Source organism: Salminus brasiliensis, chromosome 20, assembly GCF_030463535.1.
Source record: "Salminus brasiliensis chromosome 20, fSalBra1.hap2, whole genome shotgun sequence".
Classification (NCBI taxonomy): Eukaryota; Metazoa; Chordata; class Actinopteri; order Characiformes; family Bryconidae; genus Salminus; species Salminus brasiliensis.
Genome location: NC_132897.1, coordinates 29,031,334 through 29,092,281, shown reverse-complemented (window position 1 = coordinate 29,092,281; position 60,948 = coordinate 29,031,334). Strand labels below are relative to the sequence as shown.

Genomic DNA, 60,948 nt, shown 5'->3' with positions numbered 1-60,948 from the left:
ATAGTGGATGGTATAGTGAAGGAGGACTGCTAAAGTGGTTCCCACTGGTTGGTATGATATCCCAGGTGGTTGCTTTGGTGTTGCTAGGTGGTTGCTATGCTGTTGCTACGGTTGTTGGGGTATTGCTAATTGGATGCTAGATGAGTTCTATAGTGTTGAAAGGTGATTGATAAAGCATTTCAGGTAGTTGCTATAATCGTGGTAGGTGGTTGCTAGGCAGTTGTTATGGTGTCTTGTGGTTTGCTGGTGTGTTGCCAAGTTGCCACTGTAGTACCTAGTGTGTATAACTAGCGCATTTGTATGATCGTGATACATTTAAATGTAAAGGGCCACAACGTTTGCACCGTGATTATATAGATTATATCTCGAAAATAAGAATAAAACAAAAAAAAAAAAAATAAGAGCCCATAGTAATTCATAGAAAGTGCTCTCATAAAAGGTTGTCGAAAGCTAAACCTCCAACATACCGAACAGGGAGCAGACTTCTGAGGCGCAGTCAGATTGAGCTGATCTCAGTTCAGCCCCATTTACAGCAACCAGATGGGAAAGGACCTCACTGCGTCATAAGCAAACCCAAATACTAGTAGTTATCCTAGGTTTCGCCTGATCCTACACACATCCCAAGCGTTTACCACATCACCGTATCCGCCCATATGGGTTCCTCGCTGGCTATACCTACTAAAGTGGGATATAAAGCTATGTATTTAACACTAAAGCTGGATGGGAGGCAGAAGCAGTGTGTGTGTGTTGACTGCAGGCCTAAACATAGACACCCGGTCCGCCGGGAAGCTCGCTCTGTTTGTATGATAATCGCAAACAGCGGAGCAACAGCGGCACACAATCGGTCTCTGACACCGCTCTGAGGAGATAAATAAACAGTACTGTATCAGCTGTTCGTCTAGAGGCTGGGGTTAAAACATGTCGATGATATGTTTCGACGCTTGCGGTTTTGTGTTTACAGTGACGGCCGTCTTCTTTCTGACTTTATAGCGCGTTAGCTAGCTGTATAGCCAGGTACCTGGCCGGCTAGCTAACCTGCTCCTGCTAAACACCGGTTTTCTCGCTAACCGATCGTGCTTCGCCTATTTTCTCTGTCCAGTCAGGCTTGCCGGCGATTTGGAACAAAAACATTAGCTAGCTACTTTTTTAACGGATATATGGACAGTCTCATCGTTGGTTCAATTAAACTAGCTATCTGTTCGCTCGCTCGCTCAAGTTAGCAGACTAGTCCGGCTTAGCTAGCCGTCCACCTTGCTCTACAGTTCGCGCACACATTTGACGCCGGCTATAAATATACATCTTTGTTTCCTCTCGTCCAAAAGTGGCGAGCTCATCTGGCGAGAGCCTGCCTTCATCCAGTCTTGGCAATAATCCGCGAACCTCGATTTGCAGGGCCGTCAAAGTAAAAGCCGGGACATATTCAACTCTGACGCGACAGCGTCAAAACTTTGAGCCACACTTGGGGGCTCTCCTGTTCATATAGCCTTAACCATATATTAACTTGATCGAGGTAACGATACAGATAGCTAGGTTATCATGAGCGACCCTAACGGTTGGTAGCCCCAACTTTCATGGAAATCACCGGTTCGCTTCGGAGAAAAGATACAAACTCAATCCGCCGAGGTCGGAGCCGGAGTCAAGCTAGCTAGCTAGCCAACTAACTGGCGTTGCTAAAATAAACTGGCAGCCAAATCTGAAGACAGCAACGCTTGGGCACCATGTCCGAAGACAACAATGGAGACAAGTTCATCAAGGTAAGGGAAGGGGTCCTTTATCAATTATCCTGGTACGTGCAGTGTCCTCCAGCAGCTTGGTGCGATAGTGGACTTGTGCAACACTTGTTTCGCTTAATGTGTAATGGGCTTTTCTAGCGTTTTTAGGCAGCTTATTTGCTCAATCAGTTCAGTTCTGAAGCATTTATGTTTTTCTGTGTTTTTCACTCGTAGTCGCAGATATTATTACCTCCTTCACCTTTTAGTGTTTTTAATGTATATTTACTGTTACAAATTCAGCTTCCGTTCTGTTCGTGACCGCTCATACCGCTAGCAGACACTTTGGAGTTTGAGTATTTAAGCTTTAAGCGTTTATACGCAACAGATGATCAGGGCCTAAAACACATTAAGACAATTAACTTTTATTATTTTTATTTACTTTTATATAATTAACAATTAAGTTTTGCTGATGGACGTGAAGCAAAGGAAACGCAGTACTTACTTATTTTCCTACTTGAGTTGGTCGTTTACTTCATTTTTTTTGTAATAACTACGTTCACTTAAATGTGAGTTAAGGTGTCCCTTTCTTTTGTATCTCCTAGCGATCATTTCATAGGGGGAGGGGGGGGGGCTTCGTTACATTTAGTTAAATGTTTAATCGATCACTGAGTCCTGTTTTACTGTGATCAAAATATTTGTGCTCATTCTTTAAGGGCCAAATATACATTTTCGATACTTTGTTTTAAGGCAGATAATATGTAAATAACCTAATTTCTGGTTGAACTGAGCTTCATTCAAAAAGCAACCCAGTCTCGAAACACACCTTATAACTTCAGTGTGAGTGACTTTTTTTTTTTTGTTTTTTCGTTAACTTAGAATAGCCACTTTTTGAAAATGGGTTTATCAAAATCCAAGCAGACACCATTTATTGCCTACTGATTCACTGTAGGCACGTCTGACTCGTTTACATTAAATCTCCTGGCTGGGTGCCAACCAGTCATAAATGGAATAAATAATGTGAATCATTCACAGACTACATTAAAAATGATCATCTCTGGCAGTTCTTAAACGTGTATGAAATGTTTGGCCTAAATTTAGAGTTTGGTATTGAGGCAGCAAAGAGACTGCAGCACAGGCCATTGTGCATTTCTCTCCAAGTTTTAGATCATAAATCATAAATGGGTAAACCATGCAGCATATTAAACACTCCCTTTGGTCATTAAGTTTATCTTAACTGTGGTGTGCATAAAAGAAACTAGGGCAAGTTCTGTAGTCGCCAGGCCAAGACTACAATGCAAGTTTGTTTGTTTTCATAAAGACATTAACTCACTGAAAAGTACTATCTTCAGTAACCTCAACTGATAAACAACAAATGTTGACCAAGATAATTTAATATACTCTAGTCTAATAACAACAATAAGCTACAGTAGCTTGAAGGCTAAGTTGACACCGCAAACTTTAGCCAAGTGTTTTATACGTGGTGAAATTGTCTTAGTAAGCTTAGTAAACTCAAGATTGTTTCCGGAAACGCAAGACTTTTTGTGTTATCACGTTACCTGTGTTGCAAAGTATTTTTGGAAAAAAATGTGCCTATTTTAAGACCGAATCCAGATGAAAAGATATACACGCCTATGAGCCAGAACTTTAAAGCCACCTCTCCAATGTGCCTGACACCAAAACCGCTCTCTCTACAAAGGCCTCTGAAGGTGCTCTGTGGTACGTGACATCAAAACATTATCATTAGATCCTTGTAGTCCAGTCAGTGGTAAAGGTGAATCCTAACACATCACACAGGTAAATGGTGCACACATACCCAGCCATTCATGTGATGTAAAAGAAAATTGGAGCCATCAGACCAGGCGACCTTCTTCAATAGCATGAGTGCTATTGAGCACTTTGAGCCACAGTGTTACTTTTGTCAGTTCCACCCAGAAGTGATGGCCTTTGTGGAGCACACTAATGAGCATTGGGTGTTTTTTTATTTATTTATTTATTTATTTGAGCGCCTCCTCTCCTGGTAGTTACCCACTACAGCAGACCAGGAACACCCTGTGAGCCTTGCCAATTTGGAGATCCATAACAATGTCACCCAAAGCTGCTCAGGTCTCCATGTCTGACCATTTCTCCTGCTCCTTTCTTCAACTACGAGAAACAACTGTTCCATTACAGTGTAACACTTGTTCCAAACATGTACTGTTATGGGTTATTATAATAAATATTTTCGTCATCTGTGAGTGTCTTAATGTTTTGGCTCAAAACGGGGGTTAATAAGGGAGCTGGAAACGCCATTGTTTAGTAAGCAGTGTGTGAGCTATCTATCAGATAACTTGGCACATAACTCGTATAGCTTTGAGACGGAGTGTCTGTGGTTAGAGCTTGTTTACGCTACAAGTTAAAGCGGATTATTTTCATGTATTGACTGCTGTCTTGCACAAAAAATTAATGTTCTCACGCTGGATACAGTTTTTGCTAAGGAGCTTTAAAAATGCACAGTCTGACATTTCTGTGTTAAGCTCACGTTTCTGTCAGGTGGCTTTAGTTTTAATAGGGGAAAACTGGTTCTGGTGCTTTTTGTTGCAGCACAAAACACATTGTAAATGACACTCACAGCATGGCATTTTAGTGTGCACTTTAACCCCTTGCACTAAAGACCAACACGTGGCTAGACTGCCATTCCTTGCTCTTCCATAGAAGTTTTTGAGTAATTGATAGTTCACTTATGCAAAGCTTTAGGTTTAATAAATGAATGATGTTTGTCTATTTATTTATTTGATTGTTTTTGTTAACTAGCTGCACCTCTGTGGTGTACAAATGTCACCTTTATACCCACAGGAGAGTTCCATCTTGGAAGAGTACAATATCAATTGGACACAGAAGCTGGGTGCTGGAATCAGTGGGCCTGTAAGGTACAGGTTTTAGCATGCACTTTATTCATCTTTCCACAAGCATGTGCAAGTTTAGTGCCCTTTGCCCCCTCGGTCAGTGGTCTGATTTTTTGCCTGCCAACAAATCATGGTTCTTTCCTCTGTTAAGTTGTAGTCTACATTCACCAACCACCACCAAGCGACTAATTTATGGAGTGTCATACCAATGGTCAACACTCATGGGACTATTCGTTCTTAAAGAGGCATTTACATATAAGGTTAATCTACTGGCGCAGAGCTGGATCACTCTCTCACTTCTTCATTTACACATATGCTCTTTTGAGGTTGTGTGTTTTTTATGACTTATTTCACGGCCCAGATCTTTAGTTACATAAGACTTCTTGCCACTCTACAGGGCTCTTAGAGGCATGTTCTTGGTACGCTGTATGCTGTTTGAGGCCAGGGGGAAAGAGGCCAGGAGAGGTTGGGTTCACACTAATTCACTGACCTTTCTCAGGGTGTCTTCCTCATCTGTGTCTTACGTTATGACTTGGGGCTTTAATAATTTTCTAAATGTGGCTTCGATTCAATCCTGTCTTGGTTTGAATAGTTCTTAAAGATAAGAACGCCTAAGAACCCAAACATAACAGTAAAAGCGATGTACCCAAGATTGGTGTATGCAATTAAACCACATTTAAAACAATTTTCCTGTTCTTGAAATGGTTTACAGATTTTATCAGCCAAATAGGTTGTCTAGGATTGGATTGACCTACATCCTAGCGGTCTTTGCTTATACAGGAAAACAAATGACTTTGTGTGGGTCTCTAGGCCCCTGTTCACCCCTGCATACTTCTGTGACCAATTCTGTGAACCTTGCTTGAACAAGAACGTTCTCGAAAGGAGCTTATGTCATCTGAGCTTCGGATCAGTCATTTTGTTTTGGGTTTAGGGGGTTTGTGTTAGTTCTGATAAAATGTTAGAGAAGCAGGGTTTAGAAGGTTAACATTTTCCCGTGTGGTAAATGAAGAAATAGCTTATTTATGTACAGTGGGGCCAAAAGGTATTTTGTCAGCCACTGATTGTGCAAGTTCACCTACTTAGAAAGATGAGAGAGGACTATAACTTTCATCATAGGTACACTTCAACTATGAGAGACAAAATAAAAAAAAAAACAATCCAGGAAATCACGTTGTAGGATTTTTTAAAATAAGTATTTGGTCACCCACTAACAAGCAAGATTTCTGTCTCTGACAGACCTGTAACTTCTACTTTAAGAAGCTCTTCTGTCCTTCACTTGTTACCTGTTACTGTGGCACCTGTTTGACCTTGACACCTGTCCACAGCCTCAAACCGTCAGACTCCAAACTTAACCATGGCCAAGACCAAAGAGCTGTCGAAGGACACCAGGAAGAAAATTGTAGACCTGAACTTTTGTTATTGACCAAATACTTATTTTCCACTACAATTTACAAATAAATTCTTTAAAAAATCCTACAATGTGATTATTATTTTTTTTCCCTCATTTAGTCTCTCGTTGCTGAAGTGTACCTATGATGAAAATTACAGACCTGTCATCTTTCTAAGTAGAAGAACTTGCGCAGTTAGTGGCTGACTAAATACTTTTTGGCCCCACTGTACTAGTTAAAGGTTCTCTTCATCTTATTAGTGTTCTGGGTTTTTATTCTCTCATTCATATAATAATGGTCAAGTAGCATTCTGCCTGTTTGTAGGCTACCCCTAACTGATCAGCATTGGAAGCCAGTCTTACTGGGGGAAGCCTTGTAATGTCTGAGCTTGTAAAGCTTTATTAATAGATGGAGGATGAAGACAGTAATATTGAAAGCCTAATATCTGTGGTGCTCCCTGTGGTGCTCCCTGTGGTGAGGTCTTTGCTAAAGCAGCTGGATATCTACATTTCAGCATGAGTTTAATAAGGATGCATAATGATTACAGACTAGCATCTGTATTAGTAGACAGTTGCTTAAAAAAGGGTTTGCAGATGTTTTGAGTGACATTTCAGAACAATATTTGGTGACAATTTATATAACTACTATGACTTTAGCATCATCAGGTATATGCACAATGTATATACCCGATGACTGACTGTTTTTAGTTGTGAACTGATTATTGATCTGTTGTAATCAATGTTTGATATACAGTAAATTTAGCAATAGCACAGTAATTAGTAGGTGGTGCTGCAGTCTGTGATAATTGTGATTACATTTCATTCAAAGGTAAGACATACACCAAAGTAGCATAACTGAATGTCTAAAGTAATAATAAGTTTATAATAATTGTATTTCTCCAGGGTATGTGTAAAAAAGTCAACACAAGAGCGCTTAGCCTTGAAGATCCTGATTGACAGACCTAAAGCACGCAACGAGGTATTGAACAATTCATGAACTTGTAATAAGGGAGCCATCTATATTGTTCAGTTCACTTTGTCAAAATCCCATCCCTTTCCATTTTCCCTCTCTTTGTTTAGATAGTTATGTGATGCTTGTGTACTGTTATGTGAGGCTTCTCTTAGAATAGGAAATGTTGTGTCTCGTAACTTTTATAGGGGTGCGTTATAAGAATTAGCCATGATTAAAATCAACTACTGTTCACTCCTAGCTCGCTCCTAATCAGACAATTTGTTTGTTTTTACAATTTTATTTTGTAACTGTTGTCACCCATCCAAGTTAAATGTGATTATTATAGTGTGTGTGCATGTCCAAGGAAAATCATGTAATTAGACCAGGTTTCTTAAACTATAAAAAAAGAAGGGTTCATTCTAAGCCTTTGAGGTATATAAACCTAGTTCAGTTGCAAGTTACCACGTGAAATGCAATTTGTTTCATTATTTTTTTATTTTATTTTAGGTGAGACTTCATATGATGTGTACATCTCACCCCAACATTGTCCAGATTTTGGAGGTTTACGCCAACAGTGTGCAGTTTCCCCATGAATCCAGTCCAAGGTAGGATGCATGCCACGCTGCTTATATTCGTTCTGTTCTTTTCTTTTGTGTTCTCTTTTTTTTTTATTGTTTGTCCTCTCTCTCTTACTCTTACTGTTAACCACTTCTTACAGAGCAAGGTTATTAATTGTTATGGAGATGATGGAAGGAGGGGAGCTGTTTCATAGAATCAGTCAGCACAGACACTTTACAGAGAAGATGGCCAGCCAAGTCACTAAACAGGTACTCGCTTTGCCACTTTGCCCCACTTAACCATATCCCAAATCAAAATGGCCACTACAGTAACTGCTGGCAGTTGTATTGAGGGTCACTCCATATGGTTATCGGTTTTCCTAAAAACAAATTACTGCAAGGCCTAATATAAGTCACTGTCACTATGACCAGAGGATCACTGGTTTGAATACCAGTCGTTCTGCTAAGCGTCATCAACCGGGGCTCCGAGAGCACACAATTGGCCTTGTTCATCAGGGTGGGCACTTCTCTCCAAATCACACCAGTGCAGTGCTGACCGGCACTGGCAAATACTGGCTGATGCGTCAGAGCTGGGTACATGGCTCTTTCCTCCAAGTGCCCGATGATGCTGTGCTGGCAGCAGTTCGGAAAATGAGGCGATGACTGGCTGCGCATGTGTCTGAGGAGGTGTGTTGGTCTTCAGTCTCCCAGTGTCAGGAGAGAATGTGTGTGGGTTGGGTAATTGGTGAAAGTGGGACGAAATCAGTGTGTACAAACCCATACTGGTTAAACCATGTAGGCATTTCAGGTCTTTTATGCATGTCTGTATAGCATTTTAAATGACCAGTTGGGCAGTTGGCTGCTGAGACGTTTCTGTTTCAGGTTGTGATGTTTCATCATTAGTTCTTTGTAGAAGGTGGATGACTGCTGTAATTGTGCAATCAGAAAATGCAATGAACTCAATACTGACAGCTATGTGTGCACCATCTATTGTTCCACTGCGTTGTGGAGCCACCACTCTTAAACAATCACCCAGAGCCATAACACCTTTGTTTTGACTGTAGTGTAATAACATGTCTTTACTAGGGATGCATCGATATAGGAATGGACTGATGTCCTTTTTCATGTACATATCTGATGGTGCTGTTAAATACACATTTATAAAATGTAAACATTACATTATGGCATTACAGAAAAATGTGATGTTTATTTGTGTCGGCTAAGTAAAATGAATTGGAAAGGATTTCCACAAATATTTAGATATATAATATATGTATATTAGCCCTTTGATTGTATAGTGGAGTGCTTTATCAGATAATGAATTGTTTGCATTAGCTAACGTCAGAAGTCTTTTTCAGGTTTTGAATGATGTGTTTTGCCTATGTTATGTCCATAGATTGCCCAAGCTTTGGAACATTGTCACTCGCTGAATATTGCACACCGAGACTTGAAGCCAGAGAACCTGCTGTTCAAGGACAATTCACTGGTAATTCTACTTTTTTCCCCTACTGTAAAACTTTTTCCTTTACAACTTTTCCAACCTGAAAGGAAGCACCTCTTATTCTTATTTAGTTGTTTTATTTTATTATTGAGCTGGTCTATTGACTGACCACCATCACAGATTTTGAAAAGTATGTTTTATGTAACCTTATTAACTACACTTAACAGGATGCTCCTGTAAAATTGTGTGATTTTGGTTTTGCCAAAATCGACCAAGGTGATCTGATGACCCCGCAATTCACACCTTACTATGTAGCACCTCAGGTAACACCTTCTCAAAATATATTAAAAATGTCTTGCGTTATTTGTTCATTATTGGATATAGTGAGTTTCACCATTTTTTTTGTGTAATTGTCTTTGTTTATTTTTCCATTTGTCAGGTATTGGAGGCACAACGACGCCACCAGAAAGAAAAGTCTGGAATTATACCTACCTCACCCACTCCTTATACATACAACAAGGTATGAGTCTTATTGCTTGTTTGAATAGTTAGACTATCTTTGTGTTGTGGTATGTCTTTTTTGAAAATTGGGATTTGGTTTTGTTTAAGATCAAAAGTATTACATTGCTGTATAATGCTTTTCTGGTTTTTGAGGGTGTTGGTGATGTCACTGACTAAAGCTTTTTGGGTTTTGATTGGACAATGCTCACACTTAAAAACGAAGGAATTCGGCTTTGTCATTTCAGGACTTTCAGAGGACACTGTATGACACAGGGAAATATCACTTTTTGACATTTGGAAAAAATGTGTGTCTTTTGTAGAGCTGTGATTTGTGGTCCTTGGGTGTGATAATCTACGTGATGCTGTGCGGCTATCCGCCCTTTTATTCCAAGCATCATAGCCGCACTATCCCTAAAGACATGCGCAAGAAAATCATGACCGGCAGTTTTGACTTCCCTGAAGACGAGTGGAGCCAGATATCCGAGATGGCAAAGGACATTGTCCGGAAGTGAGTGTACTCTTTAAGATGATCTCATGTGGGCCTAAAATAAGTGATTCTATGAAACTGCTACAAATGATGAACCAACATTTAAACAAAACTAAATGTTTCGGTTTTGCTCTTGAATTATAAACTGTCATGATTTATACAAGGAACCAGATGTATGACTACAGTTTCCAAGACTTAGTAATAAACTTTAAAGCAACACTTTATCGATACACCTGTATCGTTTTGCCTTAAAATAACAAACATCAGTAGGTTCAAAATCATTGTGATTCTTCACTGACCTGTATTATGGAGAATAGAGTCTGTTGTTGCTACTCTGGGCTTGGCACGCTTTATGTAACTTGAATGTGAAGTGAGCAGGATAAGGCTTGAGAGAACAGTGTAACCAGAGTTATATTTGTGTAAAATCCTGTAAAATTACTTTACCATGTTAGTCCACATGCTTTTCACTTTCAGTGATGGTTCTTTATCTCTCAGCTCCTCCAAAAAAACATTTAGTGGTGGCTCAGGGCTCAAATTAAACTGCCCGTCTGTAGGAGAGGCCCAGGAGCAAAGAATGCCAACAATAATACTGTGAGCCATGCTAATATTTAGAGGTCACTAGGCCCAAGTGCTACAACTGTGGCAGACTGTCTGTAAAATGATGAATATGCAGGAAAAAGCTTGAGTAAGTTTTGGAATGAAGGCAGTTACAAATGCAGTTGCATTTACAATGCAAATGGTAATACTCTGCTATAAACTCATTATGTTTCTGTTCTTTCAGGCTGCTGAAAGTGAAGCCTGAAGAAAGACTGACCATCGAGGGTGTCCTGGCCCACCCCTGGCTTAACTGCACTGAGGCCTTGGACAATGTGCTTCCCTCTGCTCAGATGATGATGGATAAGGTGAGCTCTATGACATAAATGTGGAGATGTTTATGTTGAGCAGAAAGAGGATGGGGGTGTGACCCTATTTGTAGACAAGTATGTATCATTGCAGTAATACTGAAAATTTTTACTTTATTCAAAAGTCTTCACTGCTCTTTCCTTTTTTATAAACTTTTGCTAATGTTTTGTAGAAATAAGAATGATTGTGTGTGTGTGTGTGTGTGTGTGTGTGTGTGCGCGCACAAACAGGCTGTTGTAGCTGGGATCCAGCAGGCCCATGCAGAACAGCTGGCAAACATGAGAATACAGGACCTTAATGTCAGTCTCAAGCCACTCAGCTCTGTTAACAATCCTATTCTGAGGAAAAGGAAGCTGGGGTTGCTGGGGTGGGTATTTCTCTTGCTACGTTTACCAAGAACTACTTGAAAAATGACACCTAATGTTGTCACACCTGATGGTTTTAAAGTCAGGTTAAGCCCAAGTATGTTTATACATACAATGACAATGTATATTACATTTCTACACCTACATTTCTACTAAATTTATTTGCCTAATATTAATATACTAAGACAACTGCACTCAACAAATTAAACTGCACTGATTTTGATCACACAAATTTTAATGTTCTGTGAATGATGACTTATTTTATACTGTAAACTGTGTATAAAACTACAAACTGTGTTTTCTTGGTCCATATAGTACAAAGCCTAATGATAACTTCTTCATCAACGATCCTGAAAATGGAGCGGAGGACTCCAATGTTGCTCTGGAAAAACTTAGGGATGTCATTGCACAGTGCATCCTGCCACAGGCCGGTAAGTAAGTGAGGTAGCTAAGCACACGCGTGTCGTGTCATTCCATGCATGTGCCTCTCCTCATTTTGGCTGTGATCTTCACAGGGGAAAACGAGGATGAGAAGCTGAATGAAGTGATGTATGAAGCATGGCGTTTCAACAGGGACTGTAAGCTGCTTCGTGATGGATTGCAAGGGCTGAGCTGGGATGGTAAGTACAAATGACTGCTTTGGCTAATAACTTTACGTTTCCCTGTACTGAAAAGAACTAACAAACTCTTGACCTGGAACTATTGGGCAGTAACTGAATTTTATAAATGAAGGTCTAAAATATGAACCAAGCATGAATATGTGAAAACTTTATCCACCAATACATTATTATTACTACATTTACCACACTTGTCCATTTTTTTAGGGAATTGATTATGCAGATGTAGAGATTAACAAATACTTAACAATACATGATTGTTGACTGAAGCAACTGACCAAAGACTACAACAATCAGCCAAAACATTAACATCTTCATCTACAGTGGCATCTGTTAAGGAGTGAGATATGTTAGGCAACATGTGAACAATCAGTTCTTGACGTTGATGTGTTGAAAGCAGTAAAAATGGTCAAGTGTGAAGATTAAGCAACTTTGACAAGGGCCAAATTGTGATGGCAAGACAAGGGTCAGAGCATCTCCAAAATGCCAGTTTTTGTGGGTTTTTTTGGGTATGCAGTGGACAATACATACCAAAAGTAGTTCAAGAAGGAAACCGCCTGTGAAATGGCAACAGGGTCATAGGCACCTAAGGCTAATTGATGTGACCCATGGATGCCTTGGTGCCAGATACCACAGAACATCTTCAGAAGTTTTTAGAGCCCATGCCTCGAATGGTCAGATCTGTTGTGGCAGCACAAGAGGGACCTTCTCAATATCATCAGGTTAGCCTGTTATGGCTGACTGTTGTAGTCTAAGTGAGATTTAAGCCTCTGGGGTTTCTTCTCAGAATTGCATCAAGTTTGGCTGTAGTAATTAACTGTTTGCTACAGTTTAAGGTAAGGTCAGGGTCAGTGTAACAGCTGGCAGTTTATCTCTTGCTAAGTTACAGTATGCATAATTAAAGTCTCTCAAACAACCAGCTTCACTTGCTGTTGCTCGCATTTTCCTTTTATTATAAGGGCATATGAATATTTACTTTTTGTTTTCTCTTTCTTCAGGTAGGGCTTTCTCTGATAAAGTGGATCGCTTGAAATTGGCAGAAATTGTGAAACAGGCCATCGAAGAAAAAACAAACTTGGAAGACTCCCAATAGCAAGTGCTGCATTTCTATTTCCTTTTGTACTGTTTATTATAATTGTTCTTAAGCAAATAACTGTAAAGAGTAATTTTTATGTAAATTGAAACGCATGTTTTTTTTTGGGGGGGGGGGTCTGTTTTTGTTTTTGTTTTTTCCCCTCCATGGACACACTTGCAAGTCTGTTGTACAGCTGTAGATATGACCAAGAAGTTGTTAGTACAATTACATTTTTTTCTACAGATGATGAAAAAAACAAAACAAAAAATCTTAAAAAAAGAAGCATATTTTTGTTTTGCAAGAAAAAAAGCAAAATGGAGTGGAATTCAGTTTCAGCACTAGCTGAGAAGGAAGGGAGGCCTTTTATTCATGTAGGTGATACAATATTTTATCATTTGTTTTACTAATTTTTTTCTTTTAACAATAACTGCAAGTCTATTTATTAAAGAAATGTTTAAAACAAATAAATAATGCAGTCTCACCACAAAATGTCTAGAAAAAGAATTTAATGTGGTGGAAAGAAAAGGATGTAGGTTAAAGATTATCTTTAAGGCTTGATTTTTGTGTAGATTTACATGTAGTATTGAAAACTAATAGTGATTTTTTTATTTATTTTTTTTTATTACCCCAACAATTTGATAAAGAATTAGATTGGAGTTGAAATTTTAAAGAATTGCAAACAAATGCATATTATTTTATATTATTACCTAGTAGACTGTGAAATATAGCATAAATAAATAACGTTTTCTAATTTGTTGCCCTGGCTTATATTGCTAGTGAGCTAAGGGAATGACCATTATAAACCAATATTGGGTTATTTTTAATTGGGGTTCTTGTTTAACACATACAGTGACATGCCAATGTTCGGTACCCCTGGTCAAATATTTCTGTTACTGTGAAGCAAGTAAAAGGTTTGACCTGATTTCCAAATTACATGAGGATGATGTCCTTCTCTTATATTTTAAGCAAGGTTACTTTCTTTATTACCAATTTTTTACCATTTTAAAACAAGAAGGAGCTCTGCGTTTAGACATGGTCAGTCCTTTGGCAAGTGTCATATCTTGTAATTGCTTTTTGTAAGTAAGTTATATTTCCTCTGCTGTTTTGAGGTTGTGTTTTATGTTTAGGTCATAAACCATGGCAAAATGTTCATTTGTGCCTCATGAAGTAGCCCATTTTGCCATACTTGATTTTTATTTATTTATTTTTTTGTTTTTTGTTTTTTTCCCCTCCCCCAGACAGTGTGATGATGCTTTCAGAATTAGTGAAATTAAGAGAGCTCAAGTCTCTGGGGGTGTCCAAACTTTTGAATGATACCCCTATTTCAGTCTGAAACAAACAATACAGTAATCTTTCTTTAAATGTTAGTTATCTTTACGTTTATGCCTTTTGGTGATCCGCTCATCTTCTACTTACTTAACTATTCATCATAAAAGAATTTTGACTGGGGTACCCAACTTTTTGCATGCCACTGTATATATTCATAAATTGTATACCTATAACTGAAACCAGCTATGCCAGCATTGTTTTTGCTTTCTTGAATCAAATTGAGTTTACGCTTTATTCCAATAGCTGATAACACTCTATTCTTAGCTGATTGTAGACAACAATTATGACTCTACATGACTCAACAGCCTTCCTTTTGCTTGTCTATGTGTTTAGGTGAGAAGAAATATGCAAGTATGCTGCTTCCCATTTTATCGTATTTAAAGGAAGTTGTTCTTGCTGACATTGCTTGGGCAGTAATCAGCCAGGGCTAGGGTTTCCAATAGCACCAGGTTTAATTTTTAAATACACGGTATTCATACAGATGACTGTGAAAATGATTTTCAAAATGATATGGCACCATCTACCCAAATGCGGATACTGTGAAAGTCATTTGTTTCTAATAAAATGACTGTATTTGAGCAAGACTAATACCTTGTACAACATGGTACAAAAATGGGCTTGATATCTCATAGAGGACATCTAGGCCATTGAGTAGTGTGTACTTGTCTTAGTTAAATGTATAAAGGCAGAATGTTTGTGGGGGAGGAGCTGTCCATGAAGTTGGGATTGATTCTTCTGTAATGACTTGAGGGATGTTTGAACACACTGTACAATACATAGTGCATAGTTCAAATAATATTCTGTATAGTAGTGGTTGTCAAAGTACTCCTGAGTACCCCTGCTAGGCGCATTTCAGTGTTTGCCTTGCACCCCACACCCCTAAGCTAATCAGCAAGCCCTTTCTGACTTCAACTGGTTGTGTTGGAGAAGGGGAAATGCTGAACTAAGCAGAGCAGTGGTACTTTAGCATCAAGATTGAGGACCACTGCTGTGCAGTGTTTATGGTGATCGCTGCGCTATAATGCTTTGGGAATCTGGCCAAGAGGCATCATTTCTTCAGTGCTGATTAGCACCAGGGTGTTATGTCCTAAATGGATTGATTGGCTCAGGGCTGCCTTAGCGACAAGTCATCCAGTTTTAGTGATGTTAAGAATCCGGACTACCCCTGTTTTTTTGGGAAAATTTCTACAGATTGTTATCTACTAGAGCTTTCTATCACAAGCCACGGACTATATTATGTCATTGCTTCATGACTTCAAATGCCTTTACTCCAGGTGTGGACCTACAGAGATTCTAATGGACAAACAATCATATGCCTAAAATTTACTTTAACCGTCAATAAAGAATTTCACAAAACTAAAACCTGGAATAGAATCACTTGGAGGTTCAGCTTAGTCTATGTATTTACAAGTTTACTTTTAGCAAGACTGAATTACTGACTTTTCAAATGTAGCAATGCATCTGGGACCACTATCTTTTTTATATATATATATATATATATATATATATATATATATATATATATATATATATATATATATATATATGAGATAAGTGGTTCACTGCATGTTGGATATAACCGCTGAGCCAGCATCAGGTTGCCTTATGCCCAGCCCTTCTCGAATCCATAACTAATCACAAAGGTTTTTTTTTTTTTTTTTTTTTTTGTTATTTTTTCTAGCAGCTGTTGTCGTAGCATGGCAATATTTTGTTCTCTCTTTGTGAAAATGGTCAGAAAAAAGGGCTTGTGGCTCTACCTAGACCAACTTTTGCCTTGCTACTTATGAGACTCCTTTGTTACCAGCGCTTCCACTTTTGTTGTTTTCATTGTATTTTAATTTATTTAATTAATTTTCTATTTTACCCTTTTCTGATGTGGCACATAAGCACTTATCATTATCATTTCATGATGGAAGACCTGTACCTCAAACAGTATTTCTATTTTCCTTTTCCTTTTGAAATGTCCTGACCATGTTGAAATATTTGTATTAAAGGAATTCCTTGCTACACCACTGCGAATGTCTGCTATTTTATGTTATGGTATTTATGGTAGTATACTTATACACAATGTATGTAGTACACTTTATGAATATAACTGTTATTACTTAGATTGCTGATCATCTTGAGTAAGCAATGAAAATCATAAAAAAAAATCAAATTCTGACCCTTAACGCATGCAGCTGATTCCATTTGTATAGACTGCAAGGTAGATGCCTTAGTGCTCAGATCTTCCAGGTCCAGGTGCAATGGTAATGAATTGTGAGCTCATTTTCGTGTACTTAACAAATTATTTTAGATTATAAGATTAAGGATTTAAACTGTGGATTTACAATCAAGGTAACATAGACATTTTAGCACTGGGTTCGGGTAGTAAATAATTGTCTTTCTTGAATACCCTTAATTACTTCATTTAATGGGGCAATAAAATTCAAGGGGAACACTAATTTTTTGTACATTTATGCATGAATTGATCTGGTAGAACAGTGGTGGTTTTAGGAACTATGTGAAAGGAGTTTAATGTCTCAAAAAGCTATTAAATAATGCAGATCGTTCGTCTGTATGATACTTTTGCAACATCTCGATGTCTTAGTATATCACTATAATACCAGTGTCTCAAAATAATGACCTAATATCTAAACAATGAGAAAGCATTTCAAAAATAATGACAGTTCTCAAAACAAATAATTAGATACTAGAATTGTGTTTTTTAGGTTTAAATGGGCTTCCATAGATTTTAGTGTGACAAATGATCATGTCACAGTGTTATATTGAGTCACAGGCCTGATGTTTCTGGCAGTCTTAGGGAATCCGTGTTCACTACACAGTGTGTCTCTCAGAAGCCGGCTGAGCTCACGTGGCTGCCTCAGCACTACTGCTCCGCTCCCAATGTGATCTGTCAACTTCCTGTAAATAGTGCGTTCCGCCCCACATATCGCGCAACTCAAATAGACAACAAAATTTCGCAAAGCTGTCTATGACAGGCGACTTAGGCGAGAGAATCGCGTTTATATTTCATTAGTTTTGCCAGTATCGAGACAAACGTGAAAGAAAACTTTAAAAACAGAGAAACGCACGCCTGTCTTGTGTGTGTGTGTATATCCTTCCGCTACTTTTTGTGTCTTTTCAGGCTGTTTAGGTCTTTCACAGCAGCGGAGATCCTGTGTGAACTAATATTATACAGTAAAACGAAAAAGGACTGTGACGATTTTATATTGTTACCTGTAGAAAAGAACCTGTAGAATATATGAACAGCCTACGTATTGTCCTTCAACCGGTATTTTTGTTTTAGGAAGGAAAAGACAAGCTAGCTAGCTGGTTTGCCAAGTAGCAGCAGTTGTAAAGGCTCAGTGCGCTAGTCGGCTAACGTTAGCTGTCATTCGTTAGCTTCTCTGTCACACCGGGTTTGAACGCGTGTCGTCCTCTGTTGTTGGTGGTGTGTAGGACACATTTTCCAAACACATAGAAACCCCTTCTCAAATTTGTCGTTTATGGGATAACCATGTCAATGAAGCAGGCCGGTGGTAATCGCAAACCCGGCGGAATCAACAGCGGGGCTGCTGCGGCCTCTGGCGCCGGAGGCTGCGGAGGAACTGCCGGACGACAGAGTTTGGGCAGGTGGGTTCGCGGCAAAGCTGCTCGTACATGCTGATTTTCTTTCTGACAGTTGAAAATAAGTGTACAAGGTGACTTTTCCAAAGGTGTAACAATACTATGGGGTTAAAAGGATGAAAGGATAGATTGCTGTTTGGTGTCGGGGGGAGTGCTGTTAGCTCGCCCCGTTAGGCCGAGTGAGGCAGACACGGGGAGAGTGTTTTTCGTTTCGTTAGGCCAGGTTTAGCGAGATGGGGATTCACGCGTTGGCCCCCACAGAAATGTGCTGCACCCACTGTGGTTGGACAAACCAAATGGTTGTCGCCACCATTTCGCTAAAACGAAACACTTGAAAATGAGCGATTTCGGCCTGTCTAGTAGTAGTGTCACGTCGCCTTTCCTCAGTTGTGTCCTTTACCGGCCGGCTGACTGTCTTATTACATCAGGATGTGTCGGAGCAGAGAGAGTGTTTAGTAGCTAGCTAGCTCTCTGTTACTGTGCAGCTACAGCTTATAGCTGCGTACGTTGCACAGCTTTCCACCTTGCAGCAGGTTCGTCAACCTTGGATTTGAGCTAAGTTTGGTGAAAAGAGTGACAGAGACTGTGTCTGTGAGCCAGTAGCTTTACTTGCAGCATTCCTCCACACTAGTGAACAAAGCTTGATGACAGTAGGAGTAGCTGGCTAAAGGAAAGTTGTCATATTATTGCCCAGTTAATGAACTGCCCTGCTTCTTCATTGCTGCGTTTTTAAACATGGACTTAATCTGTCTCAAAATGTCATCTGTTTTTGAGGAAACTGCTCCACATTTTTTTGTAAACTCATCTCGATACTTGGCAGTAACGAAAGATTAGCTAGCAAATTGTACCATACACCATATTTTTTTACGTTTTATATTATATTGTGATTTACTAAGGCCGTGGTGACGTTTTGACCTAGTAACGTCCAGTAACGTAGGCAATGGCAACCGGCGCTCGTGCACGATAGTCTCACGTGAGAACCGTGCAGCCTCTTCGGCCAACGAGGAAGATAAAACGTTTTTCATGGGCGTTTTGTTTCTGTAACGACTATTCATCTGGCTACAAGACTCTGTTCAAATAAAATGTCATCATGTAAGGGGGTCGGGCTTTTCGCACAGTTTTAAATCGATTGTAGATAACTGGACCGTGGCCGCTGCTGCATCCCTCCACCATTGACTAAAAAGGACCTTCTCGGGCGTGCAGCTGCGCCTGCGCCTGCAACACCCAATCGCTTATGCATGGGATTTATCCTGAATGGGGAAACTGATGGGAGCGACGATTTGGATGATCTGTGTTTGAATACTAGTGTTTCAGAGTTTTTCCTCGTTGTTTTACTTTTATGTTTAGTGAAGGTTTAACAGCACAGGCACTTTCACACCACATATGGCCACATCTAAAATCACTCAAAAACTGGTTGAAATCTTTGGATAATAAACAAGGGTGATTTAAACAAACGTTTACTAGAATGTGGACATGTGGCAATATTCAGATGTAATTCCTGGCTTTTCCGACGTATAGCTATTTTTGTGTGTTGGTGGTCTTAGCACCTTCCCGGCTCATGGTAAAAGTCGTGGTGCTGTATTTTCATGCTCAGTGTGCTATCTAGGCAGCAGTACCGCATGCTTGAAAAACCAGAGACATAATGCCTATGAAGACCAAAAAAACACGATTCCAAGAATTCCAGGATGCCTGTTCTACAAAGAGCCATCATATTATTGATAATAAAATTCACATTCAGAACACACATTTGTTGCAGTTGTTTTATACAAAGTGTTTAGTAGTAGTTCACATATTTTAGGGAAAATAAGAATCCACAACTTAATTTAAAGGCAGCTATGTGTGTATAATTTAATTATGATTCAAGCTTCAGTTGTTGTAAAGCTCAAATAAAATTTTGTCTGGCTATTAATTGAAATAGAAACATCAGTGTAACAATAGTTGCCATTAATGTTTCTGAAACATTTGGAGAGAAAATGTTTGTCTAATGCCATGAGACTCCAGCTTCCACTATTGTGTTTGTAAATAAATAAAGCCTAAACACTGACTGTAACCTGACTTAGGGTCACATAGAGCTGGGCAATATGACAATATTTGATCACATTGTGATCAATTTTGTTGTCATGATACACAGTATGCTTATTATTATTTAGTAAGCATATTGAGGATACTGTTAGTGCTTAAAGAACACTGATCAACTGCAGGTTTCATGACCAACAGTGTAATTAGATGACGTTTAAATAGATTGTGCTGCAGATGTTGCATCTGCAAAAATCTCTACTCAGTACAGGAGAGTATCTTAATAATAGTTTTTCTAAGAATCTGTTGCTCCTGATGTATTTAGTCTATGATTACATGTATTGTGATCAATATTGTACATAATGAAAAATGCCTTTAAATATTGTAATATATTTACCATATCCCCCAGCCTCAGGTCCACACGACAGTATAGGAGGTTTTAACAGCCAGAATGTTTTTAAAACGGTCAAGACTAGAATTCCGTGGTAAAGCCAAAATTCATTTATACTTAAAATATTATGTTCAAGCCTTTTCTTTAATTTCTTACAGGGGACGCAACAGTGCAAAAGTACCCTCCAATGCAGTAAGTCTCTGACATGTTTTGTTGTTGTAGACCTGATCACTGAATAGGCTGTTCAAACGAAATTTATTTTGATCATCGTTGCCTCGGCTGAAACAATGACCCTCTTGTCTTCTGTGTTTTAGGTGGCTTTTAGTGGAGTTTATGCGAACATGCGGATGGTTCATGTCTTGACTTCCGTAGTGGTACGTTCAGAACCTTTTTCTGTGTCAGTTGTAAGATTTTCCATAATGATTGCTTGGTAATTGTATTTCTCTTGCACAGGGAACCAAATGTGAACTTAAAGTAAAAAATGGAATGATCTACGAGGGTGTCTTCAAAACGTACGGTCCAGAGGTACAGAAAGAAATAAATGCATACTGTCTATATTCAGTACTTTCATATGATTTCAGGGTTTGTTCGTTTTTTTTGTATATTTCTTTGTATTTTTGTATTTCTTAAATTTGAGAATTTGAGATCTTTAGAGATCTTAAGAGACCTTTAGAGATAGTTTGAGGTTTTTAGTTTGAGTAGTAATGATTACTGAAGGAGTTTAGCTTCTTTGTAAGGGTCTGTGTGTATTTATTCACAGTGTGATCTCGTCCTGGATGCGGCCCACAGAAAGAGTCCTGAGCCCAGCATGGGTCCTCGTCGCGAGGACATAGTAGAGAGCATTATCTTCAAGTCCTCAGATATTGTGGTGGTGCATTTTAAGGATGTTGACCTCAACTATGCCAAGAAAGGTAAGGCCTATTTTCATCAATTTAGCATTTGTTTGATTGTAATACTTTCCTGACTGCTCTGTTTATCTAATAAAATCAAAAAAAATAATTGTGATGATTGTGATTATGTATATAGCTTTTTACAACTGATGTTGCAAAGCAGCTTTACAAAAATCTGTAAATATGACAAATAATCAACAAAAGATAAAACAAAACCCCCCTGGTGAGCAAGCCAAGATGACAGTAGCTAGGCAAAAACTTCCTTAAAGCTGGGGGGTTGGCCTTTGGAGCAACCAAGACTCACAAGGTGGGTCCATCCTCCTCTGGTCGAAACCACTTATAAATTATTGATTAAAAAGTCATCATATCACCACAAAAGACAATTATTGTTGTTGTTCTCCAGAATTGCAGTGCACTGTATAGAGTAATTTGGGGAAAACATTTAATTGATTGTTAATTGCAAGTGCTTGCAAAAAAAACAACTTTATTTATTTATTTTTGTGTTAAGAACAACAAAATAACCATTTGATCTTAGTAATATAGTATAATAGATAGAGGTAATGGAAATACAAATTAATTTTACTGCAACAGGGAACTAGTTGAAGTAATAATCATGTTTATTTACTGGTGAATAAGGGTAACCAGTTGTTGAACAAAAGCTTAAGCCAAGGAGCAAGTATATTGCTTTCATTTCTAAACAGTCATTTAGATTAGTGTCATTTTTGGGTTCTGATTTATAGTCTGAGACTTATGAGTAATTTCACCTGCTTTACCTAAATTGTGTCAAACTAAAATCATCCAGATAAAGGAAATCTCTGAATTGTAACAGTTTTCTACATCTGCAATAGGACAAAATGATGATGCAGTCTCTATAGGAAACATACTGAAAGAAAATGTCACTGTATTTCTCTGCCTTCCTTATGACAAATATTAAGTATTCAGAGAGTGTCCCCAACATCCAAAAAGTAACTCATCTGCTGGTTGTAGGCTGGGTAATGTAGGCTACTTCCTTCTTGGTACTGATTAAGATGTGGGCACGTTCCAAAACTAGCACAACATGCTAAAAAAAAGTTACATTTTGAATGCTTTGTAAGTTGTCTTGTGTCTGTGATGTTACTCCATGGATGTTTTGACAGTCTACTTTCTGACCTGACAATTGACTTTCTCCAGCTGACCCTTTCTTTACTCTGTCTCTCTCCTCCTTCAATTGGTGTAGTCTCATCAGAACAAGGTAATCTAGCTCATATCTCACATTGGTTTGGAAAGTGTTTGAAATGTTGCAAGTCCTATTGAACTAGTTTCAGTAGACACAGTGGATTCAGTGGATTCAGTTGAATGTCCACGCTGTACTGCAATCTAATTGGAACCATGTAGAGTCAGCCATGAATATTATTTTTTTAGTTATGACATAAAAACATCTAATCCTACTAGAACTGCCAAGATTCCAGGATAATGGGCTGTCTCAAGCTCCAAACCCTTAGACCTTCAAACTTAATATGAAGAAGGTTTGAGTTTGAAAGATGTCTGGAACACATTGCAAAACAGAGTTAGGCCTTGGACTAAATTATGCTAGGACAAGCGTTGGAAATCCTTACCCAATTCTTAATGCACTAAAAAATGTGTTACATTTTGTTTATTATATGCCAGTCCCATTTCACTGTTACATTGCTATTAGTCTTTTTCAGTTCAAAAAAGGCTAATAGCAATGTGACCATTGAAGTTCTTCCCTTAACTTCGAGGGTCATATGATCCCAGACCATGTTTTCTGAAACTACAAAGTTTTGAAACATACCATTAAATTTGAGCTAAACGAATTGAACTGAATTGACAAAAAACTTTGGCATACACTTTTTAGTCAGAGAAATACACCTAGAAATAATTACACGTTTCTTTCTTAAGGCATGCACATGCAGTAAAACTGGACAGGACTCTGAAAATATGTGTGTTTCTGCTTGAATAGAAAGGCCCAATATTGCAAAGCTGCTTTCATGTATTATGCTTTTCTCATCGGTCTTGTATGCATCTGAACTGAATAATAATAACCCACTTAGTCTTGCCATTTTTATTATTTTTTTATTTTTATTTGTCAATACATTTGATTTCTTTTTTTTAATGTGCATGTGGTCCAGATAACTTCACAGACAATGCAGTAGGTACTCGTCTAAATGGAGAACACAAAGAGAAGGATCTGGAGCCTTGGGATGGTGGAGATCAGCATGTCTCCGGCAGCCTGGAGTCTCTCGATAATGACTTGGTAAAGCTCATGATATATATGAGGAACATTTTTATGTCCATTAAATTGTTTAAATGAAAGTTTGTTCAAACAAATGTTTCTTACTTTCTTATCAGTCAAATGGTTGGGATCCTGATGACATGTTCAAATACAATGAGGAAACATATGGTGTAAAGTCTACCTATGACAGTAGCCTTTCCTCTTATACGTAAGTGCCTTCCTTTTCTCCATTTCAAGTTATCACCAATGTGTTTTGAAGGGTTTTTATTTGTGAATGTCTGCGCATTTTGGGTTATGAGAAAATCTGAAATTTGGAATATTTGCTTTGAGAAGTCATTAATGTGGATATTATCTTACATTTTCCAGCATGCACTGTGGATGTTTACTATTTGTGTGTTATTAGTCTAATTGACATAGATAATGATCAGACTACATTTATTAGTCATCGGTGCGGAAATCCAGGTAATTTAAAAGGGTTGGTTACGTTTTGCAACTGTATACACTATAAAAAATATTAAATTGGCTGATGAATGGTTTATTCAGTTGGTTAAAATATGTATAAATGTGAGAAAAGAAAATGACTAATAAAAAAAATTATAAAAGTATACAGTAAACACTATTCTAAAGTTAGCAACGCAAAAGACCATTTATAATTACAGCTGGATATTAAGCGCCACCATTTATAACAGGCAGATGCTTGTAAAAAAAAAAAAAAAATCCCTTTTACTTCCCATTATCCCAGTGTGCCACTGGAGCGAGACAATTCCGAGGAGTTCTTAAAGCGAGAAGCTCGTGCAGCTCAGCTTGCTGAAGAGATCGAGGCCAGTGCTGCCTATAAGGCCCGCGTAGCCCTGGAGAACGATGAGCGTTCAGAGGAAGAGAAATATACAGCTGTAGTGAGAGATTCACACACCCTCAACAGGTGAAGCATCAAGTTACATGCCAACACTGAAAACTAAACACACCATCTCCTTTTTCACACACTGGTATGTGGTAACTGCACTCTGAGTGTAAGCAGGCTATTGAATAACATGTTTAAAAAATTTTCAGACTTCAAGCTTGCATGTGTTTGCTTACAGTACACAAGTGAAATAATTATGTGCCTTCATAAGTTAAAAAAATAAACAAAATTAAAATGAATTAATTAATTATACCACAGTTATAGGCCTGGTATTTATTAGCTTGTCTGACCTTGATGTCGGAGCAATCATATATTTTAGTGTCTTGCTACATTTGCTTTGCCTAACAACACACTTTTACCAGGGTAAACAATGTGATACTCATCTTATTGTTTTGTTCTGAAATCTCTGTCTTTGACAGGGAGAACAAGTACATTCCCCCAGGTCAGAGGAACAGGGAAGCAGGGATCTCATGGGGAACAGGACGGCAAAATTCTCCCAGACTGGTGCAGTGTAGCCCTGGGCCATCTGCACCTAGAGCTGGACCTCATGATTACAGCACACTAGCTGGTGTCGATCAACGTGTGGTCAACGGAGGTAGTTATTATTATTATTTCAGATACTGTGGGTTGTTCACAGAGACACAGAACAAACGATGGGGTCTGTGCCCGTTACTATCTGAACTGTGCCCCTATTTATAAGACACTGCTTGGGGTTCAAATGCTACAACTGTGTTAATGTTTTACAAATATACCAACTGCCTTTACAGTCATGGAGAGAAAAGTTAAGCAGACATTCAGTATTCCTATCTCCTTAGAAAAGCATTGGAACACTTTCTTTAGACCTCCATTAATGTCTCCTCAGACTCTGTTCCTCTTCCTCTGTTATTTTCCTGTTAATCTTCATTTATCTGTTTATACATTTACTGATTGAAGTATTTGCCCCATTTTGTCTATGAAATATTAGCTTAATCTATTCATGGGTTTTTGCTGTTTGTTGGGTTTTGATTTGTTTGGTTTGACAGATTGATCTTTGTACTTGTCACTTTCACTAGGAGCCTCCCTTTCCTTTGCATTTCTGACTTAAAGTTTAACAAAAATCTTTCCCTTATGTTCAGTTTTAACCCAACAAGCCATTTGATTAAGAAAACTGAACCAACCTACCTCTTTTTTTTGTCCCTTTTTTGACTCCCCTTTTTTGACCTTCTTTGCTCTGTCCATTGTCTACATCTGTCATTTCTGTCGTTGTGCTCCCTTTCTCTCATTTTTGTTTTACATTTAATCCCTATCAGGTGCCCACCCTTGGCCCACTCGCTGTCCATCTCCCTCCTCTCGCCCTCACTCACGATACCAGTCAGGCCCCACTTCCCTCCCACCCCGGGCAGCCACGCCTACCCGGCCGCCCTCCAGACCCCCATCCAGGCCTTCTCGGCCTCCTTCTCACCCTTCCGCTCATGGCTCTCCAGCACCCCTCTCAACTGTGCCCAAACGTCTGTCTTTGGAAGGTACTAGAAGAAGCTGGAGTGGGCAGCCATATCTTGGCTGTGACATGGGATGCACTGCTAAAGTTCACTTTTTGTGGAGAAAATTCACACTGACTAATGGGTGTGGGGTTTTGCTGTTTGTGTGTGTGTGTTTGTTCATAACGTCTCACCCTAACTTTTCTGTTCTAAACTTGCCATGCGTTCTCTCACTCACTGTATTTCATGGTGCATGTTTAAAGCAGAATTGTGGAATCTTCCTTTGTGTTTCAGTTTCTCTGATTCTTTCTCTGGCTTTGGTAAAGCAATATTATTGCATGTCTACCTTAAACTACAAGCTTCAAAATCATGTTCATGCTCCAGTGACCTTTAATAGGAAAATCATGTTTCTATCATTCTGGCATGGTACACTGCCAACTTCACTATGTAACTTTAGTAAAGTGGGCTGAACAACGCTCAAGATATAACGCTGTGTATCCCGATTCATATTTGTGTTAAATCCTGTAATATTGCTCATGCTGTTGTCTTACAGGTTGTAGAAGGCATAACCAGGGTTGGGTAATAATGGAACACAGCTTTATGTAAAGATATATAGAAAAACAGTAACTGTACATGTTACAGAGGGGGGAAAAAAGAATCCAGCAAACTAAGGCGCTGTCACCATGATAAGAGGATTGCTGGTTTGAATCCTGGTCGTGCTGGTCTCCCAGCAGCCAAGGCCCAGAGAGCACGCAATTTGCTCTGCTCTATCCAGGGTAGAGGATATGGCGCCCACCCATCGCTTCATTGCGGTGCTGGCTGTCACTGGCTGGTTTGCAGGCCGGTGCGCTGGAGCTGGGTATGTGCCGTTTCTCTCCAGGGCATGTTGGTTGCCCGCCGATGTTGCTTCGGCGCAGATTGAAAAATTAGTGGCTTGACTGTGCACGCATTGGAGGGGACGTGTGCCAGTCTGCCTTCACCGCTGACAGGGGCATTGTGTGCGATGGGGAGGTTACGTATTGGTTGGGTAATTGGATAGTCGGATAAAATTATGTAAATGTATACAATGTATAATTAGATAATTAGATTAGTGCATAATTAGATTAGTAATTTGTACATTTTGAAAATGTCACACCTTACCTGCATTGTGTGCTGTGAAAATGTAAAGAACTTTTAAAAGGGAAACTTCCAGCAGTAAATATTCTGTCAGCTTCAAAAGACTAGACCTCAAAAGAGCAGTGTAGACTGTTCAAGGATCTCATTAGAACCTTTTTTTTTGCAAAAACAAATTAGTAAAAATCCCCTATTCTTTAAATTAAGTATTAATTTGTACTAATGTGACTACAAAAAGCATTTACAAGCTGTGTGTTTTTTTTTGTTTTTGTTTTTTTTTGACCACACATGCTTTAGGCCTCTTTTCTTTTTTAGAATTTTGAAACCGTAGAAGATGGAGAAAAAAAGTCTTCACTAAAGTTTTAATGAAATGTTGTCATATGTATGCCTTTTGGAAATCAAGTTATCTTTTCCACGCTTTTCATAGTATCAAAGTAGTATCATAGCTATTCATATTCAGTCAAAAATGTTGCTGGGGTGCCCAAACCTTTGCATAACATGATTGACTCTTCACTTCAAATGTCATATATCTGAAACATTTGTCCATCCTGCTTCCTTGTATCTGATATATGATGTGTTACTACTGTAAAATTTTGATTTAGATTAAAAAAAATGCACTTTTAATTTATTTAAACATACTTAATACTACCCCACTCGACATTCCTGCAAACAAGTAAATTATTCTGTTTTCTTATCACTTCCCTTTACAGGACCTCCAAGGATGTCTCCTAAGTCACAGCGCACACCAAGGACCCACAGAGTGGCCTCCTGCAGAGGTGGTGGACCTCCTGGAGCAGACTTCATGTCCCAGGGGGCATCTGGGGAGGTTTCGACTCCTCCGCCTGCCCGTAGCAGTCCCTCTGGGGGCACATGGTCCTCAGTGGTCAGTGGAGGTGAGCTGTGGGAGTACCTTACTCCTCACTCCTCAGTATGCCAAGTGCATGTGAATAAGCCAGTGTAAAAGTGTGTAAGATTAGGACAGTTTCCAATGTAGCTGTCTTTTGCAGGCCAAATTATTTATCTTAGAACATATTAAGCTGCTTACTGAACTGATTTACAGAACATAAGAGGACATGTGACGTCATAGTCGTAGCCGGTCAGAACATTGTTTGTGAGATAAAAGAACTTGAGTATTGTTTATACAACAGTTCTGCAAAGTAGAGAAAAAAACATAAAAAAGCCTCTAACATGATTTAAAAAGTTTACCAGTGTCTTTTAACAAAAAGCATGTAAATTCCAAATCTTTTATACAGCTGTGTAATTTGTGCTGGAGGAGCAGTATCTACAGTTAAAGCCAGATTATTATTTTATTATTATCTATGTGCTAAATGCCAGAATAATAAGAGAGGGAATTTTTTAAGGCAGTTGTTATTACTTTCTTCTAGTCTAGTCTAAAGTTTAAATACACTATGGTTGCTATGCCTTTAAACAATTTGGAACAGCCCATATGATAATGTCATGTCTTTGTAAGAGTGGGCTGAAAGGCCATTAATGCCAGATTAATGTTTGCAAATGCACACAGGGACAAAGACCTTAATTTTTGTAGACATGTCCTATGGTCTGATAAATCTAAAATTGAACTGTTTGGCCATAATGACCATCGTTACGTTTGGAGGAAAAAGAGGGAAGCTTGCAATCCTGAGAACACCATCCCAACTGTGAAACACTGGGATGGCAGCATCATGTTGTGGGGTTGGTTTGCTGCAGGATGGACTGGTGCACTTCAAAATAGATGGCATCGTGAGGAAAGAACATTATGTGGAAGCAACATCTCTAGACATCAGCCAGGAGTTAACAAAGTCAATGTTTTGGAGTCGCCATCACAAAGCCCTGATCTCGATCCTATTGAAAATTCAAAAGGCATGTGTGAGCAAGGCGGCCTACAAACATGGCTCAGTTATATCAGCTCTGTCAGGAGGAATGGGCCAAAATTCCTGCCAACTATTGTGAGAAGCTTGTGGAAAGATATGCAGAAAGTTTGACCCAATCATACAGTTTAAGGGCAATGGTACCAAATACTAATGAAATATATTTAATCTTTGACTTTGAAGAAAGTAAGAAAAATTGCTTTAAAAATTCCCACTCTCATTATTCTGGCATTTAACAAATAGAAATAATTGTGGTAATCCTAATTGACCTAACAGGAAAGTGTATTCTGATTTCATGTCAGACAGTGAGGAAAAAAAAGCATATGTCTTTTTATATAGTGTATGTAAACGTCTGGTTTCAACTGTACATGTAGTCTTCTAGCGTCGAGTTACAGTTGGCTTTGGTCATAAATTTTGTTTGTATCTTAAGGAGAAATGAAACCCTGTGGTTTCAGATAACTCCAGCCCAAATTCAAGTAAAAAATGTTTAAAATGTTGATGCATTTGCGAGGGGAAAGGAGCAGGCATTTACAAGACCAAAAAGCAAACAAAGTGTCATTGATCTGTTTCTCTCCCCTTTAGTGTGTGCTAAACACAGTGTGCAACAGCTTGTTGACACTATTATAGTAGTGCTGATAAAATGCATGCAAGCATTGTAATGTATACTACTGTAATAGTGTCAAGCATTGTGCCATGAGCCCCATCCCTAAGAACCGAGGATGCAAGGAAGAAATATAATAATAATAAAAAAATAATAAAATAATAATAATAAAAAAACATTCTGCACAGCAATACTGGTCTGGGTCTGCATGCTTTTTATGACCTTCTGTATGCACAGCAACCGTAGTGACTTTAAAGAAAAAAGCAACTGTACTAAACAAAAGAAAAAATAACTAGAAACACCAGAAGATGCTCACTTATTTTTCTTTTTTGTCTTTCCTCTTAGCACACAGACCACGTTCACCTAGACAGAACAATATGGGAGGAGCACCTCCTGTCCCATCTTCCTTGTCTTCCCCACAAGCTGGAACAGTGCCAGTAGACTCTGTAACTACACCTACTTCAGCAACCTCACCAACTACAGCAAGCCCTGCACCTAACTTGGCATCAACGCCCGTAGCAGAAGGTGAGGACCTCTCTTAACTTACTTAAGGGTTTTGTTTTTCTTTTGTGAAAATGTCTTCTGCCATGTTTTCCAAAACTGTTCTCTTCACATCAATATAGCAAAAGAGTCCAGAATACAAGAGACAAGGCAAAATTCTCCTTCTGCTAACAAGGAGAATGTGAAGCCTATGGAATCTTCCTTAGGCCTCAGTAGGCCAGCTGGTAAAGGTGTGTACTTTTTTTTTTTTTTTTTTTTTTTACATGTAGGTCTTTTAATCATTAGAGCTTTGTAATGCGTATGCACAATAGTAAAAGCTTAACATCAGTCAATTCTGTGATGTCACAATAAAATGTGACAATGAAATGTGGTCACCATTGAAATTCTATGATTTTCAGTACCAATTTAAATACCATGACAAAAAAAAACAAATAAATAAATGTAATTCAACACATTTGAAAATACTAAACATTTTGTTTTTGTTCACAGAAAAAAAATGGGATGAAGCCTTTGGGTAATAAAATGTGCTCAAGTAATAAAAAAGACAACTGGGGGAAAAACTAACAAAAAAACAGTATTGTGCCAAAAAATCCAAAACAGATCAATTTAGTTATCAACTAACTTGGCACAGAATTTCTATTGCAGTGCCCAGTTTCTTGAAATATGCAAAAATCTATTATTAATTATGCAAATGGCTCCTGTGTAATAAATAACTAGACAAAACATTCATATAACAAAAAAACATGGCATGTAGCTTTCAAGTATTTAAAACAGACAGTGTTATGGAACTCACTTATCGCTAATCTGGTACTGCATGTCATTAGTAGTACCCAGCCTGGATGTTAAAAACTAACAGGTGAACTAGTTGATTAGAACAAGAACACTGACCTGGTTCCTAATGTAAATATCAGCAGTTGCTGCACACACATCTTGCTAATAGTATATGTTAATGTTATGAGTAGTCACAAACAATAACGAAATCTTTTCAGGTTATTAACATTTGACAAAACTCACTCAACTTGTTCTATATACAAATCCAGATGCCTATCTTTGAGGTGTTTCCTTGTTTCGTTCCAAAAGCTCTGACACTGTTTGAATAATGATGATGGAACAACAACACAAAAAACAATTGAAATATTCTAATAGTTAAATCTAGAGCAAAAACATAGGTAATACATAAATAAATAAAAGAGTTAAAACATGACAAGAAATTGTAGTTAAGCTGTAACTATAAAGAATAATTAGTAAAAATAAAATAATGGTAAAAGAAAGTTAAATAAACTACAGTTAAATTAACTGTTAGTTACTCAAAATAATATAGAATGCTAACTAAAAAAAAAAAAAAAACATGTGGTAGGCTGTGTAGAGGTGGCTAAAAACTAAGAGTTTAAAATGGTTGAGTGACACCAGCGAGCTGAGCTCTAGAGTTTCTTGTAGCAAATTCCAGCTAGTTAGCTAGTGCAGTGTAGCTAAATGCAGATTTTTCCAGTTCAATAAAAACTGATCCATACAGTGGTATGAAAAGGTTTGGTCACCACTGATAATTTTTATGATTTTCTTTTATAAATCATTGGTTGTTCGGATCAGCAATTTCAATTAAATATATCATATAGCAGACGAAAACTATGATATTTGAGAAGTGAAATGAAGTCTTGGAATGCTGTGTTCTTTTTCCGCCATGCATAACGGCCCTTCTTATGTCCAAATAACTCAATTTTAGTTTCATCGGTCCACAGCACCTTATTCCAAAATGAAGCTGGCTTGTCCAAATGTGCTTTAGCATACTTCAAGCGACTCTGTTTGTGGCGTGTGCACAGAAAAGGTTTCTTCTGCATTATTCTCCCATACAGCCTCTCCTTGTGCAAAGTGTGATGAATAGTTGAACGATGCACAGTGACACCATCTGCAGCAAGATGATGTTGTAGGTCTTTGGAGCTGGTCTGTGGGTTGACTGACTGTTCTCACCATCCTTCGCCTCTGCCTATCTGAGATTTTTCTTAACTAGAACTGTGCCTGTGGTCTTCCATTTCCTCAATATGTTTCTCACAGTTGAAACATTGACATCTGAAATCTCTGAGATAGCTTTTTGTATCCTGTTGAACAATCTTTTCAGGTCATTTGTGAGTTGTTTTGATGCTTCCATGTTGCCACTCTTCAGAGAAGATGCAAAGAGGAGGAAAATCTTGCAATTGGCCACCTCCTCCGCCAACCTCCTTTTCATAATTGGATTCAGCTGTATATGTAGGTCAAGGGTCAGTGAGCTTACAAAACTAATTTTGTGTTCTAGTAATTAGTGCTAAAGGTATTCAAATCAATAAAACGACAAGGGCGCCCAAATTTATGCACCTGCTAATTTTGTTTAAATAATTAGTGCACACTTTCTGTAAATCCTATAAACTTTATTTCACTTCTCAAATATCACTCTGTTTGTCTGCTATATGATATATTTAACTGAAATTACTGATCCGAAGGAAAATCATCAAATTTATTAGGGGTGCCCAAACCTTTTATACCACTGTAGTTTGTAATTTTCAATGAGCATTAATGTGATATACGGTGGTGCATGGCCAGTAGGTGCTTTAAGGATAAAAATATGCCAGTGTGTTTAGCCAATCTTTTCATACAATACAGTGATATGTGCTGGAGGGGTTTACCAGTAATGAACCGCAAAGCAAAGTGATTTACAGATCCTAAAGGTTTAAATGTAGTTGCTGATGCAGGTCTGTATGTCACATCATAATTTAAAACAATCCTTTCTTCTTTTTTGTATTGGGAAACACATTTTGTTTCAGTACAGGAAACCGAGTTTTTGCTTCATTTTGTCTGTAAGCTTAACGTGATGCTTAGAAGTGCATTTGTCATATAGCCATATGCCAAGGTACTTAAACTCTATCGACATCAGAGAAAATAACATCAATTTAGTTCTCTCAACATTTAAAACTAGTTTATGTTTGTAAAATGCAGATTGTAAGGCATTAAAAGAGCACTGGAGTTATAGTCAACTATGGAGGTGACAACATCATTAATATAAATATTAAATAATATTGGCCCGAGAGGGATACCTTTAGGTATTGGAAGTAGGTCTGATTTACTTTGACCCAGGGCTACACACTGCTGTTCATCCAAGAGGTAATGGCTGATCCAGTCCATAGCATTTTGGTCAAAGCCGATGTTTTGTTGGCTCTTTTTAAAGGGAATGGTCAGCTGTTTCAAAGTGATCAATGAAGATTGCTGGACAGTGTTTCGTTCTATCTGTGGCAGAGATCATCTAGAATGAGTGCAGTGGCAGAAAATGTGCTATGCTTTTCTCTAAAACCAGGACTAACAGGACTGAACATTAAACTTGTCAACACGTCATGATATGGTTGTTTTCTAATGGTCTTCTTGAATTCCTGTTTATAGGACCTCCTAGCATGGCTCCTGACCACAGAAAACAGCTAGACAATTTAAAAAAATTTAGTGTAGACTTTAGGGTAAGTCTGTTTATGAACTTTTAAATTTGTCATGTTTTTATTCTAATTATCTATGAAACATTGGTATGTAAACCATGCATCTTCTCCTCAGTTGCAGTCCAGCTCGAATCCAGACCCGGTCTTTGAGACTACGGTGACCAAGCCTCCCCGGGACGCTGGAGAGAAACCAAAGGAGCCTGCCACTGACAAGAGCACATCAGACATAGCAGTACCCAAGATTTGCTCAGAATCATCTATCTGTGATGAGGTGCCAGTTACTGTGGTTGCCACAGCTGCTGGGAGTAAGCCTAGCACCCCATCTCCATCTCCCTCTTCAGCTCATGGCGCAGTGTCTGAGCAAAAACGAGGGCCGGACATGACCTCTCAGGGTGTCCAGACTTCTTTGCCTACTGTCACTTCTGCGAAATTAGACAAGGATGACAAAGAAGAAAAGAAAGACCCAGTACCAGAGTAAGTAATGGAAATTTCTGCCTGTGTGCTTTTAGGGGCGAATGGCTTAATGTTGACCTATTCAATTTTGTTTATTTCTCCCCAAATTGAATTTCTTCTTTGTCTTGATTCATTTATTCATTTGTTCATTTATTTATTTACTATTCTATTTGAAGAAAGTGTATATATCACATTCAGTAACAGCAAGAGAACATCAGGTCATAAATGACAACAGCAGGGTCTCGCAGATAAACAGATGGGTTGGGGTTACAGTAATGTACACAGAAGCAGGAGTTCTACAAAAAGTAGTGCTAATAACAACAACAAATGGCTCAAAATGTAAATTTGTAGTAGTCTCCTACAGATCTCCAAAATCCACACACTTTATGTGAAATCTGTTTTTGTGTTTTAGTTTAGTGATTCTGTTGTGATTGTGTTTTTGCATCACTGAAATATAGTCCCTTGCTTTAGCTGAATTGTTTGGCAAGACAAAAGCCTCCTTAATCACTAGGAACCAGACCTGAAACGTAGCATGCTACCAATATCTAATTCAGTAATTATTTTGTGAGGAAGAGGAGAAGCCTGGAGGGAAACCGTATGGAACATTTGACAGTGTTTGAGAAGCTGGGATGTTTTGATGAAATGTTTTTTTGTTTGTTTGATGGTTTGTTTGTTTGTTTGTTAAAACACAGGAGTGTTAAAAAATCAACCCTCAATCCAAATGCCAAGGAGTTCAACCCCAGGCCATTTTGCTCCCCAGTGAGTATATTAAATATAATGTCTAGTGTAATTGAAAGTGAAGTTTTAGCTAAACGCCACCATTAGAAATTTGCACTTAATCTTTTGTAACCTGCTGAGGACCTTAATAAAAATACCTCTGAAATGATTCAACTGTTCAATGATTACGTTGATAATATAATATAAATTTAAGTCCAGCTGTTGTAGTGTGTAGTCAAATTTTGGTCTTTTTTTTTTTTTTTTGGATACTACATTTTAACCCCCTATGGATTAGTGAAGTTGATTCCTAACAGTGTTAAGGTTCCGAGTATGATTGGAACAAGGATAGTTTACGTCCAGGGTAAGGGTTAGATGTAGGGGTTGCATTGAGGTTAATTGTAGGAGAAATTGTTGTGAATGTAATATATGTACATTAAATGGTAGAAGTTAAATGTAAGTTATTGGTAAGTTGTTGGTGTAAACCATACTTCAGTACATACTTCAAATTTTGCTTTTTCACATTTGCTTTTTGCTGTTAACATTGACACTTAAAACATAGTTATTTACATTGATTTTAGATAAAAATCTTTCTTAAAATAGATGTTAAAAATCTTGTTTTGTCATAAAAGTCAGCAGTCCTGGGCTGTCTATCAGATAATAATAATAAAAAAAAAAAAACACCAAAGTGTCATGTAAATTTTTTTTATTTATTTATTTTTTTTTATTCTTAATCAGCCCAAACCAGCTACAACCCCCACTTTGCCACGGCCACAAGGTCAGCCAAGCCCTTCCATCGTTGTGCAGCAGCCGCCTGCTGTGTATGGCCAGCATGTGTGCTTCCCACAGATGTACCCATTGACTCCAGTCAGTCCTGGAGTGCAGGTGAGCAATTTCAATAATTATACCTTTATGGACTCATTATGCTTTGTGTTCTGTCTTTTCTTTACATTACTTGTATGTGTGCTAATCTTCTCAGTTACAATTTATATAGTTATATTTCTTGCAAGCTAATGCCATTTATTTATTTAGCATATCGCACTGTGTCTGGACTTCCATTGCACTGTATATAACATTTGTCAGTTGTTCACTATCGCTGTCATTTGTGGCCATACCATTTTTGAATCTTCCATGTGTCTTTAATGCCTCATGCAACTTGCTTATTCATTGCAAAGCTGAAATGACCTGCATGTACATCCAGTGCATGACAAAAACTTATATTAGTGAAGATTAGATCAGTAATAGACTTTCATTTGAAAGCTATGTAAACAGCACGTTAACTGCATGTAATCGGGTGGTGCGAAATAAATTTTTTGCTTTTTGCCTTGATGAAATATGTAAAGTGAGTCAATGATGAGTGACTCATTTGTTTTAATACTAGTGTTGAAATACATATTTGGAATAGATGGCAGAGCAGTTTGTTGCCCTTTCGTTATCGTGCACTAGTTGATGAGATTGAATAATGTTTCTTTGAAGAGCAAGTGTGTTAATTCATGGCTTTCATCCTATGTATTGTTTCCTCTGCAGGGCAAGCCTAGTGATGCAGCCATAGTTTCGGGTTTTTTAGCATTAGACACGGCAACATACAATGATCAAACTAAAGACTGGTTCTTTTTTCTTTTCTTTCCTCTCTCTCCATTAGAAAAGCATTATCTGGAAGGTTTGTGCAATTCTAAACTTTCTTCTTTTTTCCCTGTTGATCATGTAAGAGTTCTCTGCCTGCTTAAGTGCCCAGCGGATGTTGGGTTGCCTTTTTTTCTGTAGTCAATGTAATGGCATTTATATTGTTTTATTCCCCTTTACTTATTGACATGTCTAATAAATGACTAATATTTGTTTGGCTTCTGAAGCTTAAGTCATCATCTTAGATTTAAATTTTTTAATGGACTTTCTTTTTTCCTTTTTGTTTCATAAAGAAACTGCTATTTCCTTTCCTTTTTTTGTTTTATCCATTCAAGTTTTGAAATACACAAATTGTGTTCTAGGGTTGTGAACACTTTACATTAATAACAGTCTTATCCAAAGGTTTGACCACTGTTGAATCGAGATTTTGTTGATTTTTTTAAAATAGGTTAACAAATACTTTTACAGGAAATACACCAAACATGTTTTTTTGCACAATGTTATTTTTTTCCTTTAACATTGGCAACCCATGTAAACATAACATTTCATGTCATTACTTTTGCAAATGCCACCTTTTGGGGGAGGGCAGCAGCATATTTTAAAAACTGACCTAGTATAGTAATCTCTATTCACAATTTGTTGCACTCCATTCAGTTAAACAGAAATGATGATGTTCTTTAAAGCACTTGTGATATTTACAACATGCTTGGAAAAAAATATAGTGTATTATAATCATGAACATGATTATCGTGATGCAATAAAATATTAATTCACAATTCAATTCACAATTTGACAATATCCCAAACCACGTGTTCAACATGAAAACTCTAGTCATGGTATTAACAACTATTATATATTATTATATATTATTATATTATATATATATATAATTTTCTTTTTTTTCTTTTTTTTTCTTTTTTTTTAAAGCTCATTTACGTTCTAGTAGCAGCTGCTTGTAGTGCAAACATTGAGTACTTACCTGTACTCAAAAGGATAAACTGACAGAATGTCTGCAACCTGGTAGCAACATGTGAAGACCATGTTACATTTTTTGATTAATCATTCAATTATCATGGGCAAGAGTGTGTTGGTGACCATTTCATGCTTTATACAGCATTCTTTAAATCTGGCACTTTTGCACATTTTTGGTTTTCTTTCAGTAATTGCCACCATGTAGACAGCATACCCTTTAGGAGTTTGAGATTGTGCTTCGGTACTTCTTGCACCTTACAGTGGACCCTAAAAAGACAGATAAAACCAATGATCACATAAAACTGGACACTGTTCAGTTCAGACATTATTCTACTAGACAACAGGAGCTTTAAAATATTTAAGGAGAATTAATTTGAGGATGAATGGAGTCAATCACACAGCCCTGTAGGCACTGTACAAAAGGGTAGGTTGAATTTAGAGTTGTTTTAACTTGTGTTACTCATCCCTCAGTCTCCTGCAATGTACCACGTTCCAGTTCCTCATATGACTGTGAGCCAGTCCAAGCCCTACAGACCAGGTAAAGGTGAGAGTGCTGCAGCTGTTTTAAGCATGGTGCCATTATAAAGGCGCTTGCATATTACTACTTTGTTCTTGAGTTGTTGAAGATGGAAAATATGTCTGTACATATAGTGAAGAAAGTAATTATCTGATCCCTCACTGATTTTGTTAGCTTGCCCACCGACAAAGAAATGGACAATATTTCATTTTAATGGTAGGTTTATTTAAATCCAGAAAATCTATATAAAAGACAAACTGATTTGCATTTCATTGAGTAAAATAAGGATTTAATCTCCTACCAACCATCAAGAGTTCTGGCTCCCACAGACCAGTTAGATACTCCTAATTTATTTCCAAGAAGCTGGGTGAGAAGGAGATAACTGTTGGTGCAGTTGTTTGAAAATGAAAGAAACACAAAATGACAATCAATCTACCTCGGTCTGGGGCTCCATTCAAGATCTTGCCTCATGGGGTATCAATGATCTGAGAAAGGTGAGAGTTCAGCCTACACTGGCCTACAAGAAACGTCTGACCTTTGTGCTTGCCAACAAGGGTTTTGCAAAGTCTTGTTTTTCTAGGGGATCAAACACTCAATGAAATGTGAATCAGTTTGTCTTTTATATAAGGTGATTTTCTGGATTATCTGGATCAAATAATTATGTCCTCCACTGTAATTGCAGACAATAGTAATCCGGTAGAATCCTTTTAAATAAAATACAGATGTGTTTTTAAAAATCACCTTCTTTCAATGCTTTCTTCCAGTACCCAACATGCCACAGCAAAGACCTGACCAGCACCATCAACCAGGCGCCTCTGCAATGATGCACCCTGCTACAGCCGCAGGCCCTCACATTGTGGCCCCAAACCCTGCTTATTCCACCCAGTACTTCACCTGTAGCCCCCAGCAGTTCACAAGCCAGCCGCTTGTGCAACAGATGCCCCACTACCAGTCCCAGGTATGGACACACAGTGTACAATGGCCTAAAATAGACACAGATGGCCAACAGTTCAAGCAATGGAGAAATATATAAAATGTACACAAATGTCCTTGTTGTCCAAATATAGCTGATTACAAAAAGCATATTTGCTGTTCAGTTTTTAGCTTTGCACTGAAGACACAAGATTAATTATTTATAATTAACTAAATTATAACTGATAACTGATTATTTATTCTTGTGTTACTTTCAATAAAAAAGTTAAATTATCTGTCTTATTAACCTATATATTTAATGTTATGCATTGTTTCATAAAATTAATAAAAAATGACCATTCCTCTTTTTTTTTACAGTGTTTTTTCCAACATGAAACTTCTAATTTAAAAAATCAATAAGCACATAGCAACATACATTCTGCATTGTTTCTGAAACAAACAAGGAACGACATACAAATCTTACAACTCAAGTTCAGGTACACTCACTGAGCACTGTATTTGAAAGAGCCTCCTTTTGCTCTCACAACAACCTCAGTTCATCTTGGCATTGATTCCACAAGATGTTAAAAACATTCCTATAAGATTTTGGTCCACATTGGCATAATGGCATCCCACAATTTTTGCTGAAATTAGCAGTTATAGAAATACTCAAACCAGTATGTCTGGCACCTACAATCATGTACTGCTCAAAAACATCATCCTTTTTCTTTCCCATTTCTATGGTTGTGATGTGAACATGACCTATAACTTCTGGCACATATCTGCATGATTTTATGCATTTTACTGCTGTAATACAATTATATAACATGATACTTGCATGATGGTGTAGGCGCGCAGGTCTTCCTAATAATTTGCTCAGTGAGTGTATAATGAAGTACTATTAATGAGGTGGGTCAGTTCCTCACAAACTTTGCATTTCTATTCAAATGATTTTTTTCTACTGAAAAACAATGTGAATTCAGTAGTTTCTAGAATAGACTTTTATCATGTTATGTCATTAATCTGATATATCCAAGCTTAAAGGATGTTTACCACATGTGAAAAATCAATAGTCACACACAATAATTACATATCATTTCTTAAACATCTGCTTTTAAAGAAATCCTCACCCTGGAAAGTGACTCAGTGTGCACAATCACACAAGCAAACACAAGTATTAACACTATTGAATTTTGATTACAACTTGATTACAACTTACCATTCATTTTCTGCTGTGGGTGCAATGTTGGCTCCAGATGCTCACCATGACAGACATGATGTCGTGTCAGGTGAGCTCTGTTTTAAACATTCTTGCAGGGAACTTGCATTTCATACAATAGACTGGGCATTGCAGTAATTCACTGCAATTATATGATATAAAAAATTAAATCTGTTATTTTATGAGTTGTTTTAAGTTGAGGTTTGTCTGTTTTTCTGTTCAGGCCCAGCATGTTTTTAGTCCAGTTATGCAAGGCAGTGCAAGGATGATTACCCAACCCACCCATGGTCAGCCCAGCTTGGTCTCTTCTTCTACCACCCAGTATGGTGAGCAGACGCACACTATGTATGGTAAGAATCCTGTTGTACATTCCCTTGTTCTGGTGTTGAAGTTGCCCAGTTTTGTTATGACCTGCTGCAAATGTGATGCATAGCCACACACCAGCAGTTCTGGCATTCCTCATGGGCACATGGGCAGTGCCCTACAGTGACGCATGGTGGTGGCTTGGTGATGCTCTGAAGCTGCTTTGCTTACTTTGGCACAGGAAATCTGCAGGGAGGGCAAGATGTATTTAATAAAGCCCTGGAGGGTCCTTGGGGATTGAGCGTGCGTGCTAGCCTACTACCATTTCTGTAACAATATTACAGTATGTAAGAAACATGGACTGTAGGATGAATTTTAAACAGTATCCAAATGAATCGTTCTACTGCCCAGCCGTAATGCTCACAAAAATTGATTTGCATATATATTGTTGAATCATACTTGGTTTGCTTGTGTTTTTGACTTTGTTTAAATGCACTGTCTACTGATGATGGTGCACCAAACTTCTTTCCGCTTGAATTTGTTTTTCTTCATGTTCAGACTATACAGCGGAAAGAAGTTTTGGTGCATGGAAGGTTTCTGCATGGTTCTGCAAAGTTTAGCAGTTAAGATTATGATTATATACCCCATCATTGTGTGCGATCAGTATTTCTGCTATGTGCATGTAAACCTGTGAAGATGCAACACTGCCCTACCTTCTTTGTTTATTACAAGAGTGAAAAGGGCCTGCTGTGCTGGAAATGCTAAATAAGTTTGTCTCTGGACGATGAAGCCACAGACAATACGTCAAACGTTGCATTACATAGCTGATACATTTGATGCCCTAAGTGAACTCTTGCTTCTTTTTCACTTTTCAGTTTCTGCCCCCATCCCCCAGCAGTACCCACACCCCAGCGCCACTCTCCATCCTCACCCCCAGCACCCTCAGCCTTCGGCCACACCCACAGGACAAGCACCACAGGGGACGCAGCATGGTGGAAGTCACCCCGCTCCAAGCCCTGTTCAGCACTCTCAGCATCAGGCAGCAGCAGCTGCTGCTGCGGCCCAAGCCCTTCACCTAGGGAACCCGTCTCAGCAGCAGATGTACTCTGCTCTGGCTCCCACCCCACCTTCAATGACCCCTGGCCCAAACCCCCAGTCCCCACAGGCCAGCTTTCCGTCAGCCCAGCAGGCTGTTTACATTCACCCTTCACAGGTCCAGCATGGATACAACCCTAATCATATGGCTCATGTGCAACAGGTGATGTTCTTTGATTATGTTGATTTTATGGAGAGGTTTATGTCAAAAAATGACATGATATATATGACAATCACTTAAAAAATGTAAAAGTAAAATGTTTTGTAAAATGTAAATGAGTTTTCTATCTGCGAAATGCCTGTATTTGCAGTTACTTTTAGTCAATTAAATCACTGAATATTTAATCAATCAAATACAAAAATAACAATATACAATGAATTTAGATTATTCACAGATGATGACACTTTCAAGTCTCAAGTCTCCCTTTTGCAAACTTTCTTCAATTTCACATGCTACAATTTTTATTTATTTATTTATTTATTTATTTATTTTTCCCCCCCTTTGAAGGCACACATGCAGTCAGGAATGGTGCCTACCCACCATGGCACTCCTTCACACCCTCCTGTAATGCTGATGGCCACTCAGCCACCTGCTGGACACCAGCCCCCCTTGCCCCAGGGCTCCTTAAATCCTATCCCTGTCTCCTCAACCACACACTTCTCGTACATGGCACACCCCCCAGGTATGGCTTTAGCATTCTTGCTACTAAATTAGGTCAACCTATTGAAAAGTAGCACAAAAAGTAAGGAAATATTTTCTTTGGTTTATTATTTCTTTGTTGTAATAATACTTATTGACAATAAATCTTATGCTGTTGGAAAGCCTGTTAATTTTAGGGAATTTAGGGGTGACTAGGCCTGTCACAATAATTATGTTATCAACTTATCGTGCAATATATGGACGTTACCTTAGTCGCGCTGTTCTGTTCTGTCGGAGGCGAGGATGAGTTTGTGCGCAGACGGCAACATTTATCATGTAGGACGAGAGGGCAGAGTGTGCATTGACCAATACATCAATACACACAGAGCGTACTGATGTCCCTATCCCCTCCCCAATTGAAACACGTGTTGCTGATATGATCTGTAACGTAAAAAGAGCAACCCGTCCTGAACTGTAAGTTCTGTAAGTTAACGCCAGGCGACGGTGTGTTATGCCAAGATAATAGCTGTTTTCCCCCCAAACACTGCAAGAGTAAATCCAAATGGATTTGGTTTTAAAGTCACATTCCACAACTCTGTTGTGGAAACATTTTGGTTTTAAGCAGAGCCCTTTTAAAAAAACATGAATAAGCCGGTATGTTGATTTTGTTTAAAATCATTTACAATGTTTAAACATTTTTATATTACAATTCCAATATCTGAATACTCTTAATTATAGAAAGTTCATAGCTCTTTAAAAGGATGTAACTGCACTGTAATGCTTTATGTTATCATTATATCAGTGGCATAAAATTATCTTAATATGACTGTAATATTGTTGATCACTTCTGATCACTGGGACAGTAATATCGTCGCAAAAAATATTATCGTGACAGGCCTAGGGGAGACGGGCATGGGTGATAAACTATTAACAGTGTATATAAAAGCAAAGGCTTTAACGTTGAACAACTGTTGCTTTGCTATGCTAAGTCGCAATGTTTGCCTTTAATCATTAAATGAAGAGGGAGAAGTCATATTTAGACTTGTAACAGCACAAACAAACATGAAAAAAGAATTAGCTAGCCAGATATTTTTGGTTTTATAATTACAGCAAGCTGGAGGAAATGGCACAGAACAGGTTGTTTTTATTATTATTAAAATCAGATATAAGATCAAGAATATTTACAGAATTGCCTTAATTCAGTGGCTCATTATTTTTCCATGTGTAAATATATATTTTCTATTCTTTGTTCAGTACAACCTCACCATCAGCAGCAGCTGTAGAAGTGGAGGACTGGCTAATGATTGCAGGCTTCAAGGACACCTGCTCCTCTTCTGGCCCTGCCCATGACCTACTGGCCAACCCATCCTTTTCCTTCTCCTTCTCTAAATGTCCAGTGAAATGGCCACTAAATCTTCAATCATGCTGCACTTCCGCTATTCTCCACCAGTAATTAATGCTAACAAGAAAATTTGCAGTGAATGGATGTGGGTTTTTTTAACAAGCGTTTTAACAGGAGAGGGACTGTTTTCATGTTAACAGCAACGCTACAAGTGAAAATCTGAAAGAAACTGGAACTTGCATTTTGTCTGCACCTTCTAAGTTAACAAAAAGAAATCTTCCAATTTATTGACAGTATTAACATTACTGTTAAATGCTGCTGCTACTGCTGTGTTCAAGAACTTGGGGTAAAAGATGCAAACAAAACAAATATATATTCTAACCAAACTAAAAACAGGAACTTCCAAAATATTTGGCAAAAAAATTAATTATTTATTAAACTAATCAGAGGATAAGCCCCATTACACTTGACCGTTATACAACTGTTAAGTTAAAAGAACTTTTACTTTGTAGATAATATAAATGAATAAAAAAAATAAAAAACATTAAAAAAAGTTTTAAAAACTGTAAACGTCTGTATTGCTTTTTCTTTATTTTATCCCATTCTGTTATTACTCTTGAGTAATAATTATACTCATCACCTGTGTTTTCTCCGATGTCTGTAATCCCCAAGATTTTGTTAGAGTAAATTACTAAGGTCAGATGTGCTGGGAGCAAGGAAAGCACTAAAATGTATTGAGGATTGAGGACCACTGTTCAGTGTGAGCACTGGAAAAGTGAAGTATCTGAAGTGTGTTTGACTCCCTCTAGTGGCTCACAAAAATGGAAGTAAATAGTCCACAAACTATTAATTTCATGTTATACATGAAATAAATGTATTTACCAGATGTCTTGTCAAGTCTACAAATGTCTCCTAATGCTAATACAGCTCTCAATATATTTCTTCGTGATGAAATACTTTTCATTTTTATAGGAGCAAGAAGTGAACGAGCAAACTCTAAAAGAGTTGTAAGGTGCCCATTTAGAAGAATTCTACTGTCTACATCTCTGTATAGCAGGCCCACCCACTGTTACTCTCAAAGTAGGCAGTAGTGAATCTGAATCCTGGTATTAAACAGGCACTCTATCTAGGTTGTGCGTCCCTCTGTTATTATAAAAAGCATTCCCTTTTTGCAGCTGCTTCTCCACATCCTGTACATGCTTTAACTTTCCAGCTTTACGGCAGCTGCAGTAGTGGATTGTTAGAGCACGGATTCTCTCTTTCATGTTCTCCCACCAAGCAGCCAGGCAAGCAAAGCCAGGATGCGAAGTGATCTCTAAAGAGAGTCTGATACTCTCTTTCCTCCAAAATCTCTTGTTCAGCTTCTAATGTCCTCTACCAAAGGAAGGAGCATTGATTGAAGCCGAGGCCTCCAACATCAGATGGTCGAAGTACCAATGTGGAGACAAGGAGGCCTTCTTAAAATTAGAGGAGGGTGACGCTAGGATATTATCCGGACGGCTGTATGCCCCACGACTATTATGCCTATTAAGGTTATAAAGGTTTTTTTGAAGGTTGGCGAGGTGGCTGTCAGAACTAGAAAAACAGCTGTCATTTTAGCCATGTTTCGTAGCCCTCTGACGTTCATAGTTAAAATAGTAAAATCTGTCATAATTGAGAAAGAAAAATTTTTTTGGGGGTAATACCTTTTGTCTGTAGACAACTTGAGACTTGGCAGTGATGCTCCTCAAAGGAAATGCATCTGGAAAAACATGTCTTGCACATGATCGTACTGAATACTGATTTTTAGCTTTGGGGAGAGGGCCAATGCAATCTAACAAAAGATGCTCAAAAGGTTCACCCACTGTGTGTATAGGACACAACGGTGCTGGGGGAATACCTTGATTAGGTTTCCCAGCAACCTGACACATGACATGAGTTGCAATACTTCCCATCACAATTTGAAATGTGCTGTCCCACTCATCTGAACCTACTAAAGGGGCCTACTTTCTCATTAAGACTTAACTAGACAGATAAAGCGAACCTACATTTGATAAGTGACTGATCATTCTCCAGAGCATAGACTAACTGAGACATTAAAGATTTTAGTGAATTAATACAACAATTAGCCAGTTATACATAGAAGACGAAGGCCCACAGGATATAGATACTGGTGTAGAAGACTGTGATCGGTTGCCTTTACCACCACCTCCACCAGTTGAAATGTGTGCTTATGACACTGTGGAGAGAATTCAAACCCTAGAAACCAACTTAACTCTGTGGAAAACAGAGTGAAACAACTAGAGTAGAAAGTAAAGGTACATCAGGATTTATAAAAGGCAGAACAAGAAAATTGCCGTACTTACTGGAAAGGGAATGTAAGAAGTCTGTTAGAACTTAATATGAAAGACCTGGAACAAGCAATGGTTGACTGCTCAAAAAGCCGAGATTTTGAGTCTATGTTCCAAATTCATGCCACCGCAACATCTACTCTGAGACCTGGATGTTGGCCACAGCCAGGGAGTCATATAGAAAATGTGTCCAGCATTAAAGCAGTTAAAGCAACCAATTCATATTGAGTTCCCATGATTTGGTGGAGCAGGGGAAGAACAAGACCCAGTTGCTTACACTGAAAAATGTGAGTTTTTGGCTATTCGTCCACTTGCTGATGCTGAAATATTGGCAGCTTTATCATTAGTTCTATCGGGTACAGCTTACGACTGGTGGTTAGCTGAGAAGTGAAATGTTAGAGGTTGGGCTCAGTTTAAAAATCACTGTTACATTCCTTTTTATCAGATGATTATGATGCAGAAGCAGAAAGACATGTCCTGGAAAGAAGACAGGGTGAATGTATCAGAGACTTTGCATTTCAATACAGGGCCTTGTGCATCTGGTGGAAGAACGTGATGCACAAGGCCCTCCAGCGTATGTTGAGGAATTGTAACCCAAGATTGGCTAGTCTGCTAAGAGGCAATGTTAAGACTGTAGATGAGGTAGTACGGGTTTGAACCTTCATAGAACAAGATCTAAGTCAAGCAAAGTCCTATTGGGTACAAGTCAAGTCAGATTTATTTGTATAGCGCTTTTTACAATTGTTGTCGTCACAAAGCAGCTTTACATAATTAGTACTTAATAAAGGGCAGAGAAGAAAGAAGAAATAACATGAAGGATCAAAGACCCCCCCCCGTGAGCAAGCCAAACGGCGACAGTGGCAAGGAAAAACTCCCTCAAAGCTGGAGGAAGAAACCTTGGGAGGAACCAAGACTCACAAGGGGGACCCATCCTCCTCTGGTCAGAACTATTTAAACAGTAATGATAAAAATTACTAAACCAGATACAACAGAAAGTTAATAGTGGTGATAATAATAGTGGCAGACAGCCACAAGGCCATCTAGGTTTCAACACGGCCACCAAACAGGCAGCAGCGGCAGACGGGAGAGCCGCTGGTCCGCTATGGGTGGTGGCGGGTGGGGGGGCCCGCTGGCCGGACTGGTAGGTGGCAGCTGGTTTTACGCAGGTAGAGGGGACCTCAGCGGGCAATCTTCCAGCAGGTCGGGCTGGGTGGCCATTTACTCGGAGAAGGTAAAAAGAGAAAGAGAAAGTTAGTTCTGAGAGGAATTTTATAGAGGGTGGAAAATGTTGAGCATCCGCATCAGAGTGTGTCTGACGACTCCGGCAGGTCTGATTATAACAGCCTAATTAAAAGGAGAGAGCCAGAAGGTAACACGGACACGGGTGCACCCTGAAAACACCAGCATCTATCTGCTCCACCATCAACAAACCTGAGTGATCGCGTGTAGGCAGTGAGAAGACAGCTCCAGCATCTCAGTGTACTACAATCCCCTGGGTCCGCGAACCCCTGGACCTTCAACCTTTATCTAAGAAACATTAATTACCAAAAGCTAAACTAAACATATAAGTTTTCAGCTTAGATTTAAAGATTGAGACTGAGTCCCGAACATTATCTGGAAGGTTATTCCAGAGTTGGGGGGCTTTATAAGAAAAGGCTCTTCCCCCTGCTGAGGTTTTCTGAATTTTGGGCACGAGTAAGAGGCCAGCACCCTGAGATCTAAGTAGTCTTGATGGTTCATAGTATACAATAAGATCCCGCAGGTACTCAGGAGCGAGGCCATGTAGGGCCTTATATGTTAATAGAAGAATTTTGTATTCGATACAGAATTTAACTGGGAGCCAATGAAGTGCTGATAGAACTGGACTGATATGGTCAAATTTTCTAGTTTTAGTAAGGAACCTGGCTGCAGCATTTTGCACCAGCTGAAGTTTATTCAGCTATCACAAAGGACCAGGATTTGTCACAAAGGACCAGTTGTTTGAATTTTTGTGCCTGCCTTTCAGATTAAAAAACTCTTCTGCCACATTCCAACGTATAATGGATGAGGTGCTGAGATCAGTCAAAGGATGAAATTGTTTTGTGTACATCGATAATGCGGTGGTATATTCAGCAAATGAAACCCAACGCCTTAAAGATCTGGAAGAAGTGTTTCATTATCTTGATAAAGCAGGGCTGACGCTGAACTTAAAGAAATATCACCTTATGAGAAAAGCTTTAAACTTTCTTGGCCATATCATTTCAGGTAAAGGAATACTTGTAGGCCCAGCCAAAGTCTGTGCTATCTATGAGTATCCTGTTATATAAAAAAGTCAAGGATGTAGAAAAGAAAGGCCTTGCTGGTTGGTTTCATCAGTTCACTCCCCATTTGTCATTAATAGCAGAACCTTTACATGCACTCAAACATAAAGGAGTAAGATGGTATTGGACAGCTGAATGTCAAAAAGCTTTTGAAAACATCGAAACATTGCTAGCCTCTGCACCAGTCCTCATACCACCTGACGTTTTGTTTTTGTGTGCAGTCAGATGCAAGTGAGAAATTATATTCTGTTTCAGAGAAAGAGTGTCTGGCAGTAGTTTGGGCAGTAGAGAAGTGGCGTCACTATCAAGAAGGCACTTAATAAAGTAACTGACCACTTTGCTTTGACATGGGTTTTTAACCATCCAAATCCCTCTTCTTGTCTTACCAGATGGGCCATTCGTCTTCAAAGCTTTGATTTCAAAGTCTTTTACAAAAGAGGTAAATGCAAAGTGGTTCCAGATGCTCTGTCTCGCAGTGGCCACAGGTTTTGCTATTAACTCTGCGTGGCAGGAGAGTACTGGATTTACTCCTGCGGAAGTTGCACTCGGAAGAAAACTGAAAGGTCCGGCTGAGCAGTTGATACATCAGGCAATCACTCCTGAACATAACACATACAACACTTTAGCCAGACACGATTCTCTGATACGGCAGGTTAAGGAGAATGTAGAGAGGACCCAGTGCAAGCAAGCAAGATACTTCAATGTCCGAAGAGGACGAGTCTTTAAAGAGGGAGACTTAGTATGGGTCAATTTTAGCGCAAAACTGGCTCCAAAATGGAAAGGGACTGCACCAGTTATAAAATGCCTGTAAAATGAAAATTACAAGGTCAGTATGGTAGACAATCAACACACAAAATATTATGGGACAATTCGTTCATCTGAGGGGGAGGGTATGTAACCATTGAGAATGCTCGCTTTGATAAATTATGGTGTAGTTCAGTACTCCTGCCTCCAGATGGCTACAGAAAGTCAACTCATCTGTAGGAGTAGAAGAAGAGGCAATGTGCTACTGAGAGCTACAAGCTGCAAACAGCTAAAGGTTGAAGCTATTGTTTGAAGTCCTTTCATGGGAAAACTTGATGTTTTTAGGCCCAGAAAAGATTTTTTTCCCATTGCTGTGTTGGCTAATGGAAGAGGACCAGGAATACCACAAGGAACATTTCAGCTGTTGTACTTGGACTATTCAATTACACAAATCCACACTGCTCTTTCTTCCTTCCTTACATCAATTCTGCCAACCTAAGAACTGATCAAACAATAACGGTGAGGTTGATCCAATACAATACATGCTCCATTTTGAGACTATACAAGGACTTGGGATTCTAGGATTAAGTATGGCTTGTAAATATTGTGTAAATGTAATTTGTTTATTTGACCTTTTGGTCTGAATGTAAATGCACACTTTGTGCAAAACAAGTCTTGTTTTTTGTCATCTGCACATAGTTAAAGTGATCAGGTCGACTCCTTAGCTTACAGTTATCTGTACACTTGCCCAGTACAACTCAAAGGGATCTGTTACAACCTACCCATTAAATAGATATGCATCTTACACTCATTACCTCTACTCAGAATTAAGTCATATATATTGTACTGTCTTGCACGTTGCACTTGCAGTATGTCCTGCACTTTACATACTCCTGTCCTGTACTGTTTTTTTGTTCTTGTTTAGTTTCATGTAGCACCCTTGTTCTGTAAAAAAACGTAATTTCATTTTAATGTGTAGTTGTACAGATCTGAAATAACAATAAAAGCAACTTGCATTGCCTTGTCTCAGCACATCAGCGCCCTGTTACAAAGATGCAACGTCACTTTAGGCAAGATAGTTTCATCTAGAATTCAGAGTTTTCCACATGTAAATTCAACTTTACTGGATAATCGAATGTAATTAAAATTTTTAGAAACTATACTAATATACTTTACTACCTTCTCACTGAGTTCCCGCCTCATTCTGCTTGATTTATTTATTCATTTATTTATTTATATACGGTTACAGTTTTATACACAGTTACACTTCACATCTGGTAAAGTCGTTTAATCTAGAATCCCAAGTTTCCCATTTGTATGACCTCACTGGCTGATCGCATGTAATTTACAATATAGACAGTGTTTCATCAAGAATTTCCCACTTGTGAATACGACTTTACTGGCTGATTGCATGTAATTTGCAGTAGTTCCAAATGGTATATCCTATTTTAAGGAGCGTAGCAATGTAGTATCTACCCATTGGCAAGGTAACAGTGTGTAAAAGGTGAAATTATTTTGTCAATTGTTATGATTTCATCTAGAATATCTAGTTTCCCACATTTACATATTGCAGATGGAAAAATAGAATGATTTGCTTTTTTTGTTATTTCCGTTATTAATGTCACAGAAATACCCCTTCTTATTTTACTTTGAAATTTCTGTAGTGTTTTATATGAGTAATAGTACTGCGTTTTTTTTTTTTTCTTTTCTCTGCACCCGAATTCCCCCACCCCCATCACCACCCTTCGTGTTCCCGTATTTTTCCCTCAGTCTGCAGAGCTTGACTGAGAGAGGTATGCTCTCTGAAGTGCTCTGGCTAAATTGCTCATTTTGGTATTTTAAAACTGTAATTTTTAAAGCATGTCAAATATATATTGGTACAGTGAGCCTGGTGACATGTACTTCGGGGTTTATGAGTTTTAAACTGTTTTAATGAGCAAGAAAAGGACTGGCAGGAATGTGCAGACCGGCTGATCCAATGTTGTTTACAACTTTTTCTAAACTGTTTAAAAGGTGTGATTATTTATTATTATTATTATTATTATTATTATTATTATTATTGGTCTGTACGTTTGACCACAGTGGAAACAGTAACTGGTGAAACTGCTCTGTTTTAGGTGTTTTTAAAATTGACACCTTGTCCTTCAGCTCCCGCCTTATTTTGGTTGGTTTACATAGCTACGTTTTCTCGTTACCACAAAAGTATCATTATCCAAATAATTACAAAAAAATTGAACAGGGTTCAGAATACACTTAATTCATGAACGAGTTTAAGTACTGCAGTAGTGATGAAGGGCGTCACTAGGAAATACGACTGCATAGGATATCACAAAACAATGACATTGAGTGGTCCACAGACACTGTAAAATATCAAAGTAAATCAATGAATGTGATTCAACTGAACAAGCTCCGATCCAAACTGGCTAAAAGTGAGGTCAAATGTTTCGCCACAACCTGATTGATTGGTTGGTTGTGTGCTTCTCACACACATTAATGCTGACCAGTGGTCTTCATTTACACATGTCCTTTAGACTTCTAAGTCCCTCCTAGTTTTTCTTCTTGCTGGTTTTTATTTATTTTGTTCAGTTTTCTGGGACTTTGGATTTAAGACTGTGGTTCACTGGGGTGTATACAGTACAGGCCAAAAATTTGGACACACCTTCTCATTCAATGTGTTTTCTGTATTTTCATGACTATTTACATTGTAGATTCTCACTGAAGGCATCAAAACTATGAATGAAAATGGTTTTCCAACAGTCTTGAAGGAGTTTCCAGAGGTGTTTAGCAGTTGTTAGCCCCTTTGCCTTCACTCTGCGGTCCAGCTCACCCCAAACCATCTCGATTGGGTTCAGGTCCGGTGACTGTGGAGGCCAAGTCATCTGCCGCAGCACTTCATCACTCTCCTTCTTGGTCAAATAGCCCTTACACAGCCTGGAGGTGTGTTTGGGGTCATTGTCCTGTTGAAAAATAAATGATGGTCCAACTAAATGCAAACCAGATGGGATGGCATGTCGCTGCAGGATGCTGTGGTAGCCATGCTGGTTCAGTGTGCCTTCAATTTTGAATAAATCCCCAACAGTGTCACCAGCAAAACACCCTCACACCATCACAGCTCCTCCTCCATGCTTCACAGTGGGAACCAGGCATGTGGAATCCATCCGTTCACCTTTTCTGCGTCTCACAAAGACACGGCGGTTGGAACCAAAGATCTCAAATTTGGAATCAGACCAAAGCACATATTTCCACTGGTCTAATGTCCATTCCTTGTGTTTTTTGGCCCAAACAAATCTCTTCTGCTTGTTGCCTCTCCAGCAGCGGTTTCCTAGCAGCTATTTGACCATGAAGGCCTGATTTGTGCAGTCTCCTCTTAACAGCTGTTCTAGAGATGGGTCTGCTGCTAGAACTCTGTGTGGCATTCAACTGGTCTGTGATCTGAACTTGCGATTTCTGAGGCTGGTGACTCGGATTAACTTGTCCTGAGAAGCAGAGGTGACTCTTGGTCTTCCTTTCCTGGGTCGGTCCTCGTGTGTGCCAGTTTCGCTGTAGCGCTTGATGGTTTTTGTGACTCCACTTGGGGACACATTTAAAGTTTTTGCAATTTTCCGGACTGACTGACATTCATTTCTTAAAGTAATGATGGCCACTCGTTTTTTGTTTAGTTAGCTGATTGCGATAATATGAATTTTAACAGTTGTCCAATAGGGCTGTCGGCTGTGTAGTAACAGCCCCATTGATAAAGCAAGAAATTCAACTAATTAACCCTGATAAGGCACACCTGAAAACCATTTCAGGTAACTACCTCTTGAAGCTCATTACGAGAATGCCAAGAGTGTGCAAAGCAGTAATCAGAGCAAAGGGTGGCTATTTTGAAGACACTCGAATATAAAACATATTTTCAGTTATTTCACCTTTTTTTGTTAAGTACATATCTCCACATGTGTTCATTCATAGTTTTGATGCCTTCAGTGAGAATCTACAATGTAAATAGTCATGAAAATACAAAAAACGCATTAAATGAGAAGGTGTGTCCAAACTTTTGGCCTGTACTGTGTGTGTGTGTGTGTGTGTGTGTGTGTATATATATATATATATATATATATATATATTGTTTTGCCCACAATGTTGATGAGTTTAAAAAAGCCTGCACATGGATCCTACAAACCTGCCTTATTCTTCTTTGCTATAAAAATACATGCATATGTAATAAAATGAAAAATAATTAAAATAGTTTGGGATAGAAATAACCAAAAAATCCTGTGATGGAAAAAATGTTTGAACCACCCACGTTTATTAGTACTTTTTACACGTACACGTTTTGTAGTACTATTAGTACTACAAATGTGGAAGATTAGAATCATTAAAATGATTTTGGAGGAGCCTGTCTTATTTAAACCTCAAACATTTAGACTGGTTTGCTTTGGCATGGTAAGGTGAGTGTTATTACCATGGTCAGATCCAAATAGCTCTCTGAGGTCTTCAAGAAGAAGGCAGTAGATGCAGATGAGTGTGGGAAGGGGTTTACAAAGAGATCAGAACAAATAAAAATCATCTGCTCAACTGTCTGCTGAATTATAATCACCAAGCCACATGATGACGATCACAACACCTCCAGGTAAGTTCCAACAGTGTGGTAATTTTATTAAAGCGTTCACCGTAGAATAACATGAGCCATGTTCTGAATTATTAGAAACCCCTACCTTGTGCATTTACTCACTGTTTACTCTATTAGAAACCCCCACACTGTGTATCCTTTCACTGGCCACTATAGTAGAACCCCTTACACTGTGTATCCGTTCACTGACCACTGTATTAGAAACCTCTACCTTGTGCATCCACTCACTGGCCACTATATTAGAAACTCCTACACAGTGTATCTGTTCACTGGGCACTTTATTAGAGTATTTTTAACAAACTAAAAAGTAAGAGTAAGAGGAAAAAGTGTTTTTTGGAATGATGAGAAAAAAAAACTTTTTCCCAGATCCTTTAAAAATCCAGGCTGTGTTTTCTCTGATAGTCTAGATTTCAGGTTCAGCATATCTCAGTTATAGTCTTTAAGAAAAGTAGTCTCAAATGCGTATAGCCTTAAAGTAGCACAGTCTGGAGAAGCTCATGTTCTCATTTCTCTTTCAAATAAGGTCTTCTGAGCTTAACTACTCTGTTATTAAACACAGGATGCTCTAGGCTTCACTTTGATGGTAAGTCATCATAATTAGCATTTTACTGCATTACCCAATCAGGAACTGAGCAAAAGTAACAATCAGCGTGAAACCCTGCTTTAAAATACCATATCTATAGTCACTATATAGTCAGTACTTTGAGTCTTATATACGGTATAAATTTAGGTCAGTCCAATTTGCTTTGCTTACCACTCAATGCTAGTGAGACCAGCGAAAAGATTGCATGCCTTCTACTTCTCAACCCATGTAGAGGAGAGGAGCAGTTTGTTCAGCAGCTAGAGAAATCAAAGTCCAGCCAGAGATAAACTCTTAATCTCTAATCTAATTTTTTTTTTTTTTTTTTTTTTTTTTTGGTTGTTGGCTACAGCTTCTCCAGTCTATCTTAGTTTGATGCTCAAAGCTTCATGTTGATGGTAATTCATCATTAGCATATTAGCATATTACCACATTATCCAATCAGGAACTGACTAACGATCACCATCAGTGTGAACCCTAGTTGTACATGTCTTATCTGTCGTGTGACATACAAAAGCTTGTAAATCTGGGCTGGGCCAGTTCTGGCATGCTACAAGCCCTGCCTGACGTGAGTGGGGCTAGAAGTGTAATGTCTCTGTTGGCATGCCTTGTTCTCCCCTTGCTGTAAGAGGTGGGGCATGTTGGGGAGCCCTGATTTACCCCTCCTTATTCTCTGCCCTGGGTAGGTGGGCCCAGAGAGCATCACTTATTCTATGTGGGTTAGAGAATGAGATGCTCAGTACACTGTACACAGAGCAGTACAGCAATTCATGAACAGAATGATAAGAAAGAGTTAAAAACGACTGTTTTTTGGGAATCTGTTCAAATGGAGGGTCTGCTTCCGATGCTGCTACTTAGTCTGCAGTACCAGTCTTCTTAATCATGGTGGAAAGATCTGATTTTGCTCCTTTTTATTCATTCTCACCACCATCGAGAACACCGCTCACATCACAAATCTTTTAAACACTCGTTCGAATCAGCACCTCTCATTGGCTATTCAGAAAGGAGGTGTCATGTGTAAAAATAGTGGCTAAACCTGTGGAGATGTTGCATTGTGGGAAAGCAATCACAAAAGGAGGAGCTCAGATAAACAAGTACTCAAGTTGATTTTCTAGACTGGACTCTTCAGCACAAATGAGGAACTAGGCAGTTTTCAGGACAGGGTGAAGATCCAGAAACCAGCTTCCTGAAACAGAACTGCAGCTTTAGGATCATCAGAACTTCTGGAAAGTTTGAAGAAATTAAGAACCATACCCTCCCTGGTATACATCTATGCAGCACCTATCTATGTCAGTTTGAACACAGTTCCCCTTAATTACTGAAAACTGAGGTGCTGCTGTTCTCCTACTGTCACTCAGCAGGTTACTGAGCTGAAGACGTTCTCAGAGCAATGTTCTCATGTATGAGACTGTGTTTATCTAGACCTTCATTAAGCAGCTCAGTCAGAACCATCAGAAGCAGCTGGGTGATGAGCTGCACAACAACTGCTACCAGCTATCGACAGAAATATTAATAATGACCTTTTCATAGAGGGAGCAGATCAGATTATAGATAACAGTAGCAAGCCCATAGCATCACTATAGCAACACTACAGAAAGCCCATAGCATCACTATAGCAACACTATGGTAACACTTCAGCAAGCCCAAATTAACACTATAGCAACACTAAAGCAAGCCCATCGGCTCGAGGTTGAATGCAATCAAAACCTTCTCACAGCAATGTTCTAAAATTTAGTGTAAAGCATTCCCAGAAGAGGCGGTTACAGTGGTAAATGACGACAAACTCCTGGCTACCGCTCTTGATTTTGGATGTTGCACATACATTTGGCAACACAGTCTATGTAAATGTGATCATTGTAACATGATTAAACTGTTACTCTGGATTTGTGCACAAGCTGATAATACATACAGGTTACATTCATTTACATTTGCTGCTGTTTTAGTACATGATATATTTAGTACTGGATATTGAACGCTCCTCATGCTTTATGGTTCTTTGCAGATCAGGTAAGCTGTGATATGTCAAAAGGTTACCATGAAGGTGAAGACTAGTACTGAAATACCTGCCAGTAGAGTTTTACTAACACCTGTTTCCTTACATGAGTAAAAACAAAGCTTTCAGAAACTCAAGATTTCATGCTGACTCAGGAAATGATTTTTTTTCCACCCAAACAACCTGTCCAACAGTGGTGATCAGTGTTAAAGTCAGTAAACACAGGAATGAATGCTTTCCTGTCTGTAATCAGCTTAGTCACCAGCCTTTACCCTGAACCTGAACACTAGCACTGAACTACCTTGAACTTCACAGAAAGAGAAAAACAGCTGCAGCTGTGGGTCAGCCTATACTAACAAAGGGGTACAGGCTGGGAGGAGCTTATCATAACTCATGCACATTTTCTTTTGCAATTAGTCTAAAACAATTCTAAAGCAAACCCACCTGCATCTGCACCCAAAAGGTCAAACAGGTGTTGTTGCTTTGCTGGTCCATTTTAGGGAGATGCTCTAGGCTTCACGTTGATGATAACTTGATGGTTAATTAGCATATCTCTATATTATCCTATCAGAAACTGACCAAAGCAGCTAGAGAAATCAGAGTCCAGTCAGTGATAAACTCTTAATCTCAATGAAAACAACATGAGAGAGTGTGAGAAGCTCATTACATGTTTTTTTTTTGTTTGTTTTTTTTGTTTGTTGGCTACAGCTTCTCCAGTCTATCTTAGTTTATCTATCTATCTTAGTCTATCCAATCAGGAACTGACCAACGATCACCATCAGTGTGAACCCTAGTTGTACATGTCTTATCTGTCGTGTGACATGTAGAAGCTTGTAAATTTGGGCTGGGCCAGTTCTGGCATGCTACAAGCCCTGCCTGACGTGAGTGGGGCTAGAAGTGTAATGTCTCTGCTGGCATGCCTTGTTCTCCCCTTGCTGTAAGAGGTGGGGCATGTTGGTGAGCCCAGATTTACCCCTCCTTATTCTCTGTCGAAGACTAGTACTGAAATACCTGTCAGTGGAGTTTTACTAACGCCTGTTTCCTTACATGAGTAAAAACAAAGCTTTCAGAAACTCCAGATTTCATGCTGACTCAGGAAATGATCTTTTTACCCAAACAATCGGTCCAACAGTGATGATCAATGTGAAAGTCAGTAAACACAGGAAGTAATGCTTTTCTGTCTGTAATCAGCTTAGTCACCAGCATTGAACTACCTAGAACTTCACAGAAAGAGAAGAACAGCTGCAGCTGTGGGTCAGCCTATACTAACAAAGGGGTGCAGGATGAGAGGAGCTTATCATAACTCATGCATTTTCTTTTGCAATTAGTCTAAAATAATTCTAAAGCAAACCCACCTGCATCTGCACCCAAAAGGTCAAACATGTGGTGTTACTTTGCTGGTCCATCTTAGGGGGGTGCTCTAGGCTTCATGTTGATGATAACTTGATGGTTAACTAGCATATCTCTATATTATCAGAAACTGACCAAAGGTCACCATCAGTGTGAACTGGGGAGGGAGCAGTCGGGAGTGTGTCATACTTCACACTCTTCAATGGGGGAAACAATCTTTTTTTTTTTTTTTTACAAATCCTTTAAAATTGCAGGCTGTTTTTCTGTTCTTCCAGATCTCAGGTTCAGTGTATCTCAGTTACCATCATTGTGATAACTAGTCTCACAATGCTTATAGCCTTAAGCCTTACTGCTTATGGGGCAGTGTGATGAAGTGTATATTGTTGTTTGTCAAATAAGGTTTTAGGCTCTTAACTGCTCTTTTAATAAATGTGGGAACTCTTCTTTCATTATGAAAAATTATCTTATATTTTACAGTGGCTTTGTGTAATTAGCTGGGAATCAGGAGCACTTACCATGAACTTGAGAACTAGCACTGAACTACTTACAACTTCAGAAAGCAGCAAACTCGCAGTTGTGGTTCAGTGTACAGTGTATAGAGTGGGTGGGGTTTTACACACAGGACTGAGCCACATTGTGTTGAGTTACTGGCAGCTGTGATTAAAACACATTACAGAACAACATTAAAATATTTATCAAAGCAGAACAGAGTGACTACCTGCCCCCTTACTGACAAACAGAGAAAACAACTTGTCCAGTCAATCTTAGCCTGATGCTCTGTTTCACATTGATGGTAAGTCAGGTAATTAGCAGATTTCCACCTTACCCAATCAAGAACTGAGCAACACTCAGTACTGCACACTCAGCTAACTTTCTTTTACTTGTTTACTTTGTCTTAGACTGTCCGGTGCTACAGCAGATCCACTGTTAGAGTAGTGTAATATGCTCAGTTAGAGGGTGTTGCAGTAAGTGGAGGAAGAGGAGAGCGTTATGAACACAACTCATAAAGATTGGAGTGCTCTGGGATACAGTATAACTATCCAACACCTTCTAGAGAAGAAAACCTGCCCCTGTGGTTGAAGTAGCGAAGTCTAACAAATCTACCCAAACATCTGTACATCTGCTCACTCCATTTTGTGGAGGACAAACCAACACCAGGGCATCCTCACCCAGAGAAATTATTTGGTTATGCAGTTCAGGTGAACCGGATGCTTTGGGTTCCAGTGAGGTTCTAGACTGAATTAGCTTTTAGGCTTCTTAGTCCCACAAATACCCGACACATCTACTTCACCACAGCCTCATAACTGAGTTTCTGCTCCACAAAAAGCTAAGAGCGCCTGAACATTTGGATAGATGTTTTAAGCTTGGCACCTTCAACCACCCTACACTGCACATTCTAGATCTTTCTCTGCTCCCAACACACCTGATAAAGCTAATAAGCTCAGAATCAAACCCTTTCAGATTTGCAGGGGTGTCTCTACTGTTCAGGGCATTTCTGTGAGGACCTGACTGTACTCAGTGACAAGCATTAGTGAAGTCAGTATGTTGGATGAGCACCACTCCGCTCAATGCTGGGGGGCTTTATACCCCTCTAGCTCAGGCCTGGCATTGGCCATGGTGCCAGTGCATTTATGTTTATTGGCAATACATTCTCTACAAGGCCTACACAAGCTTTCTGTGTGTGCATTTGCACATCTGTGGCAGCCATATATACAAATAAGATGTGTCCAGAAACACTGACATTTAGTTTATCTTTGGGATGAACACTTCCAGGTAGCTTCTTTGCTAATGCTAACACTGTTGTGGGTGTATCTAACTTGGCGCAGTTGATCAGGGCCACGTCGCTCACTATGGGCGTGTCTGTCAGAAACGTCACAAGCAGCAGGTGAAGTTCATCACTAATTAAACACCTTTAGCTGCAAGAAACACTGCTGAGCTTCAACTGCTGGACTGAAGAAGAGCTTCCACAGGCCTCAGGTGGAGGACAGAGTGTTGATGGTTCTAATTTGGAGAATCGAAATTCCTCTCCATCTAGTTGCACTTTCAGAGGAAATGAAGCTGTGAGTGCTGAAGCTGTTGTATCTTTATATTTTCCCAGGTTTGATAATGTAGGAGCAGCCTACCTGAACATGGAGCCCTTCTTCTTCCTCTTCCTCTTTAGACTCACTCTCCTTCCAACACCTCTCCTGATTGTATGATTAGCTAATTAGCTAACATGATTACTGGTGTAGCACAGCTGGTTAGGATGGAGTTAGGATGGAGTTTGTATGGTGTTGGTGTTGGATAGGTTTGGAACCCAGGGAAGAGAAACACTGCAGGTGGAAGAGCTTCAGTTTTCATGATTTAGTGATTTATTGAGGCGTCTGCTTGCAGTCAGGAATGATTCAAACTTACACTGCTGGATCTACGCTGAAGATACATTTGTACTATCTTGTGCTTTTTTGTGGATTTTAACATTGATTTAAGATTATGGACGCCTTTCTGGAGTATCCCGGCGCAGAGCCGGCCAACGCCACCAGGGAGCCCCAAGAGCAGAACATTGAATAATAAGACAAAGTGGTTTTACACAGGAAAAAGATTTCTATATTTATTTATTTTCATTGTTGGCAACCAGTACTAGGTTAATCAGTTCCTTCTGTTGGAAAAATGTTTATAATTTTTTTAATCTGGTGAGACGCCTCTAAGGCAAGGTTTTCTGACGTTTACTATATAATTTGGGCGTCTTGGCAGTCGTGTTGTGTGTTGTGTTGGTGGTGGTATTAATAGACTCTCTGTACAAAGTTCTTCACAGTTTTTCTGAATGTCTGATGTTGGTGTAAAACAGTGTGATCTAATTAGTGGTTAGCCAGACAGCTAATGTTAGCCTAGTTAGATGTGCTGGACTTATTAGTATTTGTCCTTGGTCTGGGCCAGCACTCTAATCTCCTGGTCTACAGTTTCAAATGAAATTGATCAATAGCTTTGTTGCTGTAGAATATTATTTCACATTTTTCTTGCTTGTCTGTTAGGAGGTGAATTGAGTATTAATGTGTTTTTCAAATGACTTAAAGGGATGATTTTTCACTGCTATTTGGTTTGTGTTACTTAAGTAACTGAAGGAGTCATTGCTTTTCCACAAAACTGTGTGTACATACAGTCAGTAAAGGAACTGGCCTCAGTGACCCAAGTCCACCTCTCCAGGCAGGGAGGCTTTTCTGCTCTGTAAGTTGCCATGGCAATCAGTGGGAGCATCAGCTTTCACCTACTGCTATTCCAGTAACCTCATCTACCCATCTTGTTTTTCTGATTCCCAATTGATGGTGACTTAGGGAATCAGGAACTGCTAGTCTAGGCTTTAATTCTGCTCTTGCTTCTGCTCTGTCTCTAAATGTCCTGGCTCTGACAGTGATGTGGACCACCCTAGAGAACACCTGCTGACCTTGTTCTCTCTCTCTCTCTCTCTCTCTCTCTCTCTCTCTCTCTCTCTCTCTCTCTCTCTCTCTCAGCAATCTACAGGACCCTCACTGCTGTTGCTGAAAAGCTCCATGCAACAAAATCTTCCAAACTCTATTCAGTCCTGACAGCTCTCCTTGACCTCTCTGCAGCTTTCAATACAGTGGACTACAAGATCCTCCTGTCTGTCATCATCAGCTTTGCAGTGAATAATCAGTGGCTTGCATCGTACCTGGAGAAGCGCTCATACCAGGTAACATGGCAGGGGGACACATCCATTCAGTGTAGACTCTCCACTGGCGTTCCACCAGGCTCGGTGCTTGGTCCTCTTTTCTAACTCTACACCTGCTCTCCTGACGTGAATAAAATCCTCTCGTGGGTTCTCTTACTACTTTATGGCGCGCACAGACGCATACTCTCTCCCAGTTGTTTAGCATATGTGTGCTAACTATCTAGCGCTGAGACACTGTAAATATACTGTCTTATGGTTTGTGTTAATAAATGCTTCATTTATTTACACAGATTGTCTGTGTTTATATCCTTCAATACTGCACTGTATAAAAAAATATTTGTTGATTCA

General features: G+C 38.9%; 2 protein-coding genes across 12 annotated transcripts; both read left to right on the top strand.

The window, feature by feature from the left end:
- Nucleotides 1-814: 814 nt before the first annotated feature.
- Nucleotides 815-16,217, top strand: mapkapk5 (MAPK activated protein kinase 5). Its single transcript, XM_072664605.1, has 14 exons — nt 815-1,754; nt 4,545-4,618; nt 6,885-6,960; nt 7,441-7,538; nt 7,652-7,760; nt 8,887-8,976; nt 9,159-9,254; nt 9,371-9,451; nt 9,753-9,940; nt 10,701-10,821; nt 11,053-11,189; nt 11,503-11,618; nt 11,703-11,807; nt 12,803-16,217. Exons 1-14 carry the CDS (start codon nt 1,719-1,721, stop codon nt 12,895-12,897), a joined length of 1,422 nt encoding a protein of 473 aa, XP_072520706.1. The 5' UTR covers nt 815-1,718; the 3' UTR covers nt 12,898-16,217.
- Nucleotides 16,218-17,134: 917 nt separating this feature from the next.
- On the top strand, nt 17,135-43,918 carry atxn2 (ataxin 2). 11 transcript variants are annotated; one of them, XM_072664436.1, is made up of 27 exons: nt 17,135-17,823; nt 20,383-20,416; nt 20,539-20,598; nt 20,678-20,749; nt 20,985-21,135; nt 22,331-22,345; nt 23,244-23,368; nt 23,464-23,555; nt 24,090-24,269; nt 24,668-24,843; nt 25,538-25,750; nt 27,529-27,711; nt 29,633-29,812; nt 29,911-30,018; nt 33,191-33,261; nt 33,353-33,711; nt 34,383-34,449; nt 35,143-35,289; nt 36,047-36,064; nt 37,471-37,537; nt 38,281-38,474; nt 39,685-39,717; nt 39,871-39,997; nt 40,826-41,208; nt 41,554-41,728; nt 42,796-42,822; nt 42,940-43,918. In XM_072664436.1, exons 1-27 carry the CDS (start codon nt 17,708-17,710, stop codon nt 42,966-42,968), a joined length of 3,402 nt encoding a protein of 1,133 aa, XP_072520537.1. In that variant the 5' UTR covers nt 17,135-17,707; the 3' UTR covers nt 42,969-43,918. The 11 variants fall into 11 exon arrangements, with proteins under 11 accessions (XP_072520537.1, XP_072520536.1, XP_072520539.1 ...); XM_072664435.1 differs by having other exon boundaries at nt 17,136-17,823; nt 37,471-37,543; nt 42,940-43,917; XM_072664438.1 differs by lacking the exon at nt 36,047-36,064 and having other exon boundaries at nt 17,136-17,823; nt 42,940-43,917.
- The last annotated feature ends 17,030 nt before the right edge of the window (nt 43,919-60,948 follow it).

What these genes read in the sequence shown, in the direction of transcription:
- mapkapk5 (XM_072664605.1), top strand. Translation starts at nt 1,719, where the DNA reads ATGTCCGAAGACAACAATGGAGACAAGTTCATCAAG. An exon ending in GACCTAAAGCACGCAACGAG is followed by an intron (nt 6,961 to 7,440) that starts GTATTGAACAAT and finishes ATTTTATTTTAG; the next exon opens with GTGAGACTTCATATGATGTG. An exon ending in CTCCTTATACATACAACAAG is followed by an intron (nt 9,452 to 9,752) that starts GTATGAGTCTTA and finishes TGTCTTTTGTAG; the next exon opens with AGCTGTGATTTGTGGTCCTT.
- atxn2 (XM_072664435.1), top strand. Translation starts at nt 17,708, where the DNA reads ATGTCAATGAAGCAGGCCGGTGGTAATCGCAAACCCGGCGGAATCAAC. An exon ending in GATTCACACACCCTCAACAG is followed by an intron (nt 24,270 to 24,667) that starts GTGAAGCATCAA and finishes TGTCTTTGACAG; the next exon opens with GGAGAACAAGTACATTCCCC. An exon ending in GCCCTACAGACCAGGTAAAG is followed by an intron (nt 37,544 to 38,280) that starts GTGAGAGTGCTG and finishes GCTTTCTTCCAG; the next exon opens with TACCCAACATGCCACAGCAA.